The 72,089-nt window shown below is 38.8% G+C and overlaps 2 protein-coding genes across 2 annotated transcripts in view; one reads left to right on the top strand and one right to left on the bottom strand.

The window, feature by feature from the left end:
- Positions 1-14,266: 14,266 nt before the first annotated feature.
- Positions 14,267-46,853, top strand: LOC149802490 (uncharacterized). Its single transcript, XM_089951287.1, has 5 exons — positions 14,267-14,346; positions 24,560-25,123; positions 44,139-44,195; positions 44,694-44,764; positions 45,273-46,853. Exons 2-5 carry the CDS (start codon positions 24,562-24,564, stop codon positions 45,300-45,302), a joined length of 720 nt encoding a protein of 239 aa, XP_089807413.1. The 5' UTR covers positions 14,267-14,346; positions 24,560-24,561; the 3' UTR covers positions 45,303-46,853.
- Positions 46,854-59,434: 12,581 nt separating this feature from the next.
- LOC149802489 (uncharacterized) overlaps positions 59,435-72,089 on the bottom strand; it is a 55,949-nt gene continuing 43,294 nt past the window's right edge. Inside the window, exon 7 of the mRNA XM_089951727.1 lies at positions 59,435-71,664. Within this exon, the coding sequence (XP_089807853.1) occupies positions 70,449-71,664 (1,216 nt within the window). The 3' untranslated portion in view covers positions 59,435-70,448. The remainder of the gene's footprint in view (positions 71,665-72,089) is intronic.

Below are 72,089 nucleotides of genomic sequence, written 5' to 3'. Positions count from 1 at the left end.
TGAATCACGAAAATATAAATACTATACTTGTTGAAATTAAAGAATTACAACAGCGGGGTTTTAATATTTTACTAGACACTGAAACAATTATGTCAGATTTTGAATCCTTGAATGAGCTATCACGGTCCGGGAAGAACAATCTCCCTGCCAGATATAGGTTCATTAAGGGTTTGCAAGATCGCATTTACAAATCACTTGCCACGATAACGTCCAATCAGGTATCTGAATTTATTCCACTGTGCCGTGTAGTTGAGAAGATTCGTCTTGAATTGTCATCCGAGTATGAGACTCGAAAATTAATTAACACCAGGGTGAGACTGTTAAAAGGTTATATAAAGAACGGAAACTCAAAGAGTTTCTTAGACACGGAAATGCCTACTAGTATTTGTGACTACGAGGCCGACAAGGAAGTATAAACCGCAGCGTGTGACTCACACCCGTGAAGGTAGAACCTGAGAACGCTAGCCCCGCTTGGAGACGGGTAAAAAAAAAGTGTATTATTTTTTTTTGCCTTGGAATTTCTCAACTCGAAGAGTTTCTCATCGATGAGTGTTCAGGATTTGCTTGAGCGTTTCAGCATCAATACAACAATGAGAATAGTTCATAATCTGTTCTCGTTGACACCAAGCTGTGATCATATGATTTTGCTGTAACTGCGTCAATTGTGACGACGTCAACAAGAAGTCTTCGTCGCCGTACACGTCAACGATTATTCTCGCGGGGAAATACTGTTCGTGTGTCTGTCCCGAGAAACTCAAAGAGTTTCCAGAAACGCTAGCGTTTCCAAATGCGGTTTTTATTGCCTCGTGAAGAATTTGCTTATCATGAATATGAACTCGTGCATGAATGTACTCACACATTATACACAACCGTTTTTTTTTAAATGCGTGCTAGCGACTTAGGACTTCACCAGTAAGTTTATACTAACAGTCTCGTCACGCAGGTCCAACAAATTCCCCCGTTGGTCGGTGAGTTTGAAATTTATCGTTGACAACCACGGGTTATGACACCGTAGATAGACCACATTGATTGGTTCTTGCACAATCAGAAAACCAGGGGGGTCTTTTGGTGTGAACGTATACAGGATAAACCCCTGTTGTGCCGTCGTAGTATCTGATGCGCTGTAACTGCCATCGATGACGTCACATACAAGATTGACCGCAATAACATCTGTGATATTTACGATCCCGGGTGAGATGTGTCTGCCATCGGATGCTGTACTGTTGTCGTGTCTTAAAATAACAGGTTGTGGTTTTATTCGCGTGTACGCGGCAAGAATATCTTCGAAAGATTCCGCGATGAGATCAGAGACTGATTTTCGTAGCGCAGGTGCGTTATATCCAGGAAATTTAAAATCTGGAATATCCTTCACGGGAATACCATATTTAATTGCAAAATCTGCTCTGGCTATCTGTCTCTGATTATTAACGATATAGTCTTTAATATCCAGTAAAGCCTGAATTATTCCTAGATTTATAGTTTCCATCGCGGATGCGAGTTTGTTTAGTTTTTCTATGGTTGTGATAATATTATCACGAGAACTGCTTGCAGAAACGCTAGCGTTTCCAGTTAAATCAGAAATATAATCTTGAAAATATACTCGCAACAGTTGTAGCTGTTGTTTATGTACTAGATTGATCGGAATAAATAAATCAGATTCTATAGAATCTAGACGGTAACTGAGCTCCTGCCCATTAACACGTGGAGCTTCTATACTCCAAGTACCGGTCATTAAAGTACCTTTTCTTGCTAGTAATTGATCTGCAAGGAGTAAATAATAATTGTACTCGAGGTCGTGTAGTGCTTCTTTATCGGTCATAAAATCCGATTTTTCAGGTTTTGGTGGACGAGGTTTAACCTCGGGTCGTTTTTGTGGCCATCCTAATAATGTTCGGATTGAGCTGTTATAAATATCCACGGCGTATCCCGGTGTTGAGATTTCAATGACCGCAGACAGCGTTGGTTCATGAGCTGTTATAGATATTTTGGCTTCCTTGCCGGTGATTCGTTTTATTTGGCGTTGTATCTCATTGTTGATTTCTTCGATCTGATAACTCCCAGTGGGAAGTGTAATTGTATTCCAGTCAAGTTCATCCTGTTCCGAGTCGGCTTTGCTTTTCCCGAACACGAATGAATTATTCGGCTGCAGATCACCAAATGATGCCGACCTGATATTGGGCCAGCTGTGATACACACTGAGCTTTGCCAACGCGATTTCACTCACTGGAATTGGAGTTCGAAAATTAATACCGAATTTTGGTGTCGTCGAGGACACTGAAATCATTGTGGTCCTTACCGGTGTTGTGTTTGTGACTATTTGTTGAATCAGTTCCTGTGGCGTTGCCATCAGTGACATTATTTATTTGTTTAGTTTTCAAATAGTCATTGTACACATCTGACATTAGTTTGAATTCAGAATCTGATATCGATGCGGCGTCGCTACCTTGCACGTCTAACGATGATGATATCAGCGATGATAATTTCTGATATGCGGTCGTGGCTGTATTTAATTTTGTCGTGTAATCGTGTAATTTTGTGTTAGCACATGATGATATTTTTTTTGCTATGATGCCGAAAACTCCTGCCGCGGTAGTGGTCGTACAAACAGAGATCGTGGCCGCGACTGCAATTACCGGAGTGACCGCTGATAGTATTACTCCCGCGGATGCAACAACGGCAGATACTGAATAAACCATAATATCCAGCACTGTTATGCGGCGCTTGTATTTTTTTACTTTTTGACTGGTTACTTCGATGACAGTTTTTAACTCAGATTGCCACTCACGGACTTGATTGTATCGATATTGTTGAGCATCTGGAAATGTTTCGGATTTCAACGTTGACATTTATTTAAAAATCGCTTCCGATTTTCAATTACGCGGTAACCAATTGAGGTGTTTCTGCGACAAATTCCAAACACCACCAGTAAGATGTTGCTGTTAAACTAACGTCGGCGGCTTCAAGCATAAATGTTTCTTCGGTTCCGCTGTTTAGTATTACAGTGCAAACCCCGGAATACTTATCGGTGGAATGTCTCCAAGGATATGTTGTGAAGATTTCAAATTTAGCGGCTGAAAACACAGACAACCTGTACACGCCAGTGACCGTTGCTGTGTATTTGATAGTGTTATTTTCTCGTGACCATGTTGCGAATCCCGATGATACCGTGAATACGATGTTGGTGATATGCCCGGGAGTAACTGTAACGGGGACTTTAATCAAACTGATTTTGTTAACGATCTCAGGAATACCCGATACGATATCCTGCTGTGTTTGTTTAATCGTGTTAATGTCGGTCTTTACATCAGCGAGGTTTACACCAACGACTGGAGGAACCCCCAAGAACTTATCCACGGTTTCACTAGTTTTTTGAAAGTTTCTTTGGAGTCTTTTAAACCCGTTCACGTGAACATCATACTCTGACCGCAGCGTATTTAGTTTACCGTTGATGATGTCCACGTATTGTTTGTTTGACGCATCCTGGTCGGATTCGGGATTCGCTAACGCGGTTATTTTGTTGCCGCTCATGCTGAGTTCGCCTGTCATCGTGTCACCGGCTTTTTTCACACATTTATCAACGCCTTTATCAATACTGTCTTTGATGCTTGCGATTGATATATTCGAGTCCTTGATCCGGCCGCCATCACTAAATGCAACGAAGTTATCCTTGGTAGCTCCAAGAACTTTGCGAATTATATCATTCCACTTAATGTTGCTCGTTCTTAGTTTTCCTTGCCTGTCTTGGAAAATAACAACTTCATCTGGGTCAACTCCAGCTATATTCAAAAGATTATCGACTTCATCTCGGGTCGCATATTTTGAGAGATCAGCATCTGTGCTTGGTTTACCTCCTCGTGTGAAAGGTCTTCCGTAAATATCCACCATTATTCTTATTGCTGTTTTTCAAATGCGTGAGAAGTCCTTTGGACTTCCAGAAATGCTAAGCATTGGAAACGCTAGCATTTCTCGATGCGGTATATTCATACACTACTCGATGAGGAGACGTTGCTGGATTTCTTGAGATTGCATCAAGAACATTTAAGACCTCGTTTCCACAAATGGGCGGATCAATTAATGTTTGTGTTGGTAACGTCGACTGCCACACTGGAATTGAAAATCCTTCGGATTTCTTGGAGAATCTGCTGTTGAGAGTGCGAGGCACTCCGCGGACATACCTGAGAAACTCAACTGGCGGTGCTAAACCGTACGAATCAAAATAGATAATTCCACGTGGATCGATCGCGTAAGCAACCCAGTGAGTTCCAGGACCGTCCTTGTTGTCGAGATTGATAATGCCAGTTTCTGGATTATTCGGTCGTTGCGGTAATTGATCTCGCATAAATACGCCTCTGAAATGTTCTACACGCAATTTTTTAACAGCATCGAGTAAATCAAAATTGGACGCTGGAAGCGTCAACGCTGGAAGCTTCAACATCGGGGACACTTTGTGTTTCAGCGTTAGAAATTTTTTGGATACCATGATGCGGGAGTTCCTGGTAGTCTTAGCCCTGATCCGCGAGTGGATCTCCCCTTTTTTTTCTTGTATCCGTTTCCGGTTGCTTTCTTTAGTGCCATTCCAGCTGCGGTTCCAACTGCACCAAGTGCTGCTGCCTTTGCTACGGCTGGTGCTGCCGCGGCAATCAACGCCGGTATTGCTGCGAGAAGAGGAAATATTCCACCGGTTTTAGTCATGTCCTTGATAGCTGCAGCAGAGAAATCAAGTCGGACACCGGTTTTTGCTGTTAGTGCCTTATTAAAATGTTTAATCTGAGTATTAGTCAACGACAGCTTGTTTGGACCACCAACAAGTTGATCTCGTTTTAGTGTTATTGATGTCCCGCACGTGCTTGCGTTCTTCGATTGCAATTTCTTTGTCTGACCGGAAGTCAAGGTGACATTAACGTGACTGTATGACATTATATTTCAGAAACTAATCTAATTGTTACATGTTTTCTACTGGAGCGTCAATAACTCTCATTCGTCCGCCAACACCTTCAAGCAGCATTGCTTTATCGGAGAGTATAACCGCGACAGCTCTAAAACCAGCAGGCGGGCCGAGGGGAAACTCACCTACACGAGCTTTGAAGTGTATATCAACGACAGATTGTTTTGTTAGATCCAAATGTTCCAGCGAAAAGTAATAAATCGGATACAGCGTTGTAAAATCCAGTTGTGATATCTGCAACCCGGTATCAATATTCTGATCACGTCCCATAAATGTCATCAAACGATGATACACCCGTGCAACTTCATTTCGCTCATAATCTATCAGTATATCCTCGGATGGTTCCTGATGCCCGTTTATCCGCAGCGAAACCTCAGAGACACCAAGTTTGTCAAATATCATATGACTCTGTAGTTGGGAAGTCAACCTCGCATTTTGCTGGAGTGCAACAAAAATATGTCGCGGCGCTGATATTCCCTGTTGTGATGCTATGTGCCACGTAAACTGCCCAGCACCGGCACCCTGAATGGAATCTGTTGTTGTTGTCAACCATGATATCAATGATTTACCGCCTGTGTCCATGAAAGAGAGTAGCCGTTGCTCTTCAGTGATTGATGGGGACATTACTGGCATCCACAACGCAAGCTTGAATAATATTACTTTACCGGCAGCAACACCAGCAGTATCCTCTCGCCAGATGGCGTCAACGTCATCACTCTTTCGGTTAAGTACAACTGTATGATTGGCTCCAAAAATAACCTTTCTGACATTTCTGCAAAATCCAAAGATGTGAGATAGTGGAATTGCGCATGAAAATCTCCTACGGTCACCTGATAACATTAATTTACGCGTAGCAAAACCAAGATTGTAATTAGGGTTGGAAAATGGTAAATTCTCTATTGTATCAACAGCAACAGGAGGAGCAGCACGATTTACTGCTTGTCTAAAAATGCTAGATCTATGATCCGGATGATCAGAATTATCCTTAGCGAACATCATAGTCGGACCAGCTGATCTAGTGTAATCATCTGAGTATCTCGCTAATCCCAAGATTGTTGTAGCAACGTCAACATTATCCCGAATTATTTCAATTTCTCTTCCGTCAATGCTGTATGAAGCACTTTTGAACAGCGCCATGATACCGTTGTTAACAAAACCAACTCGAACATTAGCTCCGTATTCTGTATTAGCGGCAACATCTGTTACAAGTTCACCCGTGACTTCAAGAAATGCTTCAGCGGGCAGGAAATATCTACTTGTATCCTGGACTCGTAATTCAATTCGTCCGCGTTGATTAGGTACTGTTGCCTCATAAGAATAATACTGATAATCGCGCACGGACTCATCTTTTAGTGTTGGTGCATCCATGTCGAACGCTGGATCAGATATAAGTTTAAACATTTTATATAAAATTATTGTCTTCTAAAACGAAATCCGCTTCCTGATATCAGGCTTGTATTTATTTGTTCGGGTGTTTGGGTTACAAGCTCTGCAAGTTTTTGATTGGCAGCCTGATTTATTACTTTACTGACGTCCGCGGGCATAAGTTCAGTACTGGCCAGTTTCACCGGTGGCGGTTTTTTTGATCTACGAGTTAACCGTAACAGTCTATCCTTGATTGACGCGAATGCCTTCCCGGCGAGATCACCAACAGATCCAAGGGCTTTATCCTTGACAACATCAATAGCTTTCATCGACAATTGTTTTGCAATCGGTAACACCTTAGGGGCTATTCTTGAAAACAAACCAGTAACTGTATCACCGAGACCATCTCCGTAGGTTGCTCTGTAGACTGGTAATCGCGAGTTCACTACGCGGACTGGTAACACGCTAGTGTGTCTAGGTTGAGAATTGTGCACGATCATTTTATTTAATTATTGTTTCTCTAACTAAATTTGCTAGTCGCTGTGGTAACCGTCTGCGAGTTCATCAATGAGTCCCCGGTAAACGCCGATATCCATAATGCCACGCTGAAATAGTCTCTGACAGATATCTGCGGCTTCATTTATAATTTCCGGAGAGTTGTTTCCGGCACGTTTTCCTCCGATGAGAACTTCTAGCCGTGATACATCATTGATGATATTATCAGGACAGATGTGGTTATTATATCCGCGACCGGTGTAACCTTTTCCTGTTTTCTTTAGTTTTGCTGATACTTTAGCAATTTCATCAGTTATAGATCTTGCATCTTTTTCTATCTTTTCTAACTTAGAGCGGGTACCCTTTTTCATTATTTCTTTTTTTAATTTTTCTTTTTCATCAATTAATTTTTTTAATTCATCTTGTAATTTTTTCATTTGCTCTTTCAGTGTTTCCCTTTCTTCTGATATATCGGGGGGGGGTCGAAACAGGAGTGGGAAAATCATCTTCTTCTTCTTCTGGAGGTGTCGGCGTCGTAGGTCGTTGGGGAGGTTTTTTACGTGGACGTTTCTCTAACGCATACTCGTATTCACCTGGATCAACATCTATTACTGTTTGTTGTGGTGTTCGTAGTTTTGAAGCAACTGACTGCTTTTTTTGTTGTTTTTCTTCTTGTCTTTTTTGTTCGGCATCTTCCTTCATTCGTTGTTTTTGTTGTTTTTGTTGTATTTTTGCTTGCTCGTCCTTCTCTTGTTGTGTTCTTAAGCCTGTAATAATATCACTTACATATCCTTTTATAGCAATATAGGTAATGTCAGTTTTATTTATTCGAGGGATATCTCGATTTACTTTATACACATAATCTCGCCACTCATCCTGAGATATACCCTTACCAGCTCCTGGTTTTAAATATTTTTGCCTTTCATTATAATTTAATATGATCCAAGCAGCAAAATCTCTAATTTCCTTTTCGTTTTCAAGTGGTCTACTTTTTATTTCTTCAATACCTTCTTCAGTAAATTTGTTTATAAATGTTCCCTTGACACCTGCAGCACCTGCATCAGCACCTGCATCAGCACCTGCATCAGCCACCGTTTGTTCTTTCTTGAGTTCTTCTATGGCCTGAAGCAAACCTGGCACTGATTTAGTAGGATCAACAGGGTCAATTTTTCCTGTGATAGCAGTTTTAACCTCAGTAGTAGCAGCTGTAACAGGTTTGAATAATTCCTCGGCACCTTCCGCGAATTCAACTTTTGCTTCTTGTCGTGCTTGTAATTTTTCTCTGACGGAATCACGAACCGGAAGAAATTTTTTAATCGCGGCTAGTCGTTCTCGCGCCAATCTAGTTGTGAGTGCTTCTCCGATATTTGCCATTATTTATTTATCAATGATTTAATTCCGTTAACATAAAAATGTTTTCTCGTAGCAGCAGGGGGGGGGGGCAAACTACACCTGATTTTTCGATGATACCTCACCGTGGAAATTATGTCGGATACGAGTCGGATTCGCTGAAGTAACTCGCGCGCCAGCGGAAATACAAAGCATTTTCAGGGACATTTTTTTTTGTCTCGTTTTCTGAATAAAAGTGTTATTTCGTCGAAATAAGCCCTCTATCGGGAATAGTTTCAGTGGAAGGGGTATTTCGGAAAAGTATTTTGTAGGATTCGCCCCCTCTGCTGCTGTTTATGATGAGTGATGCATTGTTTTGTTCCAAGTTAGTGTGGCAAAATAATGCCTACGCTCTTGCGTTGTTACTATTGCAGGGCAGACTGACTGGAGTGTGAACTTGCAATCCTGTTTTGTGTATTGTACTATTTCTTCTTACCACACCAACTACTGAAAGGTCACAGTACTGGTTCACGTTCTGAAACTGTCAATTTCTTTTTTACCTCACTTAAACATTTTGACATACACACTCACATCGTTAGAATCAGAAATGTTACAGTACCGAGTGGCATGGTTTTTAGTTTGTTTTTGTTTTTAAAAATTGTGACTTTGGGATTTTTATGAAGTAAAGAAACTAAAGTACAGTGAACCTCAAAAATGATGACCCAAGCTGACTGTCTATTGATGCGTGTATTTACTTAAGAAGAAATATGACCTCTGAAACACAAAGATATACGGCAAGCATGATTAGAATGAACACATCGGCAGCTAACTGTAGTAACAAAGGGGATGTTTTCCTTCCCGTCCGTGTAACTTCGAGTTTCAAACCTCTTTCAAGACAAACTTGTATCCTTTTGTAGGGTTTGAAATAAAAAAAACTGAACAAACTTAAGCACTTTGCTCTAGATATTTCTTTTTGCAGCAACAGACTATACAGCATAAATACTGTTACAACAATAGAAAGCCTTAAATCTTCTAGCAAAAAGAAATACATAAAAAAATAGAATTAAAGATTAACGATGACTAACCAACAAAACTGAATTTAACAAAGGCAATGACATGTGAAGAAATGCCTCTCACTTTGGAAAGGTAGGCGAATGTAATCTGCCATGCACCATCAACTTGAAAAAAATTATAAACAGAGAGAAACCTGAATTCAAAATTCATTTTTTTTTCAAAATTGTTTTGTTTCTTTTTTCTTTTTTTGGAACAAATCTAAGCACTAATATAGAGTGGAAAAGGGAAAATACACATAAAAGCTTTGATATTTCTGAAAAAAATGAGGGGATATTCCTAACGTTCTTAACCACCTATATATGCTTGGACTTGTCTGTGACTTATCCACAAAACAAGAAGTACAGATTTCTGGTCACGCTGCAAGTGTGTGCGTGTTTTGGAAAATGGTAAAAATTGGATATACAATTTTCTAGTGACGCTTATAAAGTGAGACAGAACAAGGAAAAGAAGAATAAGAAGGGTTTCAAACTCCACCAGACAAAGTACGCAAGTTAACAACACCACCTTCCTCCAGAACTGGATGGATTAAAAAGATGATGACCACCCCTTCTTCATCAGAAGAGAAAAAGAAGGTGAAGACAGAAGTGAAACAAGAACCGATATCCCCTGTTCAGACATCCTCCTCCTCGACACCTATCGCTGGTCGGACACGCAAAGCATTACAAATCAAGAAAATACCCACCCACCCCCGAGAAAAAGAGTAGCATCCTCAAAGAGTGGGTGGCTTATTAACAAAAAATGGAAAAGGTGTTAGCCAGCATTTACTACGATCCATCCCATCCTGCAGGTTATGGAGGAGTTCAAAAATTGTATCGTGCTGCCAAAACTTGACTGAAAAGTCTCCGTTTACCTCAAATGCAACGATGGTTACAAGAACAAGCTACCTACACTTTACACAAACCCATTCGACGCAAGTTTTCCAGAAGTCGCCCCCAAGTGGAAGGCAACGATCGTCAATGGCAAGCCGATTTAGCCGATGTCTCTCATTTTGCCAGCTACAATCGTGGCTACAAATATTTGTTTTGTGTCATCGATGTCTTTTCCAAATTTGCCTGGGTCGTGCCATTGACTTCCAAATCGAGCAACGAGTTAGTGCGAGCCCTGCAACGGGTGTTGAAACAATGCGGTCGTCACCCTCTTCGATGGCAAACGGACAAAGGTACCGAATTTCTGAACCAAGCTTTCCAAAAAGAATTAAAAAAACGTGACATTCATTTTGTTACCACTGAGAATCCTGAAACCAAAGCCAGCATCGTGGAACGTTTTCAACGCACTTTGAAAAAACGCATGTGGAAATACTTTACGCATCACCACACCCTGAAGTACATCGACATCTTAACGCACCTGGTGCATGCGTACAACCAATCTTTCCATCGAAGCACTGGACGAGCCCCGCAAGAGGTAGCTCCCGACAACGAAGTGCTGGTTTCTGATCGCCTGTTTGGTACGTCCCCGACAGGGGCTGTCCCCAAGAAAAGTGGAGTGTTGACCGTAGGAGATTGGGTGAGCATTGGCAAAACCAAACGCACTTTCGACAAAGGTTACTTACCTAACTGGACCACCGAATTGTTTCGTGTCACTGGACGAGTGCATGGCCGTCATCCTACCGTCTATAAATTGGAAGACATGAACGGAGAAGTGTCAAAAGGAACGTTTTATTTGCCCGAGTTACAACGTGTCACCAAAAAAGAAGACGACGTGTACGACATCGAAAGCATTCTCGAAACACAGAACCCGTAAAGTAGGCAAATGACGTGTCAAAGAAGTCAAAGTACGTTGAAAAGGATATCCACCCAGTTTTGATTCTTGGATCGACGCTTCGCAAGTCATCGCCTATAAAAAGAAGTGACCATCATGCCCTTTCACACAGACTCAGCTACTGCGACCACTCCTTCATCCAGTTCTTCTCTGCAGTAGATGAGTGTTTAGTTTTGGCTCCTTCGCGTGCGTGGATAGTATATAATGGGGTTTGTAGATAGTAAAGTAAGAGTTTGTTTTGCTTCTTCGCGTGTGTGGATAGTATATTGGTGGTTATGTTTTGGTTTCTTCGCGTGTGTGGATAGTGAATGAGTGTTTAGTTCAGGCTCCTTCGCGTGTGTGGATAGTATATAATGGGGTTTGTGGATAGTAAAGTAAGAGTTTGCTTTGCTGCTTCCCGTGTGTGGATAGTAGATTTGGGTTTGATTTTGCTGCTTCCCGTGTGTGGATAGTATATTTTGTTGTTTTTTTTAGGTGCTACCCGTGTGTGGATAGTATATTTGGGTTTGTTTTTAGCTGCTTCCCGTGTGTGGATAGTATATTTGGGTTTGATTTTAGCTACTTCCCATGCGTGAATATCATATTTCGGTTTGTTTTTAGCTGCTTCCCTTTTGTGTGGATAGTATAATTGAGTTTGTTTTTAGCTATTGCCCGTGTGTGGATAGTATATTTGGGTTTATTTTTAGCTGGTTCCCGTGTGTGGATAGTATATAATGAGGTTAGTTTTTATGACTCACCATCTCTGTGTGAATAGTATATAATATGAGATGACAAAAGTAGGGGATGTTTTCCTTCACGTCCGTGCTTTACATATAAAGCCCATAGCGTTCGTCATTCGCGCCATTCTACGGAATAAGCAAGGAAGAAGATGACAGCAGTAACACACTTGCTTAACCAGTTGAAGGACATTTGGTATTGGATGGTGGATGGAGCCTATGTAGTGGAAAGGCTTGAAAGTGAATGGAAGCATGAAGTTACCCGGGATTCTGTCAGAAGGCAAGTGACAAACCTGAAATTAGCTATGGATCTGGTGAAAGAGATGATAGAGGAAGAAGTAAAAAGTCTAAGAGGCTTTATTCATTCTGAGGATGTGAAGATTGATCACTTGAAGGAAGCCATAGATAATGTGATAAAAGTGAGGTGTTATTTGGAAGACATAATGGAATGGACAGAGTGGTCCTTTGTAAAATGGGGGCTGGACCAGTTGAAGAAAGCCGAAGAACTGATGAGCAATGTGCTGACCCAAGAGGTGAAGAACATCAAAGAAAAATGGTCAAAGGAAAGAAAGGAAGAAGAAAATAGAAAGAGAAAAGAAAGCTTTGAGAAACTCAGCAATAACTGGGTAAGGATACAGGAGAAATTCAGAGTGTTAAATTCCCCTTGATGCTAGGGTACAAAGTAAAATTTCCCCATGTTAAATTTCCCTTGACGCCAGGGTACAACCCTCCCTAGTTTAACATGAAAGTACCCTTGACGCTAGGGTATCCCACATTACTACTCACTTGTGATGGTGTTAACATGTATGGTTTCTTTACAAAGCTTTCGTTGTATAAATTATAAAATAGTAACATACGGTATATATCGCAAAAAAATGTAATACTTTTAATCCAGCACATGACTGTACTACATTTAAACCGGCAATCATATGTAGAAAATGATTAGTGGTTAATTCCCCTGTAGTCAGTCAGATCAGTTCATATAAACTTGTCCATACCTCTGTTACCGTCCATGAGCTGATTATAAGTAGCAGTCATAAACATGAAATTTGATTCCGAGATCATAAGATTTCCCATTTAAAAAAGTGCAACTGGCGGGTCATAAACATTGAACCTGTCTGAATCACTACTACATTTGATTTAAATTCTGTATATACTTCCTTCTTTTCCTATAGTTTTCTTTGTTTCGTTAATTCTTTCTTTCATCCAACGCCAAGAAAACATCAAGAATTTACCAGTCTCCATAAATAAGATCCCCAGAAATGAAGGACAATTTCACATTAGAACAAAAACTATCCAAAGTGCAAGCAGATGGTCGATAGTACCTGTCTATATACAAGACATGTATCAATATAAAATTTTATATAGTTTGTACTCGAAAAACCAATGCTAATAGATAAATGGAACAATTATTGCGTGGAAACATTTAGTAATCACTGAATTACCTTATGCATGAACTCGGTATCGCATGAAATTAATGATAATTTTCCACTGATAAAATATCCCAAAAACCTCCTATTCGTACTTGCCGTATCATGTTGTATCCCTGGGTGCTGAATGCCTCGTCCACATATCTTTCTAAACAAGATATTTTTTAAAAAAACATTAAAATTAAAATCTCTTCGTCCACGTCAGGAAACATTGTTCATATTCAACATAAGGTCATTTCGATTCGTGTCATGCTGAACACATGTGTCTTGTACGGGCTTTAAGGATAATGCAAAGGTGTGTACTATTTTTATTTTTTTTTTTCATCACAGAAATTTACACTAATAAATTAATCGCATCATTCGAATTCATTCATCTACTGCTGAGTTGTCTTTTCCTAACGTTTAATGTACGAAATTTTTCAATCTGCAAGGAAGAATAACATAATGAAATAAATCAAAAATGACACATAGCTCGAAATGTTTGGCTACGTTTACTTATTTCTTTAGCGACTCGCCTTACCTTATGATGTTATCTTGCAATTACATAAAACGTAAAGACTTTATGCACCGCCGGTGTGATCGCTCTGTTAATAAAATTACGCTCAAACTTTATAAGTGTACATTTAAAAATAAAACAATTTTGCTATATAGGCGAAGAAGAATGTCATAGTGTCGTTATTGCATGTAGAACAGGGTAACAGTTAAGGATAAATTGGAATGCTGGGTGAAAATTTGTATGATATGCTCTTTATCATGGGTATGAAACATATTACGAATAAGTTTATTTAATCCGGTCGTCAGCAGTTAGGCCTGCCCCGTACTAATCCGTGAGAACCATAACAAAATCAAAAACGTGTGTGCTTGCTTTGCTCTAACTGATTTTTATCACATCTAATTTTTCCCACCTATTTTCTACAACAGGAACTGCGATATTGTACTGAATTTTTCTTTTCATATTGAAGTTTCAATAATGGCAATGCTCTTTAACTAAAGTCGAAATCGACTTAATATCTTTTATTAAATTCATTAACTCTGATTACGACATGAGAGAGAGAGAGAGAGAGAGAGATTAAAAAGAAAGCGGAAGTTATAAACGTTTGCGTGACCTTTGGGTGACTCGATATATTTACATTATACACTGTAATGATAGCTTTTGGGTTTTTATATAATGGGATTATGTGAAGAGGAAGTGTGTATTGCATATGAGTTGATCCACAGTACCTGTCATCACAAGGTAAGTATTAATATTAAATTATTTTCGCATAGTTTCTTTGTCCAAAAACAGACAAAATAGACAAAATAGTGTTAATAGATAAGTAGAATAACGCTTTCTTGAAAGCATACAGGATTCACTGAACAATCTCACGATCGTGCTTACCGTATCATATTACACGGCGGTGGGGTGGGGAGTGGGGTGGATGCTAAAGCCTTGTCCATGTAGATATACCTTACTCATAACGCAGATAATAATCTCTTTGACGACATCCAGAGAGAATGATATGCTGATAGACAAGCAATCGACTACAGCAGAAGTCAGTTTATCTTTCCCTGGATTTAACTATGGCAGAATTACTGTCTTGGGGCTCGATGTTAGGAACATACCGTGGACAAAATCTATTAAGCAGATCATTCTTTGAAAAATTTGTTTACAAACTCAGACTATTTTCAAACTTTAATATACATATATATATATATATATATATATATATATATATATATATAATCTTACTCTCTGTCTCTCCCTCTTATTACACTGGTCAACAGTGAAATCATTACTGACTTGAAAAGGCCCTAATCTGTAGTATTTTGGTGTGCCGAACACGAATATAACCGTGAAAAATTTGTATTGGCTCTCGTTTTGAAGATATTCATATACCTCATTTTCTATGTTTCACTGTGTAAATTTCTCTAGTAGGACTGCAGCAACATCCGGAATAATGATGTAACATTGCATAATACCATCATGCTCACATCATCCACAGTTGATTGCATCATTTTCTGATGCAATGCAATACTAATGCCATGCGGCTGCTGAAGTAAGTTGACGTCAGCAGTGTACTATACATGTGTAGGCCTATTATACTAATGCCAGGCGGCTGCTGAAGCTGACGTAAGCAGTGTACTATATAAAGCCCAATCAGATAGGTTCAGCATTTAAAATATTTTAGACGTTGTGCGAGACAGTTCAAGCTACTGTTACATAAAACTTATTATTTTATCCATTTACGTACAATAAAGAACAGTAATGCCTCGAAAGTGTGTTAATACCGCGGACAATTTTTGCTATATTTGTGGGGAAGTGACATTTGCCAACCAGAAGAAAAGTATCAATTCTCAAGTGAAGAAGGCATATCATCTTTACTTCGGATGCAAGGTTGGTGACCAAGACAAGCCTTGGGCTCCGCATATATGCTGTGCTACATGTACAACACAGCTTTCACAGTGGTTGAATTGCAAAAGGTCATCAATGCCGTTTGCAGTCCCAATGGTGTGGAGAGAGCCAAGCAACCACCTAAATGACTGTTACTTCTGCTTGGTTCCTCCTCTTTCCGGCGGAATAACGAAGCGAAAGAAGTCGAGAAAAGTCTACCCAAACATTCCGTCTGCATTGAGACCAGTTCCACATGGTGAGGGACTTCCTATTCCAGAACCTCCAGCAGAATATTCTCTTGATTCATCTGACGAAGACAAAGGTGAGTCGACCTGTTCTTCTCCTGGTCCATCAGCATGCAGTGATCCAGATTTTCACTGTGGTGCATCATCAACCCCACACAGAATAACACAGGAAGAACTAAATGACCTGATTCGTGATTTGGACTTATCAAAGAACAAGGCAGAATTGCTAGGATCAAGACTCCAACATTGGAATCTTCTGAAGAAGATGTCACAATTACTGCATATCGAAAGCGCCACCAGCAATTGGAGCCTTTCTTCAGAAAGGAAAGTAATCTGATATTCTGTTCCGATACTGAGGGCCTCATGAATGCTTTAAAAATCACTCATGACCCACAAGAATGGAGACTATTTGTGGACTCTTCGAAACTGAGTCTCAAGGCTGTGCTTTTGCACAATGGAAACATTCTTCCATCTATTCCAGTAGCGTATGCTGTCCACATGAAAGAGACATACGATAACTTAAGGCAGCTACTGAATTCCATTGAGTATAACAAGTACAGCTGGCACCTCTGTGGTGATTTGAAGGTAGTTGCCCTTTTAATGGGACTGCAGCAAGGATATACAAAATACATGTGTTTCTTATGCGAGTGGGATAGCCGAGCAAGGGAAATGCACTACATGAGGAAGGAATGGACTCACAGGCAGAATGTAGCCATTGGAGAGAAGAATATCCAACACCCAGCTCTGGTTGAGGCTCAGAAAATCTTGCTACCACCCCTTCACATCAAACTAGGTTTGATGAAGAACTTCGTGAAAGCCATTGACCGGACTTTGCCAGCATTCCGATACCTGCATGAAAAATTCCCTCGACTCAGCGAAGCAAAGATTAAAGAGGGAGTTTTTGTGGGTCCTCAGATTCGAGAGCTTTTCAAAGATGACCGGTTCAACAACTTGCTGGAAGGTGACGCGAAACAAGCATGGAATGCTTTTCGCCTAGTTTCTACAAACTTCCTCGGAAATGTTAGGGCAGAAAACTATAAGGAACTAGTAGAAGACATGTTGATGAAGTATAAGAAACTTGGCTGCAATATGTCTCTAAAGATTCACTTCCTTCATTCCCATTTGGATTTCTTTCCTAGCAACTGTGGTATTGTTAGTGATGAACACGGCGAACGTTTTCATCAAGATATCGCAACAATGGAACAAAGATACCAGGGAAAATGGTCCACTACAATGCTGGCTGACTACTGCTGGACACTCCTCAGAGATGCTCCCGAACAGCTGTACAAGAGACAGGCGAAGAAATCTAAGATGTAGTCAATGACTTGATTTTTTATAGGTAGGCTATTACAGTTGACCTTTTACTATTGGAATGCATTTCGTTATGTAAACATTAATTTCTTGCAGATTACAAAAAAACTAGAGCCAATTTTGCAATTTGACTGTCATATTCGTGTTCAGCACATAAAAATTGATAAGAATTGACTAATTTTATTTCAGTAACATGACTTTTGTAAAAATTTGTTGTCCAGTGTTATTGTTATCTTTACCTCTTATTATTGTTCTCTTTATTTTGCACAGTTTCCACTTGAGTAATGTATCGCCATTCTCAATGAATCATGCAGTTGATATAATGAAGGTGAGCTGGTAAGATATATCAGCTTGACCTACTTATAATCCAACTCGATATACCACTTATTTTGGAAAACCGGAAGTAACTAAATCATTTGCAACTATTTTTAAAATTGCATCAAGTAAGATTTTAACAAATAGTACATTTCCAAATAAACAAGGGCTTCATAAGCTTAGAAATATATAAAGTAATATTTGAAACTTAGCAAACATTGAATATTTTTGAAAATATATTCCTATTAAATCAGATAAACAGCCAACTATTGAATAAAATGATGAATCGCCGAAATTATTAAGAACGATATGAACATCTTTTTTACGTCCACAGCAAGAAAGAGTCAAAGCCAAAACCAAACACAATAGATTATACACATATAAATGTAATATTCTGTGTTACACAAACTTTTTTTTATATCAAAAATTGAAGTTCTTGAGCCTGAGAATAGCCGGATGGGTTTTATAAATAAATAAATAAATAAATAAATAAATAAATAAATATATGTAGCATTACACGAATGAATGAATGAATCAATCAATCAATCAATCAATCAATCAATCAATCAATCAATCAATCAATGAGACCAAAAAATTATATTCCAGTAAGCATTAACGTGTTTGTATTATTCTACACCTATACTTGTTTCGACAAAGAAATTTGTCTCCTTTTTGTTGAAAAAAGACAAAGAGATGTTGCTGTATTCGGACATTTCATTTGGTCAGTTTCAAGTCACACTCAAACTTCAGCCAATCAGATTACTGGATTCTACACTTAAGATTTAGCCCACACTTGAGTTGGTCTCTAAAACAGAGAGAGAGAGAGAGAGAGAGAGAGAGAGAGAGGTGGGGGGTAAACGTTTACGGCATCAAAGAAGAACGCTTTTATTTGTAAAACACTTAATTCTTTCCCACGATGAAGGGTGGAGTGGTGGTAGTGCTGGTGGTTCTGGTGCTGGTAGCGTCGAAAGGTCACTCCATATCTACGTATTTTGATGTGATGTACATATGTTACAATGCATGTTTTTATCATTGAAGCATTTAATGATAAGATAGATTCATAGCCGTGTGTGACAAACTGCATACCAGGAACATTACTTCCTTGTGTTATGTGTTCGATATAAAACAGTCAAACTTTCTATGTGTCTTGTTATTGCAACACATCGCTTTTAAAATTAAACTGTGTAATACAGAGTCATTAAATGCAGTCATTAAACATTGGATTGTTTCTCATTTGTCTGAATAACTGATGCTAATTTTCTTTTCTTTTAAATTATCTCTCTCCGTCTCTTGTTTTTTTTTTTTTCTTCAAATTTCTGAATATGAAATTAAAGGGATTCGAACTCCATCCGTTGGTCACTAGATATTGCTATCCACCATCTGCTATCTATATAAAAATTATACAATTTCAACTCTTGTGAAACATAACTGATAATCTCGTAACTTAAAGCTTATACTTCATTTAGTTGAATTTATTTCCAAAATCTTGTATTGTCAAGTGTAGCCATTTGGGTTGAGCAGTGGGTTCTAAAACTTAGGTACATGCTTTCCCTACAAAATTACTTCAGTAAACCGTCTATGCGAAAGAGATAAGTTTACATGAATGAGAAGAATATATAATCCCTATACATGTGAAACAGGTATTACACCGAACTCTCAATTTATTGGATCCAGAAAGTTGAAATAACAATTCAAATAACTTACAAAATTACATTTCCTACTTTGAACCAGATGCAATTAAAGTCTAATAAATAGTGACATGCAGTGTAAAAATAAATACATTCAGTTATACACGATAAATATACAAAAACAATAATTATGTTATTTTTCTTGTAGCTGTGTGCGTATTCTTACGATCTAAGCTGCTGAATGATTACATTTCGCAAACCCGGTCAAAAGGCTGATCAAAGATTGAACGCGTTACATGACATGGTTTACTTATCACGACATAAGTGCTTCAAAGCACGTGGCAGACTTTATTTTTAACATAGTCATCATGAATGAAATAAAATTTATTGACATACAATTGATCAGTCTGTGCATCATGCTTGTTATTTTGTTTATAAAACTACGTTCCGAAAACTCTCTTATCGACGTATCCGGAGGGGAGGGTGAGCAATTACAAACACCACCCGGATTCATTCAAAGTCCATGGCGCAGAATTAGCCTGGTCCCTTTGATTTGGCTTTGCCCTACACCCCACCCCCGGAAAAATTCCTGCGTGCCCCCCCCCCCTTCTGACAGAGCCCTCGTCGAGCTCCTTCAACCTTGCTCCAGTCTCTTGGGGGGATGGGTACATGGCCTTGTGGGTGATACACGAGAACAAGGCTATAGATGCCGTTAATCACCGAATGAATTTGATTCCAGCTTAGAACGAATTACAACCATATACATGTCAGATCTAGAGCAAGATATACAACGAATATAGCAAAGATCTACCGAAGCTTGTTCAGTGACGTAGGTAATTACAACAGACTGTGAATGTTGTTAAATGACTGCCACACAGGTAGACAGCAAGTTTAAAGTAAAATTTAATGATTTACTTTGAAACTTACAAATACAAAAAAGCTTCTGTGCATAATATACAAGTACGGTGTTTATAATATGCTAGTGTATGTATGTGTGTATGTATGTTGTTGTTGTTGTTGTGGGGTTTAACGCCATTTTTCAGCACACGATAGACTATACATGGCGGCCAGTATTAATGGTGGAGGAAGAACCCGGGAAAACCCCGGAAAGAACCACCGACCCACGAGAAGCTACTGGCAAGCTTTCTCACATACCCACATTGGCTGAATCTTAGACTCGAACCGCCGCAGACAGAGGTGAGATGGCAGTGATCCGTAACGAAGAGCGCTTTAGACCACTCGGCCACTCGGGGCCCCATGTATGTATGTATGTGTAATTATCTAGGATGTGTATATATATATATATATATATATATATATATATATATATATATATATTATATATATGTGACGACACACACACGTGCGTGTGTGTGTGTGTGTGTGTGTTTCACTCATTATATTTCGTCTATACTTCAGACATTAAAAAACAAGAAGACAGACGAAACTTAGTATAAAACTGCGATAACAATTACTGGATAGTCAATTATGTGCAAAGAATAGCATATTTTCGCGACTTTCCTGTTCAATACATGGGGAAAAAGAAAATAAATGATTTAGAAATAGGATATGGTGATAATTTCATTCGATATTCACGCGGCTGAGCGAGATACGTCAACACTGAAGTCTTCTACGTCGTTTCTTTATCACATAACTGGTCTCTTTGTACCAAGCACATTGCGATAAATTTGTACCGGCAGCTTGTCATGTTCATCGTTACTGGTATACTATAATAATAAATTACCAATCAATGTATAAATGGCCAAAAGTCAGCTTGAAATAAAATTGTCTTAAAAAGCAAATTATGACCTAACACAGCTCATTCATAAGATTTAAAAATTTAAATTACATTGTTGGGTTGAATTTAGTACTCACACACTTAATAAATTCTTTTTTTCTTTCTAACACATTACATGGCGACAAAATTTTTCATTGAAAGTTTCTCATATCGTGTTCAGTTCTAGCATTTACATAATTTGAAGAAGGCATTTGACTTTGGAGTACGTTTTCAGTGCAAAAATACCCACATTCCGCAAAAGTGACTCAGTGAATATTATGGTTTTCAGCAAGAAAAATTATCTTCAAAACAAAGGAAAATTTGGATACATTGTATCAAAGAAAGAACAGGAATTAACAAATACATGAAAAAGTAAAATTTCAAAGATTAAGGCCCCTTAAGGTACCACGCCCGTGTTTTGTATTTTGCACATAATGATTATCTAACTAAAATGCGAATCTCGACATTTGACTGATGGGGACATGTGTTGTTTAATGTAGAATCTATGCGCGCTTAGTTTGGATTGAATCAGTTTCATTTAAGTTTCAAGCGTTTGCCAGATGTCGCGAGTATATAGTTCTTAGAGATTAGCCCGGTGTTTGAGTTCGAAACTTTGCACTCAGAGTAAGTGTCCAGTTTTAGAAATCAAAACTGTCTATCAAATATTTGAGACGAAATTAAACAAGTTCAGACTTTTGTTTGGAGACAGACAGTCCATGTACTTATATCTTCAGTACAGGTACTGGGTACAAATACTACATTTCTTTATGTCGGCTGCAATTTTGCTGGTCAACAAGCTGGATTTAGACGGGGTGCGGACTACTTTTGTCTGAAAAATACGATAAAACCATCAGCTAGACAGATATATAATCTTAATTTATATATGCAACACAAATTTTGTTCCTGGGTAGTAAGTGTTATCTCGTAATTGCTTATGCCTCAAACGTATAGAAAATGGCTATTATTCCCCACAAACTTTGCTTTTGTGACCAGGACAGTGATATTTTGAAATGTACCTATTTCCAAGGAGAAAACGGGCAAATTTGTGTCTTTTCGTTCACATAAAGTCAGAAGAAAACAACATATGAATCAAACTTAACATGTATTTATACGAAAGTAATACAAAAATGACCACAAACGATTTAGAAGTGAGTAGGTTTTCGAGATTTACGATTATACTGTAAATCACTTTCACGAATCAGCCCCCAAATGTAGTCTCCCATCATGTTTTGGTTATATTGTCCTTGGTAGTGGTGTTCATTGTCCAGTATATCCTTTTGGAAGCGCTCGTCTTGCTCCTCCTAGTACGCCCCCATGTTCCCATTGAATTTTCTCAAGATGACCATCAAGGATATGGATTTTGAGGGACATCTTGTAGCCCATTGTGCCGTAGTTCTTCATCAGAGTCTCAACCAGCTCCACATAGTTTTCGACCTTGTGATTGCCCAGGAAGCCAGAACCACTGCGACAAATTTGTTGCAAGCCGCTTTCTCCTTACTAGTGAGCTTCTTGGGAAATTCATCGCACTCCAGGATCTTCTTTATCTGTGGTCCGACGATGACACCGGCTTTGACCTTTGCCTCAGACAGCTTAGGGAAGACGTTTTGAATGTACTTTGGAGACATAAGCAATTAGGAAATAACACTTACTATTCAGGAACAAAAAAACAATTGTTACACGGTGTTATAGGGTATGAAAATGGTTCAGGTATTCGACAGTTCTCTCGCAAAAGATGAAACCTCATGCATGACGCAGATCACACTTATTTTTCCTATATAGTCTCTACTTTTGTTTATTAGAACTGAACTTTTCACTATGTCCAAATTCTAACAAATCCTAATAAATCAGATGTTAGTCTAAATTATATTCAAAGATGAACTTACGGTGAGCTTTCTGTCATGGGTGATCCGGCATTTTCTGAGAGGCTGGACTGTTAACAAAGCAACGTGCAATGGGTCACATGTTTCATTTCCGAATCAGCAGCAATGCATCATTACTCACTGTGCAGTGTCGCCGAAATACACACAAATAACCACACTATAATGCTTATATTCTAAAGAATAAACAATTACCCTTAAATCGATATCAAGAAGGCCCAAATGAAGCTCTTGCATCACCACCAAAATGCTCTAAAAATAGGCTGGGGCTGAACCTGAAGTCATAATTGTAGCATGAGTCCAGACAACATATATGTGACAATTCTAATGTTCTGAGCACTGGAGCGCAACTTTAAGTGGTATAAATTAGTAGTAGTAGTATTAGTAGTAATAGTAGTAATAGCAGTAGTAGTAGTATGTTATTATTATTATTGTTGATTCGAGTACTTCCTCATGTAAAGTAAAAACATTCATATCTGTTTTTTCTGGTGGTTGAAATTGTTTCTGAGATAAAGGCTAAAGCGTCAAAATTATACACTACTCTGTGATGCCCTGTCTGACCCGAATTACCTGTAATGGCGCAGGTAATTATGTCACGTTGGAAAAAAAACAGCGATATTGTGCTCATAGCTTGAGTTTGAGTTTGTTCACCTTGTACACAGACGCTAGATTTGTTTCTAAACATGTAGTTCTATTATTCTGTTCCTTTCTTTACTCTGTACGCATTCGTTATTAGAGCACACCAGGGCGTCCTCTTTATTAGATTTGCATTTTTAAGTCACGGGTATTTTGAGGCTGCCTTTCTGCTTTTGTGCATGCGTCGTTAATGAGACTTAATATGTGGATGGAGAAGGCTTTTATTGAATCATGCATTACACTGGTTGTTGGGGGTTTACCGCAATTTTTCAACACATGATAGGCTACGCATGGCGGCCAGTATATTTTGGTAGAGGAAGAGCCCGCAAAAAATCTGTAAAGAACCCATGATCCACAGGAAGCAACGGGCAAGCTTTCTGACATACCAACGTTGATGTCAGCGCAGTAATCTGTAAAGGCGAGCGCCTTAGACCATGACAAAAGAAACTTAAGTTGAATTTATCAGTTTTGCGTGAGTGGAATCTAGAATGCAGACGAAACATTTATTTGTCCAGCTGACAGAACTTATCTCTTTGTACACAGAAGTGTTTCAAAACCCTACGAAAACGTTAGTCGACCACGTCATCTTTTCCTTTTTTAGTTCCGAAAAAGTTTGCTGAATGCGAGGATTTTGTACCGATATATCTCTTGAGATATCTGACAGAAGTGCTTGAGCGGTAACATGCATGAATATAAATGTTCTATTAGATATTCATTTATTTAGGAAAAATCATAGCACCAAATTTCAACATTTACTTTTCTTTTTTTTTTCTTCTTTTTTTTGGGGGGGGGGTGTGCATAACAAATGAACGTGAAAATTGTGTCGAACCACATTCTTCGATTTTCAAAATTTGTTATTAGCACAGAAATCCTTTTCAGCTTGATAACAAAATGATTCTAGATCAGATACACGCATAACTGAAAGGCACCCCACCCCTCATGGTTTGCTCGTCATAGCATTTTGCTGTGCATGAGAGAGATTGGTGGCCATGAATTATAGTTTTCTTTAAGAGATACGTTAGGTATAAAGCGGAAATTTAGGTATAATTGAAAGATTCGTGTCAAATGATAGTATTTAAATGTGGGTATGTTTGGAGACTCGTAATAATAATTTGTTTACAGGTTATTATACAGTGATCTATGTTGTTTTGACAAAACTGTATTAAACGAAACGCTAAAGGCGTTTTGTCAGATACAGCTTATATATATATATATATATATATATATATATATATATATATATATATATATATATATATATATATATATATATATATATTTGTACAGGTATGGAAGACGATATGCAAGAGACTAACGTAAGAGACGTTTCAACCAAGGCCAGGATTTGTACTATAAAATTGAAAAATTTTGTCAGTCAAGTAAACAGTGACTCTATTGATCTGTGTAATCTATTCGATAAGAGACACGCGGATCTCATGAAATTAAACAGAGAATGTGCAGCCATAGCAAATGAGGGTGAACGCCAAAAACTTCCTGTGAGTTTCAATGGAGATACCCAACATAGGATACGGGAGACAAAACGAGGCATAAATGCCGGAATAGAGTGCCTGCGTAAAATGTATCAGTCACTCGAGGACACGGAAGAGGCTTTGGTCAACAATCAAGAGTTGAAAATAATGCAAGCTTACTTGCAGGCAAACAAAGGCGCATACACAAGAACACCATTAATTGTTACAAAGGAGGCTGTAGAGTCGAATGGTACAGAAATACATACAATCCCTTATGTGGAAGGGGTCCAGCACCAAGCTGAGGAAAGCAGATTTTCGGGTCATCCAGAAGATGTGCAAAGAAGAGAACATACAGGAAGATCCGAGAGAACTGGACAATTCTGTAATCTCTCTCTCTCTCTCTCTCTCTCTCTCTCTCTCTCTTTAGCAATTTTGATACAGAACGTAGGATTACTGTTTCACCGATGAAGAGAAAATGACGATATTTTTTTCTCTTAATATGTTTATATTTGAGACTTGACTGAGATTTCAGGATGGTCCGTTACAAATACAGGAAAATGATTCTTCATACTAGTAGTGAATGGGGTGAGATTAGCGACAATGGGAATTAGCATTAAAACACCCCCTGGGTAAGATTAGCGACAATGGAAATTTAACATTAACCACCCTGGGTAAGATTAGCGACAATGGAAATTTAACATGGGCAAAAAACCCTGGGTAAGATTAGCGACAATGGAATTTAACATTGGAGAAAGGAAAAAAAAGGATATTTTGATTTTAGCGACAAAGGCATTCGAACAATGGAAAAAAAAATATCGATTCTAGGGACAAAGGCAATTGAACATGGGGAATAGAGTTTGGGTCTGTCTAGGGACAAGGGGAATTGAACATGGGAATAGAGTTTGGGTTTGTCTAGGGACAAAGGGGAATTGAACATGTTAGAAAAGAAAAGAAAAAAAACTACTTTAGGGACAAGGGGAATTGAACATGGGATTTTTTTTTTAAAAAAATTAAAAAAGGGGTAGGCAATCGAAAGGCTATCTCTTTTCGAGAAATGTGGGTGGCCCTGAAAAGGGCCTTTGGGTTTCTTCTTCTTTTTCTAACTCCTCCACTTCTTCCACCAAGTCCTCACTTTTTCCATTATTCCTTTCTTCTTCTTTTTCTCCTCTGGCATCCATTCTGGATGGCCCAAGGCTCTAAACTTTTCCTGGACTTGGATCCAATTCTGATTTAGCCTTTCAAAATCAGCCTGTTTCTTTTTGTTTTCCTGATCTTTTCTTTCTTTATTCCATCTCTCTTTAATCTTCTTTACCTCTACCTCCATCACTTTTCTCATCAACTCCTCTCCTTTCCTCAGTCTTTCCTGACCTCTCTCCACAAAAGAGCACTCTGTCCCATGTGACATATTTTCAAGAAAGCACCTGACTTTGCTTGCATTGTCAAGTTCTTCCTTTAGGCTTCCCACTCTGACATAGGTGGGATTTATCATACCTCTCAATCTCTTTTCCTCCTCTTCTACCATTTCTGCTATCACTTCTTTTGCTACGTTTAGGCACTTAGCGTAGTCCAGATACTCTGCTATCTTCCATTCTTTTTCTAGTCTCTCCACTACATAGATACCATCCATTATCCAATTGTATATATGTACCAAATTGTTGAACAACTCACTTGCAACCACCATCTTCGTTTTTATTATTCCGTAGAATGGTTCGAGCATCAAACCTTGTGGGTTCTTATAGTTAAAGTACGGACGTGAAGGAAAACATCCCCTAAAACATAAAATTGATCTTACCTAGATCATGACCAAACAACGCGCGGACGTGAAGGAAAACATCCCCCTACTTTTCTCATTTCATATAATATACTATCCACATAAGTGAAGCAACAATAAACAAACCCCAAATCTACTATTTACACACGCAAATCATTAAAACAAAATCCATAATCTACTATCCACACAATCGTACGTGAGCGGTTACAAAACCCAAACTATACTCTCCACATACGCTAAGAAATAATAAACAAACCCATAATCTACTATTCACACAAACTTACGTGAGCGGTTACAAACACATACACTCGCACTATGAAAAAAAAAAGAGTCAGTGTTTATATTCACACTACTCTACCTACACACATTGGCAAATTGATGGTTATTTCTTTTCTAGAGTATTGGGTAGCCCTGAAAAGGGCTGTTTTCTGGAACTTCATGGACACCTGGTTAATGATGGCACCTTGCAGGCCTGGCGCCACATACGCATCTTGTTCTCCAGTTGCTTTTTACTTTTTTTGGGGAGAGAGCAGAGGGAGGATAAATAGCTTCAGAATCCCAATTTTCTGTCTCTGGGATTCTGAAATTTCTTCTCTCCTTTTCCTCCTCTTCTTTGTTTCTTCTCTTCTCCTCCTCCTCTTCTTTGTATCTTCTCTCCGCCTCTTCTTTGCATCTTCTCTCCGCCTCTTCTTTGTATCTTCTCTCCTCCTCTTCTTTGTTTCTTCTCTCCTCCTCTTTCATCCTTCCCTCTTCCACAATGGCTTCCGCGGCCAGTTCGTTCAACAGGCGCCTGGCATAATCCAGATGCACATGAAATTCCAACAGTTTCGCTAGTCTGGTGTTCATTCTGGTGTTGATCAATCAACAAGGGTAGTTGGACTGCCGAACGAGTTTCAATTTATACTAAAAGTGCGGACGTGAAGGAAAACATCCCCCTAAAAACATAAAATTGATCTTACCTAGATCATGACCAAACAACGCGCGGATCTAAAAGAAACACTCACTCACTTTTTATACTACCCATTCCTATTACAAAATCACTGTTTGGGAATTATGACGGCCTGCTAGGTCTCGTAGGTTCACAAACTGACACAGCCGTTCATACCCCGAATAATAAAAACCAATTAAGGCCACAAAAAATTAAAATAGGAAAATAGGAATTAATTAAAACAGGACTCCATAATAACATACAAACAACCATAAAAACAAGTTTTCATTCCAAACCAATAAGATAGGGAATCAAAATAAATAAGGAATTGATGAATAAAAAAAAAAAAAAAAAAAAAAAAAATACTCCTAACCGTCTCCTTGTCTCTTAAACAACATCTGGCTGAACTTTTAAATCAAGCTTCCACAGCTATTTCTACTAACATACTCAGCCAAATCCAGGCAATGTTGGCAGACGACACTGAAGAATTTGAAACTTCCACGCTGGCAGCGGCCCTGGAAGTATCATCATCCAGCGGCGATGAAGCTGATGAACCTGCACCACCTAAACAGAGTGGAAAAAAGGAAGGCTCTGTCTACCGGAATATGGGACTGGGAAAGGCAATTGATGATATCAAAAAAGCGGGCCACTTCGTCAATGCCACAAGACCGGGTGTCCTAATGTGACCTCATCGCTGCCGACCAATCGTGGCGGGAGTCACATACTGCTTGGTTTGACACCTGGGGCATTTCAATCCAACTAAGAAACACGAGTGTGTGGTGTGACTATTCCCACTCATGTCTATTAGCCTTTCAGTCAGGTTGTTAAGGACTAGTTAGTCCTACACCTGAGTGGCTAAATAAAAAAGTACTCTTTGAGTACATAAAAGCCTGGGGGATGAGGCTCCTTTTCCTTCCCCCAGGAGTAATTAAAAATCACGCAGTGCGTGAATAAACAAGTGGTACATGTTCAAAAGAACGAAAACCACTATAATCCAACTAACTAACTAATTAATCACTTCAATATACTATTCACATACGCAAAGCAATCCAATCAAACCCCCCAAATCTACTCTCCCCACACCTCAAACAGCCAAAAAAAACATGATCTTAATCTACTATCCACACCAACGTACGTGAGATGTTACAAACACAAACACACAAACACATCCACTCGCACTATTAAAAAAAGAGTTAGTGTTTATATTCACACTACTCTACCTACATACATTGGCAAATTGATGGTTATTTCTTTTCTAGAGTATTGGGTAGCCCTGAAAAGGCCTGGTTTTTTTTTTTTTTTTTTTTTTTTTTTTTTTTTTTTTTTTTTTTGTTTGCTATGGCAATCTTTTAGTTTCTAAGAATGCGATGTCCTCTGAGGATAGACTTTCTGGCGATAGGTCTGCTTCTTCGGAAAGAGAAGAAGAACTCTTTGGTGTCGATACGACAATCGACAAAGCCTCTGTCAGGTTCAGGTTGCTGCTGCTGCTGCTGTTGCTGTTGTTGTTGCTGTTGCTGTTGCTGCTGCTGTCTCTGAAGTCTGTACTTCTCTGTCCATTCTTCTTTTTCCCTGTTCATTTCTTCTCTGAAGAGCTCTTCTATCAGGTCTTCAGTGATTTTTAACATTCTCACATTCTCTATTTCTTCTGGCTTCGGTATCAGACTGTGTCTGACCCTATGCAAATTCACGTAGGCTTCGTTGAGCTTAGCTAGTTTGGAACACATCTTCGTAGGAGGATGAGTCGACAATGGATGGTTAGACTGGAAACAACCCCGGTTCTTAAAGTCAAAGCGCGGACGTGAAGGAAAACATCCCTCTACGGTTTTCGAGCCGCAACGTTCAATGAGTGTCATGAGAGGGATAGTAAGAAGTCAAAGAGCATAAATCAACATTCTTATAGCCAAACAAACCACAAAGGCATTTTTTTCAAAACACAACATTTTTTATTCAAAATCACTTAACATTAACCAACAACTCTAACATTTTTTAACAATAATCCAACAATATAACATCAAACATTTTTTTCAAATGACAACCATTTTTTTCAATTTACACTCTACTTTAAACAGGGTTGGCAAAGTTGTGAATGAAATTGTGATTTCCACTGTTGCAAGTCATTGAGTCATGGATGGACACTACGTTTCCTAGCTGAAGACAACAAAATAAGCATACTAGTCACAAAATCAACGATTTACTTTCTCAGCGTTTCTAGAAAAATCACGATCAAAATAAGTCACTAAATGTTCTTTTGCTGATAATAAGTGATCAATTTCGATCTCGACTTTCTCTTTGAATTTGTCAAAGAGGGCTTTGATGTAATGGATGTCTCGAGTCGTTAATGGAGGACAGAAATGTTCACGCAAGTCTTTATACCACCAACGTAACACGTCTTTTTTAAACAGACTCCAAGCTTCGTCCAGATATTCGTTGAATTTTTCTTCTTGACTGATGTTTTGACATCCATAGTAATCATGCTTCATCCATATCGTAATTGTGTCTGCCAGGTATGTAGCACAGTAGGAGACCAATTGCTGTTCTTGTTCTGGACATCTCGACTTGATCACGATGTCCTTTTCGTCTTTGTGTTGGGATTCTCCTTCCACGGTCTCCTCACATTCCATCTTCAAAGCTTCTCCACTAGGTAAAGAGGGAGAACAGTCTTCCATAGCTTCTAATAGTCTAGAATGACTTCTCTCAAACTGTTGATTTCTATCGTATTATCGAATTCTGCATACAGGATGACGTTCACTGTCTCTTTCAGTGGTTCTGTAAATTGAAGTTCCACACGAATCTGGCCGGATTTTATAGGGTGGAAATGTCCCTCGTCGCTGCCTTGGTCTGGAGTGAAATCAAATGCCCACAAAGCATAACCTCCTGCATAATCCTCGTACGTAATGCCGTGACTGGTGTTGGTCCCTAACTGTCCGGTGGCTTCGTACAGGGACAAGTACGATCTCAAGTAATTCATCTTTGTGGGATCAAAGTCAGGTTCGAAAGGTCGGGTACACAAGGTCTTGCCATCGCGACTGACTTCGATTTTCTTCACGTTGAAGTGATGAAAGTTGAAAGGATTTTTAGTGAAGACTCCATTGAAGGCTTTATTCTCGACCATACCAAGGATTAAACGCTTGGGTAACTGTCCTTGAAACAGATGATCTTCGATCATGGATTGATGGTTAGCGGGAATGGTGAACGTTTTCACTTCCACGCGTCGTATGGGATACTTGGCGGTCGTTCTGCTCAACGTTTGACTGATGTCGTTTCCCACTTTAGGTAACACTTCCACGCGTCGTACGTAGAGTTTGGCCTCCTCGATTTAGCTTTTGGGATTGCTAGCAGCAGTATCAGCCAACAAATGGAAAGCGGCACTGCTACGATTCAGTCTCAAGCGAACATTTACCCCGTTCAGCAAATATTTCTCTTGCAACCACATGTCCAAATGCAAACGATCCATCAGTTCTAAACTCTTCTTATTTAAGATTTTGCTTCGTCTTTCCACAAAGCCGTCATTGTCTTTATCTATTTCGTCAAACTCCTTCGCTTCGTCAGGTTCCCATAGCACACAAGCACTGAGATGAGTATTCTTGGCATCTATTCCGTACGTCAAGAGATTTTCCAGGTAGGCACGATAAGGGTAAGTATCCATGCTGCTGCTGACCAGTTTGTTATTCAAGTACAAGTCCACTGAGCTGAACAAGGAATGCATGAAATTGTTGACGGGAGCTATATTCTCAGTGTCTTCTACTCCACCATCATCCTTATCTAGAACTTTGACTTTCAGGTACAAGTAACTGCTATTCAGATCGATGTAATCTTCGGGCTGTCCCTTGATTTCAAACTCGATGGGAGCGGAATCGGTCAATGAGGAGACGGGGTGAAATTCCACCCATTGGGATTCTTGCATGGTCATCATGGTGGGGGGCATGGCAAACAGATCCAGCTCCGACTTGGAACAGGCGCATGAATCTCGGTGCATCATTTTTTTTTGTTGCTGTTTCTCAATAATCGAAAACGTTTAAGTCTCGAACGGTTCTTCTTTTCTTGGTCTTTCTAGCTTTAGACGTGTGAAGTCTGATAAAAGGGAGTTTTCTTCGTCGTCTCTTTCTGCCTTGTCCTTGCTGAATGCCTGACTCGGTAGCGTGCAGGGCATTTATAGGTGTGTCTCGTTGGCCGAAAAGGTCTTTACCCGTTTGTAGCAAGACATTTTTGCCTGCCCTCATGAAGGCTTCTTTAGGGTTTTGTTTGTCGATGATGACATTTTGGAGAAATTCTTTGCCTTGTGTCAGTGCCGCATCTTTCAAGGCGTGCAATCCGCGTGTCACCATCGGTTTCAACACCGGAGCCACCGAACGAAAGGCCGATTTCAACATATCTCCTAAACCGTGTCCTCGCTGTCGAGCAACCCCTCGGTACACTGGATACATGACTTATGAAACGTGAGAGAACCGTTTTCGAAAATGGAGTTTCACGGTGACTTTTCCTTTGGTGAATGGAATATTTTGTCCCAAATCTCCTTTTATAGCAATGTTGACCGTATCCAAATACGACTTGCTGACAGGCAAATAATGAGGATGTACAAATTCGCTGTGGACATGGTAAGTGTTTCCACCTTCCTCGTCAGTGGCCGTGGCAGAATTTACTTTGAAAGGAATGACACGCAGTAACGGCACGGAGGTGTGTCCCACCACGTTGTACTCCACCACATCGGAGTACACAAAGATCAAATTCAGTCCCTGGTTCAGTTCTACCGGGAAACGAAAATACCTTGCAAAATGCCCGTTGTTGTCAATCTCTGCTTTCTCTATCTTTTTGGTCTTTTTATCCGTGACCAAATTGAGGTCTCCACCCAAAATGTCATACAATTCAGGGCAAAATTTAATACGTATACTTTTTTCCTCACTTTCAAATTTGATGAGTAGACGGTGAGACAGTTTGTGGTACTCAATGGTGACACGTTTTCTTAGTCCGGTCAGAACTTTGTCAAATGTTGCATAGAATTTGTCAGCGATGGCCTCCACCAGATGTTGACCACTAAAATAATGGCCTGAGTTAATTTTAAAGTGATAAACGTAAAAAGGAGGAGAAGTGTCACTGCTGCTGCGGGGTAATGGGTCCCTCGCAAGAAATGATCTATGTTGAGGAGTGTTCGTCATGGTTTGCTGTACTGTTGGGTCCAGAATTTCGACCTCAAAAGTGTTTTGAGTTTCATTGATGTTTTTGATTTGTGTTGGGTGAATAATTTCTACTAAAGCCACTTCCCAATGGGCTTCGTGATCTAAGGGGATGGCCTGAGTTAATTTGGCCGTGTAACAGCACAACGTGTTGTGTGGAAACACCTCCATGGAACTGTCACTGGGTAAGGTTAAGTAAAATTGGTTTTGGTGACTCCTAATTCCAGAGTTCTGTGGCTGTCCGAGGGGTTACTGGACGTCAGAGGCGTGTCTCCGCTCAAAATGGGGTTCTGGTTGTGGTTGGAGTGGTGACTGGCACTGGCACTGGACACAAGGTTCCCGTGGTTCCCGTTGGAAGAGAATTTCAGGGAGGGATTGGGAAGCAGGTAACCGATGCAACTGCTCAATAAAATGGTCCACAATTGTTTGTCTCCTTGTTGCGAACTCAAATTGGCAATGGCTGCCCCGATGACACAATACACCACGAAGATTTGGCAGAAAAAGACGATTTGCGTTTTAGGCACACGTTCTCCGCACCACACCCACAAGGGTTGTTTTTGTAAATCTTGCAGAGAAGAACTAGGTGAAGGAGTGGTCGACGTAGCTGCGTCTGTGTGAAAGGGCATGATGGTCACTTCTTTTTATAGTCGATGACTTGCGAAGCGTCGATCCAAGAATCAAAACTGGGTGGATATCCTTTGCAACGTAATTTGACTTCTTTGACACATCGTTTGCCCACTTTACGGGTTCTGCGTTCGAGAATGCTTTCGATGTCGTACATGTCGTCTTCTTTTTCGGTGACACGTTGTAACTCGGGCAAATAAAACGTTCCTTTGAGCACTTCTCCGTTCATGTCTTCCAATTTATAGACGGCAGGATGACGGCCATGCACTCGTCCAGTGACACGAAACAATTCGGTCGTCCAGTTAGGTAAGTAACCTTTGTCGAAAGTGCGTTTGGTTTTGCCAATGCGCACCCAATCTCCTACGGCCAACTCTCCACTTTTCTTGGGGACAGCCCTCGTCAGGGACGTACCGAACAGACGCTCAAACACCAGTACTTCGTTGTCGGGAGTCACGTCTTGCGGGGCACGTCCGATGCTTCGATGGTAAGATTGGTTGTACGGTTGCACCAGGTGCGGGAAGATGTCGATGTACTTCAGAGTGTGGTGATGCGTAAAATATTTCCACATGCGTTCTTTCAAAGGGCGTTGAAAACGTTCCACGATGCTGGCTTTGGTTTCTGGATTCTCGGTGGTAAAAAAATGAATGTCAGGTTTCTTTAATTCTTTTTGGAAAGCTTGGTTCAGAAATTCGGTGCCTTGTAACCATCGTTGCACTTGAGGTAAACGGAGACTTTTCAATCGAGTTTTGGCAGCACGATACAATTTTTTAACTCCTGCGTAACCTGCAGGATGAGACGGATCGTAGTAAATGCTGGCTAAGACTTTTTCCATTTTTGTTTGTTTGTGTGTTAATAAGACACCCACTCTTGGAGGATGCTACTCTTTTTCTCTTGGGGTACTTTCTTGGATTGCAATGCTTTGCGTGTGCGACCGGCAATAGGTGTTGAAGAGGAGGATGTCTGAGCGGGGGATATCAGTTCTTGTTTCACTTCTGTCTTCACTTCTGTCTTCACTTTCTTTTTCTCTTGTGATGAAGAAGGGGTGGCCATCATCTTTTTAATCCATCCAATTCTGGAGGTAGGTGGTGTTGTTAACTTGCGTACTTTTTCTGGTGGAGTTTGAAACCCTTCTTCTTCTTCTTCTTCTTCTCCTTTTTCTGTCTTGGTCACTGGGAGTGGTGGTACTGGTACTGGTACTGGTGATGGTGCTGGACTTTTCATTAAAGTCTTAAAATCTTTCAGAGTGGGTACAGCTGTTTCGTCTAAAGCTTTCTGGTGAAAGAGTTGCAGTCGTTGGAAGAGTTGACCGTACGTTTGCGATTTTTCTGTTTCGGACAAATCTTGGCGATCCATCAAGGACTGCAATTCGTGTTGTAACTGGGACATCTCGTTCAAATGGGGATTGGGAGGTAAATGCGGAGTGCGTTGTTCTTGCCAACGATGGTATTCCATCCATCGTTTGTAAGGCACTAAAGCTAGTTTTCGTCCTTCCATGGGATTGTCAGGGGTCGATTCTGAGATCTTGGGACTTCCGAGGGCCTTTTTATCTTGCTCCCACCAGTCCTCCCAACATGGTTCCCAAGACTCCTTTCAGTAAGGGACCTAATAAGAGGGGTAAAATGCCTCCACGTTGGACCAACATCTTCTTCTTTTGACGAATGGGAATTTTCTTTTGAACCATTTGGCGAAGAACGTGACGATGTTTACTTAAGCATTGTTTCTGGTGTTTGGACAAAGGGATCGTGCCTTTCAAGACGTTCAAACAGCATTCGCACACGGTATCGATGACCTCTTTGGAGGCCGATTGAATGATTTTTTTTCGTAGGGGTGGAGAAGCTTTGGACAGGAGAGATAACATGTCCCCATGTTTAACTAAACGAGGAGGCAGACCTTTTCTTTTCTTTCCTTGGGGCTGTTTAGAAGAGGGATGTTTTCTGGAGGGTGACATCTTTGAGTCTTCAGCACCAAAAACACTGATACCCCTACTTGGTCACAGACCTTTATTATACTGGAACGCGTCGCCACTGATTTTCTTTACGTCGTATCAGTTTGAGGACAGGCATGACACGTCGTGCAGGGGTACGTAACGGACTAAATCGAGCCAGTTCTTGCTTGGACAAATCCAGTAAACTTTGTAACATGCCCGATATTTCTTGGACTTTGATTTTTGGGAGAAGGTACTTTGTGAGCAGCAGCCATTGACACTAAATTGGAGGGTCCTGCCACTTGGGAAGTTCTTTTTGGGGTCATCAACGGAAATGTTCTTGGTGTGATCAACGTCTCCAAGTACTCTTCAGTTCTTGGTGTCATCAACGGAGAAGTGGATGAACGTGAGGCTGCCGGAGACGCAGTCACCGCCGTGGCAGGTCGTGGTTTGCGAGTGTAAAGTTGCGTCCCGGCCGAAGAAGTGCCTATCTTGCGACTAGTTTTCTTCTGTGGACTTTTCTTTTTCTGGGGGCTTCTTTTCTTTTTCCGGGGTGGTGGTGTCTGGTAAGAGGAGGGTCCCGCCACTGGAGAAGTTCTCCTTGGGGACCTGGTCTTTTTCTTCGTCTTGGAGCTTCGTTTGACTTTTTTCTTGGGGAGAAGTTTGGGGGCATTAGGATCCCATCTTAAGAGAGAGCAAATGATGACCCCTTCTAGAGTACCGCTTCCTCCAGGTTTCAAAATGATTTGTCTTTTGGTTTGAGTGTCGATGCGGGGATCGGCCAGTTGGACCAAAGCGACTTTGTTTCGATCACAAAAGCGTTTGGTTTGATGAGGAATCTGAATGATCCCTTGGAGTAATTGACGTGCCGTCACCGTGAACCATCGTAAGACTTCTTTGAGACTAGCTTCTAAGACACGAGCTCGTGTTTGTGGATTTTTTTCTCGACTGATGCCATACAAGGCACGAATCAATTTGACGGGAAGATGCGACTGAAGGGACGTCATGTTCAAAATGTGTGTGAGACAGACGAAAAGGGTCTGAGGTTTTTATAGATTTCTTTTGTGGAGTGAAATTAAGTCGAGGACGGAGACGTGTACAGGACAGGCCCTCCGTCTTGGCCCCAGTGGTGAAACAAGTGGGTACGAAATCGCAAATCATCGGGGGTCGTAGGTTTCAAATCGACGAGTAAATAGGCGTGTGGAGTTTGAGTGGCATCGTCGTACGCCTGAGTCAGCCAAGGCGTTCCTAACTGTTTGGCTAAGACTTGCACTTGCGATTTATCTCGAGGGCTTTTAAACAAGACCACGTAATGCGCATTGAGACTGATGGTGCGATGGGCTTTACTTTGTTGAAACAAATTTTGGGTGATGTAAACGACACTGGCATTACGGTGATGCCCTTTGCGCGTGAACCACAGTTTAATTTCTTCTTCGTCTTCTCCTAACATGTCGTCAAAAATGACCAAATGGGTTTGACGGGAGTCAGAGACGATGCCGTCGTCTTCTTTAGGAATGCCTTCCACAAACACGATGGAATCGCCTTGACTTTCTCGCAAGAGGCTATACGCCGATTGCCACTCTTTGTAACACCACACGATCCGCTGAGGAGGTCGATCGATCAAATGATGTTTATGTTCGATCAAACGTTTGACGAATTCGGTTTTGCCTGAACCGCTAGGTCCAGCAATGAGCATGTTAAAGGGATGGCGAAGATACAAAGCCTCCCAACTGGCACGATCTAAGTGTTCGTCGATGACTTTGACAGTAGAGGAAGAGGGAGCAGAGACAGCAGAGGTAGCCATAGTGTCTGGAATGTCACTTGTGACACGAAAACAAACAAGACGAGAGTTTATATACTTTTTTCAGAAGACGTTTATTGAATGTTTCAAACATCAATACGAAAGACCAAAAAAAAATACATAAAAGCCAAAGGCTTAAGTACAAGGATAAAAGGCACATGATAACCATTAACGTGGAATAAACACAAGTGTCTGTACAACATGTTTTGGGTAATGTTCTGACCAGTTCTATAAGGGGGTAAGGTCACACAAGTGTCCTCCTGAAAGGGTCTTTCAGGCCTGTCCACGACAGTCCTGTCCTGGGTGACGGGTTCTTCTGGCACCGTCACTAACACAGGTTGAAAAGTCGCAAGGCTCCCAATCGCATTCCACTTAAGAAGTCCCACACTTGAATTGTGCCTGTCTAAACTTGTTTTGTGTTTCTCTGAAAGTATTCATCTTGTTCGCTTGGTCTTGGTAGTCACAATGAACTATCGATCTTGCCTGGGGTTCCTTTTTATATACAGACCAATACCGACGTGTCCATACGGTAAGGTGAAATGATTGGGAAGTCGCACTCGCTTCTGGTACACGATTTGATAGACTTTTTCCAAGGGTCGACTGACGATGTGGTGAGTGGGTAAAGGTACAATTTTGTTCGGTTGATAGGTGGTCACTTTAAAGTTTGCATCCTCTCCCGATTGCAAGGCTTCTTTCAATACCCCAAAGTTCACCACACGACTGGTACGATAATTCAGAGTCAATCCTTTCACTTTACACGTCGTGTGCAATTCTCCTTGTGGGTCCCGGTATTCGTAGCCGTAATTTTTGGGACCACCACTGACGAAACTTAGAATCTTGTCGTCGGGATGTTCGTCTGTCCAGGCTCCTAAACGGTCTCCTTCGATGTCAGGGTGCTGTTGACTCGGGTGATGGATGTAAATGCAACTGTCCGTGTCAAAGTGCAGGACACGTTCCCCTAACAGTTCTAAAGCTTCGTACAATTTTAAGCGAGCATGAGCTGTCACGTAAGCCGCAATGATGACATTTCCAAAAGGGTCGTCTTGTACAAAGTCCAGATCTTCTTCGTAATTGACCAAGATCAAATCCTCGCGAACGACGTCCACCTGTTTCTTGTATTTGGTTTTGTCGTGAATCATCTGAAAGTAGCGGGAAGGTTCTGTCAAATATTCCGTCTTGGGTAAACACGGTCGTTGTGCCATTTTACCCCACAAGCAATTTGACATCACTTTGGCAAACGACCGCCTGCCTTCGTTTTTTTCGATGTGGTCTAAAGAGATGCCTTCTTGTTCATAGTATTTCTCTTTGAATGTCTTTTCGTCTTCGGAAGTGTGACACCAGGAAGGATAGCCGCTGGCTTCTTGCTTCAGTTTCAAAAAGGCATCCACGTAGTCGGCGAAACTGCCTTTCTGTCTGGGGTCACCCTTGTGGTATTGTTGTGTCTTGGGAAAGTGGCAAATTTCGTACACTTCTAACAGTTGGTATCCCATGTCCAGAGCTTTGAACAATTCTACGCTGACCCAGGTTCCCGTCAAGGCCCGTTCTTCCTGGGTGTGCTGACAAGGTTGGTCTTGGTTGCACGTTTCGGCACAAGTACGGCACAATGGAAACATCAGTTTGCCTTGACAATGGTGAGGTAAGACGGGATGGTATAGGTTCGTGGGAGGCAAAACTTTACACTTGATCAAGCCTTCGTATTGTCGAATGTTTTCCAGGTCGATGTGTTCCGTTAACAATTGCGGGTGCCCTGCAGGAAAGGGACAATATTTGCACACGTAAGGATACAGCGAACCCTTTCTCTTCGTCGGCTTGGTACAGCAAACAGGTGGCATTGGTCCTTCCTCCGTACAAACTATCCCTCGGGTTTAGGGGGTCCATCAGCTTGTAACTTTCCACGGCACGTTTAAACTCGGGATCGGTTTTCATACGGTGATCGTACTCGTGTTCCCACATTTCCACCACTTGGTATCCTTGCTGTTCTAACTTTAGGCGTCGCTGACAAGTGTCCTTGTACAAGTCTTCCATGGTTCGTTGTAAAAACTGATTTTTAGTGCTACGATCAGGGTAACAGACGGGACATCCGTGAAATAAGCAACCGTAAACTCGTACACGATCTTCGGGTTTTCTAAGTCCCAGCCATCGACCGAATACGTTCCGATGGTCTTTTCGCCTCCTCCGTTGCGGGCATGCTGAATCCATTTGTCTTCCTTGTCGCACAAGTAATGTAACCAACGTAGGGCTTTGACCGAGTATTGACGTTTGACATAGTGGGTCGTTTGAGGACTGATGACAGCCACGGTGTTTTCAGGCATGAATCGTTGTCGATACACTAAGGAACACGCTTTGGCAATGGTGCAAGCTTCTTTCAAAGGATCGACCCCTCCGTGTTCCATGAACAGTTCTCGAAATTTTCCACAGCAACGCCGTAAAATGTCCACGTCAGAACGACAATACTTTAGCATTTCTTCCTGAAAGTCGAAAGGGTCGGAGGCGTGAGTCTGGTACTAAGCGTAGAAATCTTCTCGTTGTTCGGTACGCATGTTGTCGGGGTCGTAATAGTGAACCTCAGGCAAATGGGGTAGAACGGCGTGTTGATTGGCTTCCGTATTGAAAAAGTGTGGAAAGTACCCTTTAGCCATTTCTGTCATTCCAAACGTTTTAGGCATTCGACTCAAAGGCATGGCCAAATAGCTCATCGAATCTTTAAACTGCACTTGTCCCACTTGCACGAAAATGATTCTGGCTCCGTTCAAAGTGACTTTAGGACGTTCGGTGCCTTGTTCCGTATAGTATCTGAGAAGAAACTGTCCATCGTATCCGGAGAAAATGCGAGCCATCACTGTGGCATGACGATGACAATCTCCGTAACGTTCGATGTCCTCTTGGCTCCACGTCTTGTCGATGGGATCTAAGATCCATTGGGCAAAATCGGCTAACGTGTTCGGTCCTCGAAAGATTTTTTCACGCCCTCCGGGAATCTTGCTGCAGTGAGGGCAATGACTGAAGATAGGTTCTTGAATGCACTTCTCGCACGCTCGATGAGCCACGCAGAAATTAGGAATGTGAATGCCAGTCTCTTGCATGCATTCGAAATCGAAAAAGATGAAATTGCCTTTCTTCTTGTGACCGTCCTCTTTCTCTGGTGGGGGTTGGTATTTTTGCACGTAGCATTCGTGTTGCAGGTCCACGATGTGGTGACAAATGTGACATTTTTTTTTCCTGAACATACGTGTGTCTTGGTACTGTTGGTACGTAGGCCTTGTCGACACGCAGGGCACAATCTCAGCAGTTGACAAGCACATTTCTGCTGTGAACCTTGCGTCTTCAGATGTTGTTGGTAACAGGCAGGGCTGACAAACGTGCGCAGACAAGCAGGACAATGTACTCTTTCTTGTCCTTCGCTCGGACAGGGTGGAGAGGCCAAACATCCTGGGCATTTCCATCCGCAATGTTTGTGTTGCTCTCGATTGTTATAGCCATAGTCACATTTCTCACAGTAATAACCGTATCCCAGGAATCCAGTGATAGTGGTAATGGTATCGAAATGGTCATCGTGATAATAGACATGAATGTATTTTCCGTCCTTAAAGTCTTTCCCTCGAAACAACAGAGGTCCGCGCATTTCTTGAGGGTGCACTTTCAAGGTGTAGAGTGGAGCTAGGACATCTTGCAATTTCTGCATCTCAGGAATGCCACAGGGTGTGTCTTTGGACAGTCCGGCTTGTTGTAACAGGAGTTCTGCTTCGTTTCGTTGTTTGGCTCGGTCGGATCGTTGAATAGTTTTCCAGGCTCTTTTCCATTCTACCGTGTCGTTCTTGTTGGCATAGGTTCGTCCCACAACGATGGCTCGGGCTAAACACATCTGGTCTTGAGAATTGTGAATTTGGACGAGACTCTTTTTGGTGTTGCGAAGGTCGTTCACCAATAACACCTTATTGCGTTGTCCGGTCCCTTGAGGAGGAGAGACGTGGGCCATTTTCAGTGTGGCTTTACCATCGGTGATGTCAAACTGGTCATTAGATTGTTGTACGTGTTGAATCTTGTCCATGACTTTGGAAGGGGTTAGTTCTGCGGGTCTGCTAAACTCGATCCAAACAGGGGATTTCAAGCTGTCGTGATCTATGGATAGTGTCAAGCGATCGTCTTCTTTGGGTTGACATTGTCGCTTGAGTGCGGTGAGCAAAGAATCCCACATCTCGGTGATAAACCCTTCTGCTTTCTCCAATGGTACGTCGGACTTGAAATCTTTAAACTAAACTGTGTAGGTGTAAGCCGTGGTTCTAAATTTTCTAGAGGAGCGCTTTTCCGTCTCTCGAATGGAATAGTACTTTTCAGGGTTGACTAAGGGTGGTGAACTTTGTTTAGAGGGTTCGGATTCTGGTTCACTCATGTCCTCTTCAAAATCGCTGGCATGAATTTGTGCCAAGACTTCAGCTCTGGTACAAGGCGATAGATCACGTTTCTGCCTCTTACTTTGTTCTTCTTTCTTCTCGAATGAATAGGATCGTTTCATCTTGAGTGCAAAACGTCAAGTGACTCAAGTTTAAACACCATAGACTAATTTATAGTCATGGCACACCAGCGTATATAAAAAGGGTGTGTGTCTTGTCCTTTCACTATTCATTTCACTCTCAAACCGAGCACAACGATGGAAGAGACTACCCAGATGGAACGTTTCATCAGAGCTTTGCGAGGGGTCATTAGAAAATTCTCTTCAGACCAGCCCACGGACTACTCTCCTTCCTTTCGAGATAAAAGTCAAGATACTTGCTATATCTGTCAGAAGAAAGGGCATTGGTCTTCAAAGTGTCCAGACCGTCAAAAAAGAATAAAAACAGGGGCTAGAAAATACAAAAGTCAAGATACCTGTTATTATTGTAAAGAAAAAGGACATTGGTCTCCAGATTGCCCAAAAAAGAAACAAGAGGAGTCGGAAGAAAAGACGGATTCTTCAGAAGGAGAGAGAGATTCTTCCGAGGAAGAAAGCAGCCAGGTGAAGAAAAAGAAACAGGAGAAGAAAAGAAGAAGGGAAGAAAGTGAGGAGGAAGAGGAGGAAAAGACTGTGACGGTGAAGAAATTAAAAAAAGAGAGAGTAAAAAAAGAAACAGAAGAAGTGAATGTAATTTATAAAGTGTTCTGTTGTGAATTGTGAATTGGATTGTAACTATGGAGAAAAGAATACATTAATTATATATAAGGTAAGTGTCTTTGAGTTTTGATTTTAAATAAGAAGCTACACTCACGCACTCATACACAGACATGTACTATAAGGGTAAAATGTTTTTTTTTTGTTGTTGATTTTTGAGTTATTGGCAAATTGAAAGGCTATCTCTTTTCGAGAGAAGTGGGTGGCCCTGAAAAGGGCCTTTTTTGGTGTAGGGGTGAGTTTAAGCAATCAACTTTAACTGCCTTAAGCCTTTGCCACGGCCGAGGCCTACTTCTGATGATGATGATTGGGTTGAAATCACTAAGGGTGGTACGATAGGCTTAGTCAAAGGGTTGGCGTGTTTAGCTCGGGAAGGTCGTATTCTCTTCGGTCGTGATAAAGAAGTCTGATACATTTGTTTCAGACTTCTTAACTCCGCTAAAATGTCCAACAGTACCGTGGCCGTTTGATTTTCACCCTCTTGTTTCTTTGCTGCTACTTCTTCTTGTTGTTGTTTTTTTCTTACCTCTTCTTGTTGCTGTTGCTGTTGCTGTAGGATAAAAGCTTGTTCCGCTTCCTTTTGTCGTTGCATAAATTTCTCCAATTCTTCTTTCTGTCTCTGTCTAAAATTCTCCACTTGCGGTAATGAAGAATGAGACGAAGGTTCCGGAACAAATTCTTGCGAGGTAAGAAAATCCACAAAATCCCAATGTACCTCTTCTGAAAGTAAGTCCGGATTCCCTTGGGCGGTCTCCACTGCTGATGCACCCCAATGGATCGTTTTCTGAGTTTCCGTCATGTTGAATCACTGTCGCATAGATTGACAGCACACAGGCGCTAGCGAATCTATATAGACCACATGACGTCACAGACTGCTCTCTTCGGATTGGATGCGGACTGACTGAATTTTGTAACGCGTGTTCGGATTGGTGAATGAACTCAATCCGTTTCAATCCTTCCTCTACCTATAAATAAGCGCAGTTCACTGCATTGATTCACCTGTTCTCGTCGCCTCATGATGTGGACCACAGTTGAATCATCCACCCTTGTGTCTTCAATGATGTTTAGGACGGACATGCTCATGTATGTCCGGTCCAAGTGGACTGTTGTTGATAGGACAGATACTAGTCTATGGATGAGAAGAGTTTACATAGAAAGACAAGGATGCCACAAGAGGGTACTTGTGTATGGACCTGCAGTTAGAAGGAGTTTAAGAAGAAGAAGATGTGACAGATGCCGTCTATGTTAATATTAATATTAACATAAACCCAAAGGTCCTTTTCAGGGCCACCCACATTTCTCGAAACGAGACAGCCTTTCGATTGCCTACCCTTTTTTAAATTTTTTTTAAAAAAAAAATCCCATGTTCAATTCCCCTTGTCCCTAAAGTAGTTTTTTTTTCTTTTCTTTTCTAACATGTTCAATTCCCCTTTGTCCCTAGACAAACCCAAACTCTATTCCCATGTTCAATTCCCCTTGTCCCTAAACAGACCCAAACTCTATTCCCCATGTTCAATTGCCTTTGTCCCTAGAATCGATATTTTTTTTTTCCATTGTTCGAATGAATTTGTCGCTAAAATCAATATTTCCTTTTTTTTCCTTTCTCCAATGTTAAATTCCATTGTCGCTAATCTTACCCAGGGTGGTTAATGTTAAATTTCCATTGTCGCTAATCTTACCCAGGGGGTGTTTTTAATGCTAATTCCCATTGTCGCTAATCTCACCCCATTCACTACTCATACTAAAATGCAATGCTTGAAAGTATCTCTTATAGCGATAAAGCCAGACCCACAAAATATTACTACTACTGCTACTACTACTACTACTACTAATAATAATAATAAAAATAATATAAAATTGTAATCACACATTATATTATTAGTATTACTGCTGTTGTTGTTGTTCTTGTTGTTGTCACGTGATTACTTCAATTTTAAGATAATACATCTCAGTGTAAATTATGATTGACAAACTTTGTCTTAATTTTCTGGAATTTTACAAAGGAAAAAAAACATATTTTTTGTATTTTCAGGTGACGATGAGTTTGATAGTGGGATTGGAAGCGGTGGTAGTGCAATATGTCAACAACGTAAATATCCTAATTCTTAATTTGAATTTTCTTATATGTTGTCTTTTAAAATTTCATGAAATTGGTAGATTCAGGAATTTTCGAAAGCTTCAGTTTGACAGGAGGAAAAGTGTCAATGCAAGTGTATCAAAGTCATTATTTGTAATTATATGCATATGATGTACATTCTTGCGTAAAAGAATTATTTTAAAATATAAGTCTACGTTCAAATCGACAATTGTAAGATAAAACGGTAACTCTTTACTGCGTGAGTTCTCATCGTAGATACGCTGATTGTTGAGACGTAATTAGTTTATATCTAAGATCGGAGCCTAAAATATCACATGTACTGTCTTCGCTGTCAACTTTCGGTGAAAACGACGTTCATACTGAAAAACTCTCACACTATTCTATTTCATGTGCAGATGTAAAACAAAATCAGAGAATTAAAAATGTACAATATTTATCATGTATAGACACATGACAAAATTTAATATATTTACTTTTTTGCTCATGCAGAAAGTACATCCCTCGAACACAATGATCTACATCCGACAGCCAAGTCCGAGCAGTGCAAAAATGTCATTCCGGTATAGTTTCTTACATTGTCATGGCTATTTCCTTACCTGTTATGTATTTGATACTTATACCATTATTAACACTTTTTAAATCTGAATTAATTTGTAATGCTACATTTTTATTTTATTCAAGAGTTGAATTTTGATAGAAGAAATTGATGTTCTTCATGTCATTTCAAACTAAATTTGCCTACCAATAGTACGGTCACACGAAAAACAAAACATGTTGAAGTTTTAATGTCCAGATTTGAAGTCTGAAATGATCACATCATTGTCATTCTAAAATGTTTTAATAAATTGTATGTTATCTCGTCTTTATAAGTATCTTCATTAATCTGACAAATTTACATTTTCTAATCCGAAGGTAAGCCTTATAAGGAGATAGTTGTATATTTTGACTGAGCTACGGGCATTTCATTACAAGTACACAAACTTACAAAGAATATTTCATCCAGCATCATTATTCCTCCGTCATTGCATGTTGTTGTTATCCTTTTCTACATCTTCTTTTCTCAACAAGCCGGAGAAGACCTCATCAGACGAAGATTAAACAAGAATGAACATTGATAACCATGATGCAATCAAATTATTTCTGGACAATGGCTAAAGTTGAAATAAGTGTCTTGGACAGGTGTGTTTTCCATTAATCACGAAACAGATGACCACCTGATGCCAGCGTCTCGGATACCGAGAAGTCATTGTGTACTTAAAATGTTAGATTTAATACAAAAAATTATGCAACTTATACAAGGTTCGCATGTATTTGTATAATTCTATTTACCTCTGGAAATTTATATTATTATAATCATATTAAAATGTTTGATATATCACATAATGCAAGTTAATTCATGACATAAGTTTGTAAAAAGTGAACTTGTCTGCTGTATTACTTAGATTATTGTATTTGTGTTTGTATTTTTTCATTAATACATATAAGACTGCTTGTTCTTAAAATAAACTGAACCAGGATTGCTGTATGCAACGTAGTACTTAACCAACCAATACAGTAATTATGCGCAGATTTAGAAATATCGTTTAGTATCCTGGGGGGGGGGGGAACGTAACAATGTACGCGAAGGATCTGTGGTACGAAACCTCCTACTGAGGTTCTAAGGGTCGAAGCCCCATGAATCTTGTGTATTATGTGTTTCCATGACATAAGTGTAACCATTTAACTATAGTTCAACTTCAACGTCACACACACACACACACACACACACACACACAAACGCACATTCGAGCATTTACCTTGACTCACTCAACAATAATTGTTTCATGGTATTGTTTTGCTAATGTTAATTTATGGTTTAGAATTTGTGTGCATTGTTATCCAGACACTGCATTTAAGTTACTGCAAAATTTTGTTAAAAGTATTAAACAAAATTATGATGTGCACTTGGTGAAATATTATTAGATTTCGACTGCTTTTAAACCGAGACTAACAAATACTTCGTTTAAAGAGTAGCTGTAAAACAAGCAGTATATGGCATATACAATTTTGTTTGTATATTAGTCAACAGGACATGCATTGTGGATTGATCAGATTATTTGGCTAAAACGAACTGATAAAAAATGAGTCTTGGATTGCATAACTGTTTCATGGTCAGAAACGTAATAATTATAGAACTATAAAATAAGATTTTGAGTGTTAATACTATGAACATATCTTACCTTAGAAAAATAACATATTCATTCAATAAATTTCCAATCATATACCTGCTATTAAATATGGTAGTTTTAACGAAACTATAGACAGAAATTGTATGCTTTAAATATTCAAAGTAACACACAATGCTATCAGTTTTCGTTTTCATGCATTCATCCAGAACTTCTATTAAACATAGGTAAAGTTTGTGCAATTATCATAAAACAGTGTACTACGTATTTTGTCTTCCCATTATATATTCCCTTATAATTGTCACATACACAAGTGTGTGTGTGTGTGTGTGTCTGTCTGTGTGTGTGTGTGTGTGTGTGTTTTGTAAATATAATTGTTATGCATAATTTATTATATTTGCCGTTAATATTTGTATCATTTATGTAATACTTACACACCACTATTGGCGTCTATTCTATTTCAATAAAAGAGAGTTTCATAGTTCTTTCCGTCTGAATGTGAATAGTACACAGAATAGTGGCCGAGTGGTCTACAGTGCTCACCGTTACTGATTACTGCCATTTCACCTCTGCCTGCATGGGTTAGAGTCACGGGCTCTGCATGTGTGGTTAAGTGAGAAAGCTTGCCAATAGCTTCTCGTAGGTCAGTGGTTCTTTGCAGCGTATTCCCGGTTTCTACCTCCACCATTTATACTGGCCGCCATGTAAAGCCTATATTGTGCTGAAAAATGGCGTTAAACCCTACAACAACAACCTTGATCTACCTTCAAGCGCGAAAATCCCTGGACAAATCTAAAGCGTTGAAAGCTTTATAAATCCAAATCAGATATTTGCAGTTTTCTAAAGGTTACGTTTCCAAGTGTTTATTTTTTCATACTTTGTACATGCATCTATCACAGCCGGTTGTACAAACGGAATGATAATGTAACAAAATGTAGGAGTTACCCATTTGTAACAACACTAACCATGTGCTTACTGTATGTCAATATGTGCAATGGTTAGAGCAAGTAATATAATCAAATGCACGTCCAACTCGGATATCATCCAATCAAAAAGTATCTTTGAGTTATTCAATCTCCTGAGTAACACCTGTGTGATAATTCTTCCAACGTGTTTGCGAACTAATGAAAAGTATCAAGCAGCATCCTTAAGCAATTCTGAAAAAAATAATAAAAGAGTATGTTCAAGCAGATCTTACCAAACTAAGACTGGATATATGACATTTAAGAAAATTGGATATTTATTGACGGTCAAGGTGAAGCAAACGGACTATAAACGTAGCCACTTGAAGTAAATCATTAACCTCTTATGCACTTAAAGTCAAGTTATCTCTTTATGACACAATACTGCAGCTGAGAATGAATTTTCTCACAGCCGTATCAGAACATTTACGTTTATTAATTTATTAAATATAATCTAAACGGCAATTTTGTGGGTTAATATGTAATACATACAGTTCCTCATTGTGAAATTCGAGCGCTCAGAAATCTTCATCCGTAGAATTAACGAATCTACCGTCTCCATCTTTTAACTTCCTATGGGCAGTGCTCGGAAAGAATTGTCCGCGTGATTCATATGACCTGAATTGCACAATCATATGCTAGATTGTGTATACAAAAGTTGATGAAATAGATACTAAACCGTGCAAATTGTCCACAACGATGAGTACGAGTTTCTTCTACTTCTGTTCTCATTCTTACTTGTATTTCAGAGGAAATGTTTTAGATCAAGTTTGGTAGTTATATTTCAAACGATTTTGTGGTAAGAGAACTAATCTCTCATTACGTAGCCAAATCCCACCTAAAACACGCCAAAAACCAAGACAAAGTTCCAAATGAAATGTCGACAAGAATACCAAAAAGATGTGAGAAACAAAGTGTCTGGTTCCTATAGCTTCTTATCCGTTGTCGACTGTAATGATTCCTCCCGATTTACACATCGCAAACAAGTGTCAGGTTCCTACAGCTTCTTATCGTTGTCGACTGTAATGATTCCTCCCGGTTTATACATCGCAAACAAAGTGTTAGGTTCCTATAGCTTCTTATCCGTTGTCGACTGTAATGATTCCTCCCGGTTTACAAAACGCAAACAAAGTGTTAGGTTCCTATAGCTTCTTATCTGTTGTCTACTGTGATGATTCTACACATCGCAAACAAAGTGTCTGGTCCCTATAGCTTCTTATCTGTTGTCTACTGTGATGATTCTACACATCGCAAACAAAGTGTCAGGTTCATATAGCTTCTTATCTGTTGTTTACTGTGATGATTCCTCCCGGTCTACACATCGCAAACAAAGTGTCTGGTTCCTAAGACTTCTTATCTGTTGTTTACTGTGATGATTCATCCCGGTCTACACAACGCAAACAAAGAAATAAGCTTTACAGATGTAGATTAACTTTTTTTGTATCGACCATAGTAGTTGCACGCGATGGGGAGAATAATATTTGGCAATCCTCAATTCATTCAGCCACCTCTTTAACAAATAAACATGGTGGTTAAACGTTGAAAAATATTTTGGATGTAAGCTATAAATCGGACTGTTTTTACTTTTCTCAGTACAGCACATCCGTCTTCCCTACACCATATATCGAATTTATGCAAGGTTGTCATAGGGCTAACTGGATAAACCAGTGACTCGTTCCAGAGCGGATTCTTGTGTGGCTTGTCTGGAGTTGGTGCAGGTCCCTAGAACAGACAGGGGAAATTGTCTGTACGCGGTTTTAGATCTCTCCTAGACTTGGGTTTATTTAGCACGAATAAGTTATGGACTGGCCGCGAGAAGGACATGAGACTGACAATGTTCTAGGAACCCATATTTCGTATGTGGCAAACGTGCTCTTGAGCCGCATATTCCGTTGGCTTGCCAAAGGTGGGCCCGGGCTTCTAGAACTTGCGTAGCACCTCACGTTCCATTACACAACTCTCCACGCAAGTGTAAAACAACAAGAGTGAGAAACCCACCCAGGACCATGTCCATCTTAAGACAAACGAGTGAAACACGTCCGGCGCTGCAGCACTATTTGAATGAGATGCAAAAGCATATTTGTTTTTCATTTTACGTCTGGTAGACGCAATCAAATCAATCCATAATCAATTAAATATCCCGGGACATTTTTGCAAAATAGAGTAACTCGCATCTTCGTCTCGTGACGCGTCCACACTGATAAATTTGTCCCGCCCTATACTAGCATTCGGCGGTTGTATGCATTACTATTTGATATGAGTAGTTGTCTCTAAAATCGTTTTTGTGAAGAAATGTTTTTGCATTGGAAAATTTCATATTTCAGTGTTCGTCAGCCACGAAGGTCAAATTTATAACAACTTTTGTAAATAGGAGTGTGTAAAGCGTAAATTGCATGACTATTGATGATCATCTGCCAACAGGTAACGCGTATTATAAGTCTCGGCTAACCAACTCATGATGCACGTCAGTATCTGGTTACATGATATAATTCTATGTGATCTGGGCAGTTGGTTTTCGGTGTCTGTAGTAATGAAACGAACTTTGAGAGACCAGATAATGCTCAAAAAATTTAATTTAGCTTCGCATTGCTAATTGGTTTGTTTCGTGTTTAGACCAAGCAGATTTAGTGTCTCATCGTTTAGGTACTTGTAGTTCCCACGGAAACCATTTGCAAGGCCGCAGTTTGCACCCGTTAAGTTTGTTTTTATCTTATTTGAGACAATGCGTTGGAGGCATGAATGTTTTCTTGTCTTTTTCTCCAGTGCCTTTGAGAAGTGCACTGCCTCATCGTCCCCTTCCTAGAACACTGTGGGATCCAAGATCCACAAATCTGTCGCCTTAGTGATGACCAGTTCCGGATTGTAGAACTTGGAATTTACAACATTGTGTGGTTTTTCGAGCAACAGGTATTCTATATTCCTTAATCTATCACTAAGATAGGTGTAGATCTGATCATGTCGTTTTATACGGAGATCTAACGTTCTTTGTCATGCACATACGATGTCAAAGAACATTAGATCTCCGCAAAAATAGTCTCACCAGGAGCGACACAGTATCTGCATTTGCTGTTGGAGCTTCTTTTTCTTTTGCCCCCGTTGCAGACACTCTTGTGGGAAATGTTCCATTTATGATGCGTAATGCATTAATGTATTCCTCTTCTGAAAGTTTGGAATTTTTATTGAGCCATATACTGTTAATTGGAACTTGGATAGCAAAAGGACCTCTATATATATCTGCCCAGAAAGCAAACTTCTTGTGTGACTCTCTTGGTTGTGCATGCCATCCGATCATCTTACGCTCTCTGTGTATGACCTAAAGTCAATAGCTTCTGCAATTGCTTCAAAGCATGGTTCCTTGCCGTGGATCATGTACCATCCTTTTACTAATGCTTTTGAGATTATTTCTTTTAGCTTTGATAATAGCAGACCTCTACTTATTGAAGTGTAATAGAAATGTGTGGATGTTGATTCTGGTCGATGCAACCTCTTTTTCCCCAGTATCTTATTCTTGCGTCCACTCTTTACAGCGTACCTTTGACATGTTTTTGGAGGCTTAGTGCATATTGCAGTTTTGGTACAAGATTCTCTTTGAGGATCTCGACCTTTTTTCTTGACTTTAGGAGAGTGGTTTTGTTAATTGTTTAGCACCATTGATACATTTGATTTGCAGTATGGATATTTACCAGTACTGCCCACGGGTCAAGATAGCCACCAAAGAATCTTGTTGCTTGGCTTGGTTCGACCCAATGGATTCATGTCCATCTACAACTATTTTAGGTCCGTCGTAACGTACGTATTGCTGCCTATAGGCATAATGATGAAACACAAGATTTAGAAGCATTCAGCTATAAACCCATGTTTTTGCAAAACTTGCTGAATATTTTTAAGTTTTGAGATAGTTATGTGCGTTTCTCATTTATGAGCCCTGTGTCATCGGCGTAAGCCAGCCATCAGATTTTAACATCCATAATGTAGCTAGAGCCATTATTTTGGTTTTTTTTAATTCACGTTAGCTATGATATAGCAAACGTTTCGTCCAGTATTGCAACATCTCTATACACGGCTCAGAGAAGTACTAAAATTTGAAGCTGCATCATCGATGCACTGTTTGGCTATATATGATGATCCAAGATTCACGGTAACATAAAAGCTTCAGTACTTTTAGAACTGACAAAATATTCTGATCTATGAAACCGTACTTTCAAGTCGAGATCATTTAATGACTAATTTAGTTCTACATAACAGAGTTATAAAGCTGTTGACGTTATATTTTATACTGTTTACCAATTACACGTCTGAATAAACATTCATGTGACTGAAAGAGTACTGACGGATTATCTCGATTGTTGACAAATTTTCTGTCTGACTGTGCACGATCAACTCCTTGTCTCTATTTACGTATGGTCTATGTACTTACTGTTGATTGTCATACAAAACCAGACACGCCAAGGAACACATACAGTTTGATGACGAAAACTGACGTTGCCAAGTGAAGTCAAAACGTTTGCCTGATCATTTGTTAATAGAGGAAATTGGTAATGATTTTATATTGATAATATTGAATTTATGAAACGAGTTGAAAAGCTGGACATTATTCAACGAATTTCATAAATTTAATATTAAATCAGTACCGATTTGAGATTTTGTTTATCAGTTATTATTTCAACTGAAATAGTTTAGAGAGAAAGAATGAGTGAGTGATTTGGATTTTTAACGCAGCTTTTAAGAAGTTTTCAGTCATATCGCTACAATGTCAACAGTGTGGCAGTTTATAGCGATGTCTAGCACTGTGGCATCATGCCGCAGACATGTAGCATGATGTCCCATCCAGTCACATTATCCTGACACCAGGCCGACCAGTCCTAACACTAACTTCTTAATGCTAAGTGACAAGCGAGGCAGCTGTTAGTACCATTTTGTAAGTCTTTGGTATGACTCGGCCGGAGATCGAACCCACGACCTCCCGCATCCGAGGCGGACGCTCTAACCACTCGGCCACCGGAGCGGTATCGAGAGAAAGAAGGAATAATTTCGTTGCACCTATGGTTTGTAGCGCTTAAAAAATAGTCCCAGACACTAGTTAAATTAATAATACGCAGTTCTGTAGCCAGTAACAAGTAAAAGTAGATTTTGGTTCGACAAAATATATTTAAAAGAGCAACTTTAGTTAAAAATCAATCGAAAATTTGACACCGATCATTATTTTTCAACCCTGGATCTCTATTGAAAACTTCGGTACAGAGTATGATGTCACATCGTTCATTCATGTTAGGATAGGCCAGCCATACGTGTATATACATCGATTAGAATGTTTACGATGTTTTAAACCAAAGTGTGAGAATTCCACTTCTAAGCATTCCAGTTGCTGAAAATTAGTGTGAATGGCTAATTACTGGCGTGCAGAAATTTAGATTCAATGTATTTGTGACCAGATATTTGCAATATTTGATTTAGAGTAGTACTATGGACATCTACAAAGTTTATTTAGAGTCGAAACTGTATCACATAATAAGAAACATTAGCTCGTTGGAGCTATTTTACCGCGAAAACAAAAGCTGTTGTTGGAGAACTTTCTGTCAGTTGGGAGACTGGCAATGTCCACATTCTTCGCTAAACAGAGGTGAGTTAATTTACTAATATAATATAACCCTTAAATCACGTTTGTCTTAGGCCGTGGTCCATATTACAGTTTCCCCACCCAATGTCCATTTACCGATACCCATAATTTTATTTGTAACGAGCCACTCTGTCTTAAAATTCGACAGATAACGACAACTGTAACCTATTTTCTCAATGCCTCTTGGGCAATCGATTTGAAAAATCGCAGCCAAAATGTTGATAATATTGTCCTATACAAATGTAAGTTAACCTTTGGACCACTCTTATCATTGTCATAATGTGCATCCCTGATACAGCCACACCACCCTCCAAGCCCTCTATCCATTGACTGATACCTTTAGTTTTATTTGTAACTAGCCCTGTGGGGTAAATTGGCTATTTTCTGGCAAATATAACATTTATCCCAACGTCCCTTGGGCAAAGGATTCGAAAAATGGCCGGCAAAATGTTGATTTTAATAGTAAAAACAAACACGCGGAGTGAGAAAATTCCTACCGTCTTAGCCAGTCAGTAAAGAGAATACTGTATAATAACTTCATGGGCTTATTTGGACCAATAAGAATCACATAAAGTGATACCGTAACATGTTGTCATGTCAAAAATAATAAACTACACATACTGTATGTAATGTGTACCGACTATGTCCTAAATTTAGTTAATGTAATCGGCCGTTAAAATCTGACCGTTTTATTTGAAAACACAGCCACCAAACATGCCCAGTGCAGCTGGAGCTAGTTATGTACGTGTACAAACAACACGTCTGCTTCTGCGGGATTGACACATTCATCCCTAAATAGAAACTGAAGACACCGAAACTGTGAACAGTACGTAGACTTCCAGTTCTGGTTTGATCTTTATTCATTTACGCCATAGAAGAACGTGTCATTCGCAACTCTTGTCTACGGAATTAAACTCTCCTGAAAACTGCGAAAAATAAATTAAAATTATTTGTTGATGACTCTCACCGATATTCACATTTTCGGCCCTTAAATCTTTTCAGCTGATAGATTCAACAAATTCAAATTCTTAGAACAATGTTCAGTTCCTCTTCATTTTGGTACCTCATGACTTGTTTCGAAATGACTGAAAATATTACAAAACTGACTTTTATTGGCACCTAAATCGGACCAACCATCAAACGTTCAATATACTCTTTGAGAAAAGCGCATGAATCTGTCTTTGCAGAAAAGGTCTAAGAGCTCTCGTTGTAAAATGAGCAGAGTATCATTCTCAGGGATACTGACTATTCAATATTGTGCGCACATGTAATATTTAGACATCAGACAGTTGGCTAGAATATTGACTTGTTTAATTTTTCTAGAATTATACATATCTTTTGTTACCTTTATATATATATATATATATATATATATATATATATATATATATATATATATATATATATATATATATATATTGTTTGCAATAGGTAGGTCTATATTGTGGACCTCTATCGATATGTGCATTTTCTTAAGATGCGTTTCAACCCGATTTTATTTTCACAACAAATGTTTTCTATCAAAGAATGATTCGTTTTTATGATGTATCCAATAATTTGTAGAAGGCGGCTGAACAGCTTGAGAAATTCATTCATTTTATTTTAAAATTAATAATATAACAAGTAACATGCTCTATATAAAGATTACTATGCTGTTTCAATTTATAGTCACTTTCTTGAGAAAAAAATCACTTAAATTTAATGAAACTGTAAGAGAAAGCATAAAATATAATTTCAAGTGCATATGTTTTTGTGGGTGTCTCTAATATGTTCATTGCTGACACCTGTTATAGCAATATCAGATTGCAGAAAATTATTTTTTGTTTGGCGTCAATGACGTTACAAACGTTCGGCGTGCCGGAATTGAACGTAAACTCCGTATTCAACTGTGTGGAAAGTACTGTGTAAACAGATTTTATCGCCTATGTCTTTGGATGAATTATACCTTATCATGAAAAAAAAAATTTGGATCAAGGAGCTCATATAACTGAGGTTTTATATGCACCGAACTTAACCTTTAATGTCGCCCCGAACGCTTTTAAATCTTTTCAATATTTTAGAGCTTAATTTCTTGTGTGACAAAAAACCACGAAGCTTTTGTATCAGTGGATTTTTTTCTGCCAAATTATTACAGCAAATAAGACTATCAAGTTAGTGCAATGTAATTCTTTTCCCCTCTCACTGCCTCCGGCTATCTAATTGTTGCTCCCTAATTAAAGTGCACATGTAAAGATGCATTTATTTAGTAAAAGCATCAATAACCCATGCTTGCTGAATTGTTATTATACATCAATACTAAAATACTGACTCAATTTGCAATTCGATCATAAATCTATTTCACTGATCTGAAATAACCAGTTTTTAGGAAATGCATTAAAACACCAACTTTACAGAAATCTTAATACATTTACTCAAGTAGCTTCTTCTGAAGGATGTGCATGAAGTAACTCAATAAATCGCACGCGCAGAATTTACTAAAACTGAATTCAATCAGCTCAGTCAGCATGGCCGATTCAATTACTGAAACCCCTTGCAGATGACATGAAGCGTGGATATAGTATCACCTCGATATACAAGGAAGACTTTATCCTATTGGCTTCGATTTTAGAAGTTTCCGCACACTGATCACATACAATGGTGTTCCAGGAGGATCACCTTTCACTGATTAGCGACCAGTTTTACAACGATGAAACCACCTCAACATTGTAGGATATGGCAGCGAATTATACAGTACTTGGATCACCCAATCATTCTGAAAGAAAGAGTGATAGAGTGCTAATGAAAATGTTGGAGACGGCCGCCCACCTGTGAGCTGGCTAGGGGGGTTTGGTCTAACATGTCAGTGTTTGTCACTAGGATTCTTAAAGGTGAAGAAATTTGGTTTTCTTGACTCCACGGTAATTTTGCCTGATAGTGAGACTATTGTCTTCTGGGCTGGAATCTATATCGAGTCGATGACTGTCAAGATCCCTTGTCCCTCTTCCGCATATCATCCTTCTTTTGTTGTTGTGACGGATTGTTCAGAAATGGCTGCGTGGGTTGGGCGGCAAGTTGTCAGTTCCCGAGTTGTCTAACACTGAACTTCTTCAATATTTCCTCCAAAGAGAAAAGGTGACCCAAACGGGGAGTCCTTAAAGTTAGACTGTGGGGCGGTGTAAGGGACTTGTAACATAGGTATGCGTCATGTCTGACCAAATCCAAATTGGCAGAAGTTGTTTTCGCATTTGCCACAGAGTGATGCGCTGCTCTATTGATTACTCGAACAAATCTGGCTGTCACCTTCCAGGTATGGTCTTTGACTGATTTTTCTGTTAGTCGGAAAATGGCTAATAATGCTAAGTCAACCATAGAGGAAGTGGCAACTACATTCCTGACTAGCTTGGAAGTAGTCGTAAGCGTATTTGTTTCCATTTTATAGAACGTTGGCGAGGACATGTGTACTGCTGACATATTTGTGTCTAGTGCTTGGACATTTGTACAAAAGGCGTGTGAATGTCTCATGTAACAACAGTATGAAAACGTTGCAGGTACTTCACTTTCTGTAAGGAAAGCCTTGACTTACCCGGATCACTAATTCGACCCGACAGACGATCAGCAATCTCCATTATTGTGATAGATTGGGATTGTCATCAAAGTATACCGACGCCTTATAATTTGTTCCGGCTGTAGAGTATGGAGGACATTCTGAAGCTGGTAATAGTCTATAAATTTCTTCGACGGCCGTTTTGAAACAAAATTCCGTCCTTTCTATCGGAGGATTCGAGTATGGCTGGTTTGAAGTCGTTTCACAATAATCACGTAATTGTGAGTCTTGGACTGAGTAATCATACGTTTCAGTGTATACCATTCAAGGGGGTAAAGATGACGTTATCCCGTAATCTTTAGCTAGTTCACTGGCTCTGCCTAGAAAAAAAACACTAAACGTTCTGATGTCTGTATCGGTCGGTCGCATGTGTATGGCATGGACGGGCCAATCGCCATGATAGCCAGGTGAAATTCGGACGAATGGATTTACCAGTAAAATCCCTATTGTAAAAAGATGTCACTGAAGGTGCGGAAAGACAGACGATCCAATCGCTAAGATCCCTGTAAAGTATATACGGCCGGTCCAGTATATCAATCCAGTCCTCATTTTAAGAGAGCTGGACGTCTGGTATGGCTAAATGGTCGGGATGGTTGGTAAAGCTGGACGGCTGGGACAGCTGTACGGAAAAGACATGTCCATTTTTGGTTCCAATGAATCCTGTAATGGCCCCATGCGGCCGGACTTAAGGCTCGAGGGTCAAGATCAGACATGCGGAGGGACTTACACCCATAGGACTGCCTAAAATTGGGGAAAACATTAACCCAAAGCATCATAAATTCATGTGGGAGAAAATGAAGGAAAAAGAGGCAAAATTTGCCGTATAGTAATTGTCATTGACTCCTTACTAGACTATGCATCCGTTCCACGGTAGATCTATGTAATCCATAGGCTAAATTTTCCTCCATTTCAAATGATGTCCCTGTAGCGTATTGACACCCTAATTTAGGTTTGGGGACCACGGGTAGGATCCATTCACAAAGCCCGCAAGAGATTACTTTAGGGTAGAGACTCAAAACATACCCCTCCTTGCTAGATTTGGTTCTTTTCTCTTTCCTTTTGGTTGCTTATTGTAACACATTTGACCAAACGTCCTTAGACCAGGTCTTGTACACACGGCATGTTAGAGAAGAAGTGCACCTTATACGCCACAGGTAAGTGTCACGGTTGTCTTGAATGACCATGAATTGTTTACATTTTGTGCAATTGGTCCCCATTTTACAAACTCAAACAATACAAAATTAAAGAAAATCAGCACGATATAGTGTAAGAAGCAATTCATCATGTAAATAATATGTAACTACACACCAGTTACGAACATGTTAATAGTACACTGTAATAAATTTTGAGTATGCACATTTGGTTATAGCGCCCCGTTTTAAGGAATTCTTAGATTTTTGTGATTATTTGCCTGATTATTGGAATTCGGTGTTATATAAATATTCCTTTGCCCGAAATAATTAGCCAGATAATAGGAGCAAACGTCACGGAGTAAAGTGTTAGTGAGTTTCCATGATGTCATTATTCACTAGTGGTGTACATTGGTGATGTGACTGCAGTGGCAATATTTACTGTAGGAAGCCGGTTAATTACACAATGGAATCAATAAGAAGAGACTCGGCAGATACCGTTTATGTCGCCATGGTGGCAAATGTGATGCGGTCGTACTGGCAAAATGTGCTTGGAAACCACATTTTTACTGGCCTAGAGTAGCGATGTTAAAATAGTTCCCTATGTTAAGGGTTAGTTGTATAGTTTCTACGGCGTGAAATGCTAGCGGTACGAAAACTTAACATGGACAAACCATGCAGATGTGCGGTTGATGGATATTTGGCAGGTTGTGAGATCTGTGGTCTTGCATTGATTAGAGTAAAATTTATGTATAGAACGGACACGTCGGGCTTTCTAATTATAACTGAAGTTGTATGGAAATCGTTGGATATTTGGGGTAAACTTATGACTTCTAGCGGAAATCGCATGCTAAACCAATAACACGTGCACAACGATAGCGTGGTCGCCATTTTTTGTATATTTAGTCGAAAAGACTAAATCATTAAATGGCAAATCATCCAAAGTATGCAACTACGCACCAGTTACTGACATGTTATAGTAAAAATTACATTCGCACACTAAGTCAATAACACATGTACAACGATAGCGCGGTCGCCATTTTCGTATAGGAGTCTAAATGAACAAGTCCATTAATGGTAAATTCAGCCCAAATACTGGAGAAAATAAAATAATGTATACAACCTGTGTAGTAATAATTAAGGAACACAATACTTCCAAATTTGGCTGTAGCTGCTGATAAAAACGTAGAATATTGGCTAGGATATCAGGATGTAATTTCGCACATTTAGCCATACGGCAGCGAAGCTTAAAACTAGCAACACCTGGTGGTGGCAACGGGAGGTTATGTGCAAGAGTTATTGCCCTTTTTCTATATGCAACAGACGGGAAAATATTATTGTAATTTTTTAGTTGGGCCGGAAGTAGTAGGCAAAAGACCTCCTGAACTTTGGCATAGGACTTCCTGAACGTTGGCATGAAACCTCCTGAACCTTGGTATAAGACCTCCTGAACTTTGGCATGAAACCTCCTGAACTCTGGTATAAGACCTCCTGAATTTTGGCATAAGACCTCCTGAAAACTTCGGCATAAGACCTCCTGAACTTTGCATAAGGCTTCCCGAACTTTGACATAGGACATCCTGAACTTTGACATAGGACATCCTGAACTTTGACATAGGACATCCTGAACTTTGACATAGGACATCCTGAACTTTAAGTAAAGGTGAGCTAGAAATTGAGTGTTTTGAATTTTAAAAGAAATGGAAACAAAATTGAGAAAGATATAAATGAAAATCAAAGTTTAAAGGCAAAGGAAATAAAACAATTAAAAAATGTGTCAAAAGAGGTTTATTAAATTGACAGACATTAACACTGAATCACTGGAAGAGCTCTGTTTAACAATAATGGCAAATATACAAGCCCTGTTTACCACAACCTTGAGCAAACATATACAAATTTACATAATACATTCACTTCTTGCTTGTGTTTCTTCATTTCATGGAGTTTTTAACAAAATATATTTTAACAATGAAAAGTTCAACAGTGACAAAGACACATTAAGCACAAAACCAACTATATCAAATCACATTAAAAAAAAACCAATTTTGCATATGTAAATTTTCATTTAATGCCAGCCATAATAAACTTTAAACAGGAAATGAAAATAATGATATATATAATCATCATCATTTCTAAAAAGTAACTGTATTAAAAAATAATTTTAGTCTGGATTGATGTCTGACTATAAATCATTACATATTCACCAAAGAATGAAAAGCCTACACCAACAATTGTATAAAATGTTTGCATGAATCTTTAATGCTAACATGAAGCTTGGGGCCCATGCAGCATTATTTCTTGCTCGCGAACATTCAAATACTTTGGCAAGAAATCCTACACCTCAAGTTTAAAACTAAACTCCACTGTCGTTGCCACTTGAGAAAAAAAACACAGGTGTCTTGCTACCTGCTATTGCTGATTACAAAAAACATTTCTCAGCTAATCTGAAGAAAAAATAATTCACTAACTTCTTGTCTAGAAAATGCAGAATACAAACTGTACATAATTCCTAACCTCTTAGACAAATTCTTTACTCAACTATTATTCCCACATTATGCTATAAAAGCAATGCCCATACAAAGACAGGCTATAAACCTATTAAGCTTATGAATATTATAAAACTAACTTCAACCAAGAGTGGTTTTCAACAACAACAAAAAACCAAACAACTCATAAATGAATGAACAGCACTTACAAATTAACATGTTATTAAGTAGCAAAAAATGTAACGGACTTTTCAGCCTTGTGTGGCAACTGTTGGTCAACTAGCACTTAACAGAAATTCCAATGGCTTGCTGAAAAATGTATCGCCCTGATGTGTGTTTACTTAACATTTCTGCTCTGCATGCAGGCCAGTGAAGCAGTATCATGGCACTTGAAGGACACTTATATAGATTTCACTATATAACACATACAATTTAAATCTTTGACTTCAACATTCCTTCAGACATTTTTATAAAATTTTTACCACAAACTTAAAAGTCCTCTGTCTATCTTAATTACATTTTTCAGAAAGAAAAATAACAAATTTAAAGAAATACACACATGTATGATAATGAATGGAGCATTCTCCTCAAATCCGAGACATCAGTTTTGTAAATGTATAACTTGTAAAATGGTTATGTAATGATAACAGTTCTGTAAAGATTAAGTAACATAGACAGACCTGGAAACACTTATGATGTTGGAACATCTCTCAAAAGCTGCAAAATTGAATCATCCAAAATCAGATTAGTACAGTTTGATAGTTTCTCACATTTTTGCATGATTTCATTTCATTCAAAGTTAAAATTTATTGCATTTTGCAAAGTGCTGTTCAAAAATTAATATTCACTCTGTACTATGAATTTCAAATGAACACTTCAAACATACACCAATTCCAAGGAATACAAAGATAAAACAGCATAATAAAAATTACATGTGAAGAGAAAAGCTAAAGACACTGTGCATTTAATTATTTCTTGTGAATGAAAAATACAATTTTGATCACACAAAAAAAAGAAATTCTTTAAATAAAATACGATCATGAAGTGATGGATTTATAGGAACATGTGCATTCCCCCACTTAACATCTGGTGTATACATATAATCCTCTCATTTTCAATAACAACAAAAAACAGTACAAAAAATATTTCCAAACAGCAACACAAGACAAAAACAACTTACACCAATACAGAAACAATGTATATAATAAATACTGGAACATTTCTGCAAGGTTTAACTTTTAAAACACTGCAACACATTTTACTTCAGCAAAGGTTGTACAATTAAGCATTTGAATAACAAGACTGAAATTTCCCCATGAAGGGTATGCAGCATTTGTTGCACCAAAAATTAGATTTTAGACCCTGATTTGACTGATCAAAATAAATTGCATCATTCCTAATGAAAAACTAGCAGGTTGAGGGCAGTGACATTTTGCAATATAACAAGTGTAACAGAGTGTGGAACTCATGGTGCTGACACTGCACCAGATTTCACCTGTTGGCTCCTTTGTGAATTAGGGTGTTATGCACCAGGTTTCACATTGAGGCTTCTTTTGTGAATCAGGCTGTTATGTACCAGATTTCACATTGAGGCTTCTTTGTGAACCAGGCTGTAATGCACCAGATTTCACAGACAGGTTCATTTGTGAATATGGCTGTTATGCACCTCATTTCACCTATAGGCTCCTTTGTGAATCAGGCTGTTATGCACCAGATTTCACATTTAGGCTTTGTGAATCAGGCTGTTATGCACCAGATTTCACATATAGTCTCCTTTGTGAATCAGGCTGTTATGTACCAGATTTCACACTGAGGCTCCTTTGTGAACCATGCTGTTATGCTACCAGATTTCACATACAGGTTCATTTGTGAATCAGGCTGTTATGCACCAGATTTCACATAGTCTCCTTTGTGAATTAGGCTGTTATGCACCAGATTTCACCTACAGGCTTTGTGAATCAAGCTGTTATGCACCAGATTTCACCTATAGGCTCCTTTGTGAATTAGGGTGTTATGCACTAGATTTCACCTATAGTCTCCTTTGTGAATCAGGCTGTTATGTACCAAATTTCACATAGTGAATTTCCTTTGTGAATCAGGCTGTTATTCACCAGATTTCACATACAGGTTCATTTGTGAATCAGGCTGTTATGCATCTCATTTCACCTATAGGCTCCTTTGTGAATCAGCCTGTTATGCACCAGATTTCACCTGTTGGCTCCTTTGTGTATTTGGCTGTTATGTACCACATTCAACCTATAGATTCTATGTGAATTAGGTTTGTGTGCAACAGATTTCACCTACTGGCCCCAAGTGAATTAGGCTGTTGTAAATTTAAGATGTTACTTAATGACAATTGATTATTTGGTTTTAACTTAGCTACTACCTGACAGCATTTGATAACTGACGCTTGATGCCTGATTGATCATTTATCAAAGTTAACTGGGAAGGGCTTAATTAGCTTAAAACTCAACTACAACATCAGCTCCAAGGTATCAACTTTTCACAAAATGTTTAAATTGGGAAGATAACAAAGTTCTAACTGCCTGACCAATTACAGCTCAATTTTTTTTTTTTACCTACCATATACAGTCTATTGGTCAGTTGTTAACCTCATCTTCAATTACAAGAGTAATTTGAGACAGCAACTGTTCATCTACTTTACCTCTGATGTGCTCCATGTTCAGGGGATCATGGTTCTATTGTATTAGGATGTGACTGGTAAAAAAAAATATAAGGTGTATAAAATATGTGCAACATAAATAAAACTGCAACAAAATATAATCTTTAAAACAGTTTCTAATGAAACAAAATAACATGGAATGTGGAGTAATCAATTAAAATAAACTTTTCCTCATCATGGCAGAAAATACAAAAGAAACGTTCTCACAACCTAACCCCATCATTTCCAAAGGCATGGTCTAGGTAATAATTCCAAGTTCTGGAGGGTTACTGTCAGCCTCTAACATAGCTGCATAAACAATGACATACACAATACACAACAATCTCTACACATCTTTTTTATTACACATTGTAAATCTCAAATGTGTATAGGGTCCTGTGTTCAAATGTAAGTGTGACTTAATCATGATCAATTATAGAAATTACTACAGAAGTTACTACATCTGTAGAGGAAGAATATAAACTGACATACCCCTTACACAACAAATCTAAACACATTTTTTTTTATTACACAATAACACCTCTCAAATGTATATATGGTCCTGTGTTCAAATGTAAGTGTGACTTAATCATGATCAATTACAGAAATTACGGGTTACTTCATCTATAAAGAATATAAGCAAGATCTTTATGGGCAATACTGCACTTGAAAACCTAAACAAACATTATGGCTTACTGAAGGCTAACATTTTCCACGCCATCGCCTGTAAAGTCGTCACGTTAACAAAATTATAAATCTAAGCTATTCAATATGACTGACCTGCCCCCCAACATTCTGGAATAGTTCTTGGCTCAAAAGCTGAATCTTCAAGTTCCAAACTTTGGCAGACTGCAAGTTTATTAGGAAAGGAGTCCAACTGCAAACTGCATGGACCAAGATCTGCTGCCACATAATGTGCAGGCGGATATGGCTTTATGCAGTTTGTAATCAGCAAAACAAACAACATAAATACTGATCTGTTGGCACATTTTGTGATGGCAGAGCTGGATCTGCTGTTTGTACTTGGACAAAACTAAATGTGATCAAAATGTTGGTTGGGGGGGGGGGGCAGTCTAAACCTGAGCTTGGGTTTCTGGTTTAAAACATTAAGGACAAAGGACCAACATATTGCAAGGTGGATATAATGACATAGTACAGTTTCATTTTTTTATATAAAAAAACAACTATGGTAACATCCCCACCACCACCCATTTTATAATTTGCAATATTTAACAAGATTTTACTACAATGAAATGCTGATTTTTGATACATGTAATACTTTAATACTTTATAACAACAGATGCATGTCTCATTTCACAAAACATTTACTGCAGAATGTATTAAGCCTACTTTAAAAAAAAAAAGACTCAAAGTATGTAAACAGGAGCCCTGGATGGTCAAGTGGTCCAAGGCATTTGCCTTTACAGATCACTGATATCTCACCTCTGACCACATGGGCTACAGTCTCATAACTGGTCAGCATGGGTACATGAGAAAGCTATCCAGTAGCTTCCCGTGGGTTGATAGTTCTTTTTAGAATTCTTCTGGGTTCTTCCTTAACCAGATATATTGGCTGCTATGTATATCTAATTCTGGGCTAAACAATTAAGTTAAACACAAAACAACAACAACAATTTAAGCACACCGACACCGAGTGGAAACTCATGAAATATCAACAAATGACATCAATTTAAACCATATCATACTTTTCCTTAATCATTCCTAGAAAAATATTTCATGGTGAAAAAATACACATCAATTGCATTAAGTATTAATAATTTCATTATCTCTGAAAACAGGAATGAAAGATTCTTTGCACAGGATTACTTTTCATTGTTATCTTAGCAATGGCCTCACAATTTAATTAGTTTGAACTATAAGACATTTTATCTTTAATGGATGAATAGCATGAGTTTTCACTAATTCAAATAAGTTAATTTATATACTGGATATTTTCAGTGCCAAAAAAAAGTATAAATACTGAATTGTCCATGGCATGGTCTAATTTCATTACTGCTTATTTTAGAAGATTTGAGAATGCCAAGTACAATAAACATGGAATTATAGCAAGGGAAATCTGGAGTACCATCTATACTTGCTCATACGTTGTGTCAAACTGCAAACAACACAGACCCTGACCTGTCATCATATAATCCACTTGCAGATCAGGGTCTATATTATTTGTTTCAACAAACTGCACAGACCCAGACCTACCGGCACATTATGCAACAGCAGTCTTAAGTCTGCACAGCTTGCAGTTGGAGCCAATTTAAAAGTAATTATATTCAGTATTCTAGTCTTAGCCAAAAATGTTTATTAATAAACAAACCTCTAGCCAAATATTGCCGATGTACAGTAATGATAAAATCCACTGTTTACATGCATCACTTATAAAACAAGACAAGATTCACCTGCATCTGTCTCTTCTTACATTTCATATTTTCAAATTGATAGCACTCAGACAAATATTAAAGTAAATATTAATATATATAATCTTCAATTAAAAGAATGTATTGAGATGTATATGAAAATATACGTGCAATAAAAAAAACTTCAATGAAGGAAAAACAAAAACTCATATTAAGAACAACCGACTTGGAATGTTTCAATCTTAGTAACTTTTCCTGTTTCTTCACAACCATTTTGAATAAATATATACAACTGATGTAACACAAAAAAGTTCATGGTGAATGTGTAACTATGCACAACTTAAAATGAAGCCAATGTGGGTCTAATATTATTCTCACCTGGGTAGTTGATATATGTCAACCTGTGAATGTACTTCACACACATACTGAAAATGTACAATGGAAAGAAAAGCCTGGAATACAAAGTTGAAAGACTGTCTGATTATGTTTGTGTCATTTATCTTCTCTGATAGACCACATATATATGAATATGAATCTCTCCATGCCTGCCCGGGGGGGGGGGGGGGGGGAATTAAGCCTTGATTAATGACAAAAAAACTCTTCACTGCTCCACTGTGAACTAACTTTGCATTACAATCTAAGCTAATCTGTGCAGTCAACATGGATTAATGGGGTCTGTCCCTTGGGCTCTAGCCCTGGAGTTGTAACTTAGAAACTTTTGGAATCCCCACCATAGGGAGATAAGGTGACTCAGTGGTTAAGGCATTGGACTTGTGACCAGAAGGATGCAGGTTTGATTCCTACACCTGATCAGCCTTGATTGGTTACCAAATTCACAGGATTTCTTAAGGTAATAGGTTTATTACTCTTACCAATTTATCTAGAAGTGTTTCAGGAGAAAATCATACAGAGTTATTTTTTTATATTTATTTACAACTAAACAACGAAACATTTTAAATTATTTGAGATTAATAGCTAGGAAAATATAAAACATCTTAAAATAATGCACAGTACAAACTATAACCAAACATATTAACTTGCAGGGGCAGGCACTCATCCTTGGCTCCCACCCAAGATGGGTCACAAGCCAGGTTTACACAGACTGGCTCCCACCCAAGATGGGTCACAAGCCAGGTTTACACAGACTGGCTCCCATCCATGAGCAGTCAAAAGCCAGATGTACAAAAATCTAAATTACAATGACACTTTCAAATACTTCATGATCAAACTCTACAGGTGCAGTCAGAACAGGATAATACACCATTTATGGGGCAGACTTTGTATTATGACCCCTGGGTAAAGGAAACGATGGGGCGGAGGGGTTATGTAGTTAGCATGGGTGGTCTTGTAAACAGAGGTCACTACTGAATCCAAAGAAAAGCACTAATCTTGGATAAAGGATCACTTATCCTTGCGCAAGTTCAAACAAGAAATCAAACCCTAGAACACCGAGACACCAATCAAATGAGCTAAACTTAACACTGTCCAGGTGTCCTATACTACAAGACATGTAGACTGCATTAGCCTGATATTATGCATGAAAAATTCTCATGCATTCAACTTTGGTAACTTAAAATCTGCTTCATTCATGCTTGAATGTTAAGAATGTCCATCAGAGAAAATTATTACCTACAAAGACTGAAAGAAGAAAAGCAGGTATTAAATTTGTTTTACTCTCACAAGCAAGATTATAAAATTCATGAGTTTAGCATTGATGAATTCTGTATCTTGTTTTTCTAAGTACATTCACTTAAAAATCTTATTTTGGGTCTGAACCATAATTTGTGGCATGGAATTCTACAGAGCTAATATATCTGAGAACAACTCTGGGTGACATTACCTTTTACCCAACATGCAACATTCTGTTATGACCTTAGACATCTCACTACATGAATATCTATTCTAAATTCTGAAAGGCTTGTGATACACACATCTGTACTAACATTAGCATTACCTTATTACATCAACCATGTCCTTGGCCTTCAAAATTCTGTACAAATTTGTGCTATATCATTTGCAATAAAGCAAATATCTAAATCTCGAGATTACCAAAAAAAGTACAAAAATATAAGCAAATAACATCCCCTGATAAAATACATATTGTGCACTCACTATGTTTCATGGAGTACCAATTTGGGGGAATTTCATGGTTGCTACAAAAAACATGCATCTAAAGACTCAACAAACAGCGATTCTTTTGTGAAAAAAATAGGTCCTCTTACACAATCCATAAAATCAAGCACCAGCAAAAACATATTCTGGCCAAATAATAAAAATGGATTCCACAAAAATATGTGGATTCACAGTTTATCGCATTAACACAGTTCTCATAATAAAGAATAACACCTAAATTTTAAGTTTTGTTCACATCACATACACACCATAAAGCTAACAAGTTAAAACTGTTTTGATTTCTAAATGATTAAGCATCTACATGACATTGGAATTGAGTATTTCATTATGATTTAAACATTAAAGCATTTACAAATATATAACTAATGATTTAGTCCAAGTTGACATTGAAATTCCAACATCTTCTATCTTACCAACTGTTACAAATCTTATTTTCAGGCTTGTCATTATCTTTTGAAGAAATCAGCTCAAAATTAAAATTAAAATTACAAAGCTATGTCAATGAAACTATATAACAAAAAAAATGTTACAGTGTTGTAAAAGTAGATGACTGCAATATTAAAATATTTAAAAGTAAAAGGTTTTCAGTAGTTAAGGAGACAGCTTCATTTCACTTCCACATAAAACTGACTCCAAACAAAAAAGCAAATATTCATAGAATCACAGAGATGATCACCCCATAATATATATATAATTTAATATTATTGAACTTTAATATATCATCTCATTATAAATTATAATATACATATAATTTAATATTAATGAACCATATCATTCATATCAAATTTCAGATTTCTATTTATGACTGAATATCTATTTTTAACAAATATTTAATATGGTACTAAATTAAGTGGAATTGGAAGAGATGATTGGATTACAGGCATTTTTATTTTGTTTTTGCTAAAACTAGCCAGACACTGTTCACTGAAAACAAATACCCAGCCATCTCAACCCAAAAGTGAATGGAATGCTTGGATATTCAAATTAGTGGAATGCCTTTACATGACGAACTCATTAAGTTCAACCCCTATGCTCTGGAAAGTTCTAGAATGTGTATGTGTGACATACCGTGCAATCTCATATAGAAAGACTGAAGCTAAAAGAATTTAAAACAGAATAAATAATATTTCAGAAACACAACCTTCTTTGCATTTTTAAACACAATCCCCAGTTTACAACAAACTGCTGGACATGTATACGGTTATGGTCCATTGACAAAAGACACTGAGCATTTTGGCAAGCTTCTATATACATGTACTTAAATATATATGACACTCTTATGCTATAATACCTTAAAATATCCAGGATATTTTTTCTCCAGACATAGGTAGGTCCATGTCCACTTGTTCTAGATTTAAATCGCTTTACATCCACATACTCCAAAGTGTAAATCTTTGTAACAGCATTTCATCTGAGCAGTATGAAAACTTTTCTCAGATAAGGAGAGCACAATTTTTATTCCAGCCCCAAATAGGACCGAAAAAAATGTCTTGTTCACTAAAGTGGATAGAATGATAAATCAGTTATCATAATTGTGAATCAGAACAGTGGAAGACTTACTTTAAAGTTAGCAAAACCAATTATCAAAAGAAGCTTTTACATGTTATGTCCTGTCCCACCTCAAATTCATAATTATGGACATGTATCACTAATTATGTTCAAAACGTTTTCAGGTACATGAAACAGATGTTTACCAATGCATTTTGTGCCAAAAAAATAATCTTCTGAATCATATTTGTAAGCTTTAAAATTATGAGTCTTTTGTCCCTAAAATACTTCTTTCTGGATAAATGAAGAAAAGTTGAATTAACTGTTTGAAATTAATAAAAGCCCAAGACTGGTACTTTTCTTTCAGGGTACAGTCTACATTTAACATGATATCTGTACAAAAGCAGATCGAAATTAATAAAAGCCCAAGACTGGTACTTTTCTTTCAGGGTACAGTCTACATTTAACATGATATCTGCACAAAAGCAGATCCAAATTAATAAAAGCCCAAGACTGGTACTTTTCTTTCAGGGTACAGTCTACATTTAACAGGATATCTGTACAAAGCAGATCCAAATTAATAAAAGCCCAGGACTGGTACTTTTCTTTCAGGGTACAGTCTACATTTAACATGATATCTGTACAAAGCAGATCCAAATTAATAAAAGCCCAGTACTGGTACTTTTCTTTCAGGGTACAGTTTACATTTAACAGGATATCTGCACAAAGCAGATCCAAATTAATAAAAGCCCAAGACTGGTACTTTTCTTTCAGGGTACTGTCTACATTTAACATGATATCTGTACAAAGCAGATCCAAATTCAGCTGCAGTAATTTTAATACCACTCAACAAGGGACATAACTCTTGCAGTCATAGCAGGCAAGGGAATATGGCTGTTATTCCCAAGATTCTTTTCTTTAAAGTCAGTTTGAAATTTATTATTCCAGTTTCCATACCTTATGAAAAAACAGACCAAATGGTAAAATGCATGGTTCTTAGAATAGTGGATGAGAAAAGGACAAGGATTACAGAATGAATGTGAAGTAAAATAATCATCAGACTTGTATCAATGCTGAGATTCAGATAATTGATTTCCAAAATGCCTTTTCGATCCCATCCCTGCATGAATGCAAATCAGTGAAAGAAGTCTGATATCAATTCACCACCACAAACTGACAGCACACTGCTATAAACTACATCTGAAAGATGACTGTGCAATCACAAAAGGAAAACAGACGTGCCCTCACATCTTGAACCCCTCGTATTGTGACCATTTTTACACACTTGTCAGACACAAGATCCTCTATCTACATCCTCTATCCCATATTATGTCAAACTAAAGAATTTTACTGTTTTTACATCACCTGCCAGATAAATGGATTAGTCCAATTATTCAATTTCTTTATTTTATGTTCAGAACATTTAAAGTGTAACTAATCCATGAAAATGGTTGATTGTCTAATTTCATAAGCACTTTTAACACATTATCAGTTGTATAATACAAAGGAAATGGGAGCTATGTGCCATTCCCAGGGGCTCGCCAGAAAATTATCGATATTGTGACACAAGGATTACAAGAAACATTAAATTTAAGAAATAGGTTCAAATATGCCTTTCTGCTGTTTTCTGAAAATTACTTATGTATTATTTAGAATTTTGTAGATGCATCTATAACTTCTCTGTCTTTTTTATAAGTGGTATTGCAGAATTTCACATATTCCTGTTTCAGTTGCTTGTCAGAATCAGAAGTAGATGGTGTTTTATCAACCTCCTTTTTGACATATTTATCTTTCCTATCATAAACCTCACAATACCTCCCATTCTCCTCTTCCTCACCAACTCCCACTCCCTGGACCTCATTTTCTCCCTTTACCCCCACCTGTGTCATGTCCTCAATACTATCACATGGCTGACTGTAATTACAAACTACAGGGCCCACTTCTCTCAACTCACATCCTCTGAAAACATCATCTTGAATGATACCATTTTGATGAGGTTGTAACAAATTCTGGATTGTTGGGGCATACTCCTCTGGAATGTCAGAGTCAATGTCATTCTTCTCAAGTACAGAATGTTGTTCAACCTTTTCTTCTGAATGACTGCTTCCACTTGAAAAACCTTTAAGTGTTGGACTTACATCTGAGATAGATTTAATGGATGGGTGAAAAGTGCTGAATCGCCCACTGGAGGAGCTGATTGATGGATAATAGCTGCTTGAATGTGGAGACTCGTACCCTTCCAATAGTGAAGCTCGAAGATCTGAGCTCAAGTTATTCTCATTATCAAAATTTTCATCACCCATGTCTGCCTCAACCTTAGAATCCTCTGATTCAACAACCTCCACCACCTCATGGTCTGAATGACCTTGCTTGGATTCTGTATTGCTATCATTACCATCAAACAAGTCTTCATAAAGGTGGTCTGGGTTTTCTGGGTCTTCACTTTCACTCAATTTGAACTTATAGTCTCTAATATTACGGTAAAATTTTGGATCCGGTTTGTAGTCCTCTCCTTCACGTAGATTCATTCTGTCATTCTCCATCTTTTCTATAAGGACCTTGATTTCCTCACTTGTTGCATAAGCCAAGTCTGCTGGTTTGGCACGATTCACCAGGATTGCTGAGTTGTCTCCCCAAGGTTTGTTGTAGACATTTTTATTCTCTGTCAGTGGTGAGTCATTGGGCTCTTGCCTAGATAGATTGTTGTCCCAGGGCTTGTTGTAGACAGTTCTGTTTGGTGGCTGAGGAGGGGCACTGATGGGTACTTTTCTGGTTGTATCTTCAACTGGCTCATATAAGTTTAAATCTTCATCTATTGGAATTGTGCTGTGCCCATTGGTTTTTAACTCAATCTTTATGCCATTACTGCAAAATACAAATTTTGATATTAACATGAGACTCAGAATGCCTCATAATCAATACAATTTAGCCTCATTAACATAACTTCTGTTAATATGACTAGTGCTCTCTTGTGATCCCATCAATATAAATAATTTAAAGCAATTGTTAAAATTAAACCCTTCCATACTGAATGGATGCTACTACAGTCAACTCCGCTTATATGCATAGCCTCGGGACTGGACCCAAGCTATGCATATAAATAGAGTATGCATTTAAGCCGAATTCATTTCTATTTACAATTTCAAATGGGACCATACTTTTGCTATGCACTTAAGCGATCTATGCAATTAAGAGATATGCATTTAAGTGGAGCCAACTGTATATGATTGTATGGTTGGATTAATGTGACTCAATTTTTACTTGACACTCTTTCAAGGGCAAATTTCATA

The sequence above is a fragment of the Sinohyriopsis cumingii genome, chromosome 3, assembly GCF_028554795.1.
Source record: "Sinohyriopsis cumingii isolate HCF-2022 chromosome 3, ASM2855479v2, whole genome shotgun sequence".
Taxonomy (NCBI): Eukaryota; Metazoa; Mollusca; class Bivalvia; order Unionida; family Unionidae; genus Sinohyriopsis; species Sinohyriopsis cumingii.
The sequence above is the reverse complement of the archived record's forward strand: the minus strand, read 5'-3'. Positions and strand labels throughout refer to the sequence as shown.

Excerpts from the sequence above, each read along its gene's own strand:
- LOC149802490 (XM_089951287.1), top strand. The coding sequence starts at position 24,562 with ATGGAAGACGATATGCAAGAGACTAACGTAAGAGACGTTTCAACCAAG. Across the intron at positions 25,124-44,138 it reads CGAGAGAACTGGACAATTCT|GTGACGATGAGTTTGATAGT; the intron begins GTAATCTCTCTC and ends TTGTATTTTCAG. Across the intron at positions 44,196-44,693 it reads TAGTGCAATATGTCAACAAC|AAAGTACATCCCTCGAACAC; the intron begins GTAAATATCCTA and ends TTGCTCATGCAG.